Source organism: Oncorhynchus kisutch, linkage group LG24, assembly GCF_002021735.2.
Source record: "Oncorhynchus kisutch isolate 150728-3 linkage group LG24, Okis_V2, whole genome shotgun sequence".
NCBI lineage: Eukaryota > Metazoa > Chordata > Actinopteri > Salmoniformes > Salmonidae > Oncorhynchus > Oncorhynchus kisutch.
In genome coordinates, this window is record NC_034197.2 from 13,000,381 (window position 1) to 13,072,469 (window position 72,089).

Genomic DNA, 72,089 nt, shown 5'->3' on the forward strand with positions numbered 1-72,089 from the left:
CCTGGTGTGTTCCTTGTTCTTCATGATGCTCTCTGCGCTTTTAACTTAAAAAAGTTTGAAATATCCAATAAATGTCGTTCCACTTCATGATTGTGTCCCACTTGTTGTTGATTCTTCACAAAAAAATACAGTTTTATATCTTTATGTTTGAAGCCTGAAATGTGGCAAAAGGTCGCAAAGTTCAAGGGGGCCGAATACTTTCGCAAGGCACTGTATCAACTAAAATGTTCATAAAGGATCAAACATATCCTTATCTGTTGTACTACATTACCACTATCCAATAACCAGCGAAATGCCAATTTCCTCTAGAAAGAATTTCAAGTTCTCCATCAACTCCTAGGTAAAAATAAAACCATCTCCCATTTGCATACAGGGTACCAGGGGAGGGTCTCAGATAGACACTACGTGGACATCTGTTCTGTAGCTGTGGAAAGGGTTCTTGCCAGAGGTTATCCTGCCATGCTCTGTCAGGCCAGATGTTGAGTCTACACTGCTGAGAGATAAACTCTGAGTCAACATCAACAGGCCAACAGGGAACACAGTCCCAGAGAAACAGGAAGTTGGTAAACATTCCTTCCTAATGGGACACTCCTGAGCATGGGTGGCCATGATGTAAACAGTACTTAATTTGTAAATCTGGAGGTGCCAGAACAAAGAGTGAGCGCGAGAGGGGGGTGACCTGGGAGCTCTGAGGGACCGGAAAATCCCCTTCATATTAAAGCATTGCATGCATATTGTCCCATGTGAATAGGGGTCTAGACTAGCGCATTAGAGTAGAGGCGCTTTAATCAACGCATTTCATGCAATTCCATGTCATTTTGGCCGCATGCTGTTTGTTCACTGACAGGTTTTCCAAGTGTTCCCGACTGTAGGCAATGCCTTGTGATTGGTCTACAAACAATCCATAGCTAGGCTATTTTAGAACAAATAAGCTATTGATCCTCTGTGGGTAAATTATAGATCTACTCCTGATGTTTTACTCTGAATTATTTCATTTATTTATGAACATACGGCAGTAATTCTATAACACCAATCGGAATCAATGCTTCAAGATTGTTTTGATCATGCGGATTGGGATATGTTCCGGGTAACCTCTGACAATAATATCGACGAATACACAGATACGGGTTTATCAGGAAATGTATAGGAGATGTTGTACCCACTGTGAATATTGAAACATACCCAATTCATAAACCGTGGATAGATGGCAGGATTTGCGCAAAACTGAAAGTGCGAACCACCGCATTTACCATGGCAAGGTGACTGGGAATATGGCAGAATACAAACAGTGTAGTTATTCTCTCCGTAAGGCAATCAAACAGGCAAGACGTCAGTACAGAGACAAAGTGGAGTCGCAATTCACTGGCTCAGAGACAAGACTTATGTGGCAGGGACTACAGACCATCACGGATTACAAAGGGAAAACCTGACACGTCGCGGACACCGACGTCTTGCTCCCGGATAAGCTAAACATCTTTTTCACTCGCTTTGAGGATAACACTGTGCTGTGCGGCCAGCTACCAAGGACTGTGGTCTCTCCTTCTCCTTCTCTACTGTTCCTAGGCCATCATTGTAAGTAAGAATTTGTTCTTAACTGACTTGCCTAGTTAAATAAAGGTTAAATAGATATTTTTAATTTTTTTAAATAGGTCCACACACAATGCAATTGCCATCATGCTGCCCTATTCCATCTGGACAAGAGGAATACCTATGGAAGAATGCTGTTCATTGACTATAACTCAGCATTCAACAACATAGTACCCTCCAAGCTCATCATTAAGCTTGGGGCCCAGGGTCTGAACCCTGCCCTGTGCAACTGGGTCCTAGACATCCTGATGGGCCGACCCCCAGGTGGTGAATGTAGGAAACAACACCTCCACTTTGCTGATCCTCAACATGGAGGGCCCCACAAGGGTGCGTGTTCAGCCCCTTCCTGTACTCCTTGTTCACCCATGACTTCGTGGCCACGCACGCCTCCAACTCAATGATCAAGTTTGCAGATGACACAACAGTAGTAGGCCTGATTACCAACAATGACGAGACAGCCTACAGGGAGAAGGTGAGGGCCCTGGGAGTGTGATGCCAGGAAAATAACCTCTCACCCAACGCCAACAAAATGAAGGAGATGATCGTGGACTTCAGGAAACAGCAGAGGGAATACATCGACGGGACCGCAGTTGAGAAGGTGGAAAATTCAAGTTCCTCGGCATACATATCAATGAAAAACTGAAATGGTCCACCAACACAGACAGTGTGGTGAAGGCGGTGCAACAGCACCTCTTCAACCTCAGGAGGCAGAATAAATTTGTCTTGGCACCTGAAACAGTCACAAACTTTTACAGATACACAATTGAGAGCATCCTGTCGGGCTGTATCACCGCCTGGTACGGCAACTGCACTGCCCGCAAACGCATATCTCCCTCCAGGACACCTACAGCACCCGATGTCATAGGAAGGCCAACATTTTCATCAAGGACATCAACCACCTGAGCCACTGCCTGTTCACACCGCTATCATCCAGAATGCAAGGTCAGTACAGATGCATCAAAGCTGGGACTGAGAGACTGAAAAACAGCTACTATCTCAAGCACCTTAGAGGCTGCTGCCTATATACATAGACTTGAAATCACTGGCCACTGTAATAATGGAACACTAGTCACTTTTTGACTATTACTCATAGCATTCAACACCATAGTACCCTCCAAGCTCACTTTAATAATGTTTACATATTTTGCACTACTCATCTCATATGTATATACTGTATTCTATTCTATCCTACTCTATTTTAGTCTATGCCGCTCTGACATTGCTAGTCCAAATATTTATATATTCTGTATCCATTCCTTTACTTTAAAATTGTGTTGTGTATTGTTGTGAAATTGTTAGATATTACTTGTTAGATATTGTTGCACTGTTGGAGCTAGAAACACAAGAATTTCGCTACACCCGCAATAACTTCTGCTAAACATGTGTATGTGACCAATAAAATGTTATTTGATTTTGATTTGAACTTTGGCAAATGTATTCAAATTTATCAGGGGTGCTGCAGCACTTGTCCAGCACCCTTCACATGGCTATGATTCTACAACGAAATAACTGATGAAGTACCCTTCACATGGCTATGATTCTACAATGAAATAACTGATGAAGTACTCTTTCCATTGCTATGATTCTACAATGAAATAACTGATGAAGTACCCTTCCCATGGCTATGATTCTACAATGAAATACATGATGAAGTGCAACGCTGGAGAGATGAGAGTTGCAGGTTCATGTCTATCAGAGTAGATAAAGGGAGAGAGATCATAGAAAGTTAATCTCATTCTGGTTCTGTGAGTGATACAGGCAGGCTTCTCTTTCACACAACAGCAACTGCCGCGAGTTGGTCTCTAGGCTACAATGTTGCGCAAATCATAAACCAAAATAGAACAATTCTTAGAATATCAGGCGCAGGCTGAAAATTAACGTTTTCACATTAGTCTACATATTTTTAAGGGGTATCAGAATTACAGAGGAGGCAACTCGGATTAGAAACAGTGAAAATTATGTTTCATGTCAGGAGACATACCGGATACTGGCAAATAGGTTCCGGAACGAAACATTCCAAACCTGAGAGGTGGATCCGGCTCAAAAATAAGCACGGGATGTAACGCAATTACGTCCGGCACATGAAGAGGGTGTTTGATGCTGAGATAAATTTCAAGAAGTAGGGTGCTTTCGTAAATTCACTCTGGCTATCTACTCCGATTTCAGAGCCAGAGCGCAGGATAACCGATTCATTTACGAACGCTCAACACCAATTGAATATGGCCGGTGTCAGTGAAGTCGGCAAAAGGCGTAATTAAATTGTTGCCAGCAGCAGTTACAGTCACCAACGCGCTAGATAACACGAAAACACCCTAACCAGCTCTGCAAGGGCGAGTAGAAATTGTGTATGGAAGTAGATAGCAAGCTAGCCCACGTTAGCGTTGGGTGCTTGACTGCGGTTGTGAGGATCAACCCTACTCCTCCGCCACAGCATCCAGTGTGCGCTCTGAACAACGCTCTGCATTTACGAATGGACAATCTGACAAAGCTCTGATTTTACGCATGCCCAGAGGGCACTCTGTCACTCTAGATTGAATTTACGAACACACCCGTATCTAAAATAGGAGCTCTTTTGATTATTTGCAGTTGTTGTTGCCATGACTCCACCTTCAATGACTACTGGTTAGTATTGAACGGACGATACATACTTGTGCTGCCACACTATTCCTTGAGAAACTATGCCTTAGTCTGTGTGTAGTATGTAACTACTATAACATTACATAGTCCTAAAAAAATATCAGTGGGATTAGGGAACGATTTAGTTCATTTTTACTTGACAGTTTGAATCATCAGTCTTCCCTGCCATTACGTGTTGGCGACACTAATCCTATGGGCCAGATTTACCTGCTACGGGCCTGTCCTCTCCCCTCTCCCTCCATTCCTGCCGGATATTATTTTACCATCAGTGAGGGGAGATGGGGTGTCAGGGGCGCGTCTTGGCAGGAAGAGGAAAAACATGACGTGCCGCACAGCTGTGTCTACACCAAGGGAGACCCGCCCGCCATGAAAACAGCCAGTTGAGATGTGTTCATAATCTCTGACTACCCTAGTCACACACAGGGCCGGGTTAGAGGGATGGAGTGGTATAAATGTGAAAGGGAGGAGTGAATGGCTTGAAGTGGCCGTAACGTTGCAGGCTAACTCAGTGCTGCTGCCTCTCATTGGTTAACTCACGTTGAAGGCATACCGGGGTACTGCAGGCTGCCATTAGCAACTAAATTATCCTTATAACTACTTCTGTGTGCGATTTTAAAATAATCGGTTCAAGGACATCTGGTTTATTAGAAATAACAATTGGTAACATGATTGTCTTTGAATGTTTTATTTATTTACACGAAGATGAACAATGAAGATCGACATTTTTTCCCATTTACTGCTTTCTGTTAACAATGCCTGCAGTACCGCGGTCGGCCTTGAACTTCCGAGAGGGGGCAGTCGTTCGTTTGTCTCACATGGGTGGGTTCCTCTGGTCCTCCCACACAATAAATACAAAACTCAGCTCCACCCCAGCCCAGACACATCTGTCCGGTAAAATATAGATGTCTTCTCTCCGAACGTTGCCTCACCTCTACAGAAAAATGACCTGGTGAAATCATGTTTAAATCATGCAGCAATTTCTCAATATGGAGCAAGATTCCTGCCAATATTACTTTCCTGCTAATATTATTGATGATACAAAAGATAACAGTAGAGAGATGGATTTACAGACAGAATGTTCATGCTTTTATGTGTTCTAAGCTATGGTGCCTGAGAATACTGTCATTCTAATAAACTATGGCTCTACTGTGTACTGTGATTGTAATACTGCCTCTCCACTGTCATATACTGTTTATACTCCTCTTCTGGACAAAGGCATATCTGTATAAAGTCAGAGTTGCTGATTAGACTGTCCCCAGGCATTGCCTTGCTTTTGTCTAGTGTCTGTGACACATTGGCTCTTGGTATGAGGGCACATTCATAATCTTACTAACGGCCTTGGATGAATATTTTCCCTTTGGGGGGTCACATGGGTGTCTTGTGATTACTGGGAGGGGTGTGTAAATGGTGGCAGATATCTGTTGACCAACTGTGTAGATAAATTGACAGAAAGTGCTATATCCAAAAGTACAGGCTGAATATAGCTTGGGTGTGTAGATATCACGGTGGGCTGAGCAATATTTGACTCTCTTATCTTACAAACTGTCTATAAAGAGACAGCAAATAATAAACTTGTCGGTTTCCCTATCAATCTTAACCTGTCGGGCACTTGGTTATCACGACCAACACAGAGACAGCTGTGGGATGCTTTCTTTGCTCCACCCAAACAGTGAAAGTGATGTCATTACTACTGCTTATGCAAACCAGCTGTGTGATCTTATTGGCTGTATGGTATTTACAGCGGTGTTGAGCTTTAAAAAATAAATAATCCCCCAGCCATAACCTTGTCTGTGTACAGTCGTGGCCAAAAGTTTTGAGAATGACACAAATATAAATTTTCACAAAGTCTGCTGCCTCAGGGTCTAGATTTTTTTTGTCAGATGTTACTCTGGAATACTGAAGTATAATTACAAACATTTCATATGTGTCAAAGGCTTTTATTGACATTACATTAATTTGATGCAAAGAGTCAATATTTGCAGTGTTGACCCTTCTTTTTCATGCTTTCAATTAGCTTCTGGGCTACACTGATGGCAGCCCATTCTTGCATAATCAATGCTTGGAGCTTGTCAGAATTTGTGGGTTTTTGTTTGTTCACCCGCCTCTTGAGGCTGTCTCTGCCTGGCCGGTTCCCCTCTTTCCACTGGGATTCTCTGCCTCTAACCCTATTACAGGGGCTGAGTCACTGGCTTGCTGGGGCTCTCTCATGCCGTCCCTGGAGGGGGTGCGTCACCTGAGTGGGTTGATTCACTGTTGTGGTCATCCTGTCTGGGTTGGCGCCCCCCCCCTTGGGTTGTGCCGTGGCGGAGATCTTTGTGGGCTATACTCAGCCTTGTCTCAGGATGGTAAGTTGGTGGTTGAAGATATCCCTCTAGTGGTGTGGGGGCTGTGCTTTGGCAAAGTGGGTGGGGTTATATCCTTCCTGTTTGGCCCTGTCCGGGGGTGTCCTCGGATGGGGCCACAGTGTCTCCTGACCCCTCCTGTCTCAGCCTCCAGTATTTATGCTGCAGTAGTTTGTGTCGGGGGGCTGGGGTCAGTTTGTTATATCTGGAGTACTTCTCCTGTCCTATTCGGTGTCCTGTGTGAATCTAAGTGTGCGTTCTCTAATTCTCTCCTTCTCTCTTTCTTTCTCTCTCGGAGGACCTGAGCCCTAGGACCATGCCCCAGGACTACCTGACATGATGACTCCTTGCTGTCCCCAGTCCACCTGGCCATGCTGCTGCTCCAGTTTCAACTTCCACCTGACTGTGCTGCTGCTCTAGTTTCAACTGTTCTGCCTTATTATTATTCGACCATGCTGGTCATTTATGAACATTTGAACATCTTGGCCATGTTCTGTTATAATCTCCACCCGGCACAGCCAGAAGAGGACTGGCCACCCCACATAGCCTGGTTCCTCTCTAGGTTTCTTCCTAGGTATTGGCCTTTCTAGGGAGTTTTTCCTAGCCACCGTGCTTCTACACCTGCATTGCTTGCTGTTTGGGGTTTTAGGCTGGGTTTCTGTACAGCACTTTGAGATATCAGCTGATGTACGAAGGGCTATATAAATAAATTTGATTTGATTTGATTTGATTTGAGGTTTGACCACAGGTTCTCAATGGGATTAAGGTCTGGGGAGTTTCCTGGCCTTGAACCCAAAATATCAATGTTTTGTTCCACGAGCCACTTAGTTATCACTTTTGCCTTATGGCAAGTTGCTCCATCATGCTGGAAAAGGCATCGTTCATCACCAAACTTTTCCTGGATGGTTGGAAGAAGTTGTTCTCTGAGGATGTGTTGGTACCATTCTTTATTCATGGCTGTGTTCTTAGGCAAAAAAATGAAGTGAGTGAGCCCACTCCCTTGGCTGAGAAGCAACCCCACACATGAATGGTCTCAGGATGCTTTACTATTGGCATGACACAGGACTGATGGTAGTGCTCACCTTGTCTTCTCCGGACAAGCAATCCAATCCCTGTACCTTTTGCAGGATATCAGTCATTCCCTGATGTTTTTCCTGGAGAGAAGTGGCTTCTTGGCTGCCCTTCTTGACACCAGGCCATCCTCAAAGTCTCCGCCTCACTGCGTGCAGATGCACTCACACCTGCCTGCTGCCATTCCTGAGCAAGCTCTGTACTGGTGGTGCCCCAATCCCGCAGCTGAATCAACTTTAGGAGACGGTCCTGGCGGTTTCTGGACTTTCTTGGGGGCTGTGAAGCCTTCTTCACAACAATTGAACCGCTCTCCTTGAAGTTCTTGATGATCCGATAAATGGTTTATTTAGGTGCAATCTTACCGACAGCAATATCCTTGCCTGTGAAGCCCTTTTTGTGCAAAGCAATGATGACGGCACGTGTTTCCTTGCATGTAACCATGGTTGACAGAGGAAGAACAATGATTCCAAGCACCACCCTCCTTTTGAAGCTTCCAGTCTGTTATTCAAACTCAATCAGCATGGCAGTGTGATCTCCAGCCTAGTCCTCGTCAACACTCACACCTGTGTTAACTAGAGAATCACTGACATGTCAGCTGGTCCTTTTTGTGGCAGGGCTGAAATGCAGTGGAAATGTTTTTTGGGGGATTTAGTTAATTTGCATGGCAAAGAGGGACTGAAATTAATTGCAATTCATCTGATCACTCTTCATAACATTCTGGAGTATATGTAAATTGCCATCATACAAACTGAGGCAGCAGTTTGTCATTATTAATATTTGTCCTTCTCAAAACCTTTGGCCACGACCGTATATTCCCTCCAGCACAGCAGACGACAACATTCCCTCCGACACAGCAGACGACAACATTCCCTCCGACACAGCAGAAGACAGCATTCCCTCCGACACAGCAGACGACAACATTCCCTCCAACACAGCAGACGACAACATTCCCTCCAACACAGCAGACGACAACATTCCCTCCGACACAGCAGACGACAACATTCCCTCCAACACAGCAGACGACAACATTCCCTCCAACACAGCAGACGACAACATTCCCTCCAACACAGCAGACGACAACATTCCCTCCAACACAGCAGACGACAACATTCCCTCCAACACAGCAGACGACAGACCGAGTGAAGGCAACTGGGGGTAACCAGTGGATACATGTAGTTATGGTTAAGAGGCCTACAACTTTTCTTTACACTGGGAATTAGATCAAAATGTCAACTTTATAAAAACATTCTTTTATTTTCCAATTTCCATTCTTGAAATTTATGATGCTAGTAGAATTAACAGTAATTTTGGGATGTTAAAAATATAGAACATTTCTGAAAAGTAGAAATGAAAGTAAGGTAACACTTATGTGCTCAAATGTTTTTTTTTTTAAATGGCAAATTCCTCCAGTTAGATAAAACAAAAACAGTGATGTAATGTTATGCATAATGGCAATCGTAACATTCCTCTTGGTTCCTGATTTTAAGGGTAGACTATATGAATTCATCTACTTGTAGAGGTCTATAAACAAGAAATCACCCTGCTATGCATGCAGAGTGTACTTTTAAACAATGGATTGGGCTGTGTTTTAAATGCAGTTCTGCTGAAATGTATTGCCAAGCATTTGCGCAACATGTATATTTTTTAACTAGGCAACTCGGTTAAGAACAAATTTCTTATTTACAATGACTGCCTAGGAACAGTGGCTAAACTGCCTTGTTCAGGGGCAGAACGACAAGATTTCTTTTACCTTGTCAGCTCGGGGATTCGATCTAGCAAACTTTCGGTTACTGGTCCAACACTCTCATCACTAGGCTACCTGCGTATATGGGCAACTAGGCTAAAGACATGTTTCAGACACACTAAAAGAGACCCAAACAATACCTTAACCTCAGAATTCGTATGACATAAAATGAAAAACAAAAAGAAGCTACAAGTACTTTCTGTGTATGATCACTCCTTCCTATACAGAATGTCTGCATGGCAAGCTGGTGAAAATGATTTCTGTGTATGATCACTCCTTCCTATACAGAATGTCTGCATGGCAAGCTGGTGAAAATGATTTCTGTGTATGATCACTCCTTCCTATACAGAATGTCTGCATGGCAAGCTGGTGAAAATGATTTCTGTGTATGATCACTCCTTCCTATACAGAATGTCTGCATGGCAAGCTGGTGAAAATGATTTCTGTGTATGATCACTCCTTCCTATACAGAATGTCTGCATGGCAAGCTGGTGAAAATGATTTCTGTGTATGATCACTCCTTCCTATACAGAATGTCTGCATGGCAAGCTGGTGAAAATGATTTCTGTGTATGATCACTCCTTCCTATACAGAATGTCTGCATGGCAAGCTGGTGAAAATGATTTCTGTGTATGATCACTCCTTCCTATACAGAATGTCTGCATGGCAAGCTGGTGAAAATGATTTCTGTGTATGATCACTCCTTCCTATACAGAATGTCTGCATGGCAAGCTGGTGAAAATGATTTCTGTGTATGATCACTCCTTCCTATACAGAATGTCTGCATGGCAAGCTGGTGAAAATGATTTCTGTGGCTTAGAACAAAGCAAGTGTGAGTACACAAGAGTCACAAAAACATAAAACAGAAGCATATTATATAACATTGTTCAATATAATACTGTATGTATTAAGTGTCTAATTCGATACCATTACAAAAGGTATTGAAAATATCATAATACTGACTTATTTGAAAGGATTGGCACACCTGACCTCTTTATATACACACTACACTGTGACCCAGACATTATCAGTCTGGGGTGGTTTTCAGCAGTTGCCATGGTGACACGGTGTGGATCTTCTTTTTCTACCTCCTGTCAGACCATTGGCTGATCTGGGTTCAGCTTGCAGTAATGAAGGGGAGACTATTTCCTGCTTCGTCTCCTACAGATTGGCAGTGAGATTAAGCGCCAAAAGAGGACCCCTCTCCTCACCACTACTGGGGAGCCTTCACCTTGTCTACTCATTTTACAAAATTGAGAAAGAAAAAAAAATGTATAGCTGGCGCACACACGCAAAAAACATGCACGCAGACAGTCTTGCGCACACAAAATTGCTAGCTCAAATACACACCCATACACAAAAAAAACAAGCACAAACACACAAGCATGCACAAAGATGAACAAACAAGCTCAGAGCGCTCCTTTATTCCACTCAGAACTTTGTAAACAGATTTAAGGATGTTACTTTTTTTTTGCTATTTTTTTGCGATCAACTAAGGTCTAAGGACCAATTTGAATTGAACGTGAAGCTTTACTTCTATTTATGGTTAACGGACTTTTGGAAGGAAGCTTTAAACCTGATGACGTGCAGGCAGGGCACATGGCGTGGTTGATGAGACCCCAGCCGCCATCTTGGAGCCAGTGGTGATTAACAACGTAAAACCCTCCCCACCCAGTCCTGCCTCGGCCCAACCTCCAGGCCTGAATGACGAAAGCATCCAAGGGACAGGGATACAGCCCTCGGCCTCATTATTATCATCATCATCATCATTCACATTAGTATCAAGCCTTATCATCAATCTTATCTGTCTTTACCATGGAGTTGTATGTAGCAGAAGTGGGGGACATGGAGAGTCTGAAGGAGTGTTTATATTGGGGTTATGAGGGGCAGCTTTTGTCCTTGATGTCCACTGTAGGATGGGGGTCGCTGGAGTTCTGCCATGTTCTGAGGGGAAGGGTTGGTGTTGGAGGGATGGAGGGGTAAGTTTCATTCTTCTCCAGGGGTTCTAGTGGGGTCTTCACAGCTCTGTGTCTGCCAAGTTGGCGGTGGAGTGGCCGTTGGTGGGAGGGGGCTGGGTCTTGGCAGCCTCTTGGGAATCCCCGTTAGCGGGCTTCTCCCGGGTCTCAAGGGGGTTGAGAGGCGCCACAGACACCAGGGTGTTCCCCTGGTTCTCCTCATCCACTGGGTACGCATCCTCAGCCTGGGCAAACAAAAACACGATCAACATAACATCATACTGCTGGACTATTACAAACAAATGTGGATGGATATATTTAAGAATGTGCTACTGTATACAGTACACACCACCGATTTGGAATGTTAGAATCTAATAATCACTGGAGTCGATTGAAAGTATCAAAAAACCCTTAGAGGAGTTGAGCTGCAGTTGGGTTTGAGCTACAGTAGTGACTGAACTAAAGCAGTAACGTCCGCAATATGGCTCTACTCTCTGGGTTTCTCTCTAAGGCACATACCCGGTGAGGGTTTTTAGCATGTGACCTCAGTGGTCTTAGAAAAAAAACAGCTGTAGCTCTTTGGAAAGGAGATGAAACCGTTGCACGCACACACACAGCTGTATAGATCTCATTGTATAGGGTGTGTGCTGCTGGAACTCAGTGTTACTGTAAGTTCTCCCGAGTGGTGCATCGGTCTAAGACACTGCATCTTAGTGCTAAAGGAGTCACTACAGACACCCTGGTTCGAATCCAGGCTCTATCACAACCGGCCATGGTTGGGAGTGAGTCCCACAGAGCAGCAAACAATTGGCCCTGCATCGTCCAGGTTTGGCCGGTGTAGGCCGTCATTGTAAATGCTAATTTGTTCTTAACTGACTTGCCTAGATAAATCAAGGTTAAAAAAAAATGTAATGAAAAAATTAATAAAAGTTCCTCTGTGACAGTTTGCCAGAACTTTCCAAATGACAAGGCTGGCAACAATTCCTCTAAAATAAAGTGTTTTGATTCTTTTCCCATTTTGGTTTGTATGAGTGTTAGAAATATCATGAAACAGAAAAACCTGCCTGCAAAAATGTGTGTATTATATTTTTGGGGAATGTACAATTTTATTGAAAGCACCGAGCTTTGCATGTTGAATTAATGGAACACAGGTCAGTGAAAACATTGTTTGAAATCACACAATGCTAAAAAACTCCATTAAGCTGCACAGTGTACCATCTACATCAAGTCATTGACAATTTAACCCGGTGGAGCTTCAGCTAAGGGGATAGGGCACATCTGGCCCATGCTCAAGGTTAATCAGTGCTGCAATACAATACAGTACAACTAATGGGTACCACCCTAAGGTCATACACGAATGAGATCTAGGGTAGCCTACATATTGCAACTAGAATCTAGATGCATTGAAACAACGGTCAACCACAACAGTAAACAGGTGTATAGCCCTACGTGTACATACTGTACTACCTCAATCAGCCTGACTGACCGGTGTCTGTATATAGCCTTTTTAGTCTGTATATAGCCCCTCTACTGTATATAGCCTGTCTTTTTACTGTTGTTCTATTTCTTTACTTACCTATTGTTCACCTAACACCTTTTTTTGCATTAAGTAAGCATTTCACTGTAAGGTTCAATACACCTGTTGTAGTCGGCACACGTGACAACTTTGATTTGACTGTAAAGTAAATAGCCTAACAACGATGACTGACCAGCCTCATGCCCTTGGCGTTGTGTCTGCAGTGTTTCTTCAGACAGTAGCCTCCGATGAGGACAGCAGCCAGCAGCAGGCCACTGATGAGCAGAGACACCAACACGGTGGAAGAGTGTTTACCCCCCTGAGGAGCTGCCTTCACCACACCCAGCTACAGAGAAAGAAAAGAAATAGAGAGAACGAACAAACGAGAGAAAGAGAGAGAATGAACAAACGAGAAATAAATAAGAGAGACAGATGACTGGTTAATACTGAGTTATATAATCATAGTGACCCTACTGCAAATATGTTATATTTAACATTTCTCAGGCAATTAGACTTTCAAACATACAAAAAACACAGAACATCTAAATAGATGAAAAGGCTTTCATCAGTTGGCAGACATATTGGATTTCGCAAGTTGCCTTTCAAAGAGTGGTGGGTAGATGGACCAGAATTGGGCAAAATGGGCCACCAAAAGGTTAGCTAGCTAACTAAAAAAGATTGGCAGATGACGGATGCTGAAAGCAGTCAAAGAAGGAGACATTTACGACATAGACGGTAGATTTTTTGCTGGCTTGCAGAGACGTTAGCTTCGTACACAATCTTGTCATCAGCAGTGTATATGTAAAGCTAAACGAATTGTGAATTCAGTAAAGTGTAAATTATGAAGACATTGACAGTTTTCAAATTGGTGATCTTTATAGCCAGCGGCAATGAATTGGTGACCTTGCTAGCCAGTGGCAATGAATTGGTGATCTTGCTAGCCAGTGGCAATGAATTGGTGACCTTGCTAGCCAGTGGCAATGAATTTGTGACCTTGCTAGCCAGTGGCAATGAATTGGTGACCTTGCTAGCCAGTGGCAATGAATTGGTGACCTTGCTAGCCAGTGGCAATGAATTGGTGACCTTGCTAGCCAGTGGCAATGAATTGGTGACCTTGCTAGCCAGTGGCAATGAATTGGTGACCTTGCTAGCCAGTGGCAATGAATTGGTGACCTTGCTAACCAGTGGCAATGAATTGGTGACCTTGCTAACCAGTGGCAATGAATTGGTGACCTTGCTAACCAGTGGCAATGAATTGGTGACCTTGCTAACCAGTGGCAATGAATTGGTGACCTTGCTAGCCAGTGGCAATGAATTGGTGACCTTGCTAACCAGTGGCAATGAATTGGTGACCTTGCTAACCAGTGGCAATGAATTGGTGACCTTGCTAACCAGTGGCAATGAATTGGTGACCTTGCTAACCAGTGGCAATGAATTGGTGACCTTGCTAACCAGTGGCAATGAATTGGTGACCTTGCTAACCAGTGGCAATGAATTGGTGACCTTGCTAACCAGTGGCAATGAATTGGTGACCTTGCTAACCAGTGGCAATGCAGCAAATACATTCCAAAAATAAAAGACATGCAGCTAGCTACTCTGCTCATGAATCTAGGATTGCTTGCTAGCCAATGTGCTAACCTAGATCCCACCAGATCTCTTGCCAATTGAACTCCATTGCTGATTGTATTTTTTTTTTAACCCTTATTTTACCAGGTAAGTTGACTGAACACATTCTCATTCACAGCAACGAGCTGGGAAATAGTTACAGGGGAGAGAAGGGGGGATGAATGAGCCAATTGGAAACATGGCATGACAATAATGATAGCACCAACCGTCTTAACCTTAGCCTCACTCATTGGCATGACAATGAGTGGCAAGAAGTTGACATGATTAGTTCAGGCACATTTCAATATGGCTGTTCAAGTGATTAAAGTGAATGGGCTCAATAACTGTATCTAGGAGGGGACCAAGGTAGAGTTTGTAACCTAGACTGGGATACTCAGGACAAGACAACATCACAGGGAGATGGTGGGGAGGAGGGACTCTCGCCAGCGTTGTGATCACAGAGCTGTGTCAGTTGGTAGAGGCGTCATTGGGGTGAAGGGGACTCTGGGAAGCTGGGGGAGATGCCTCACCCTGGTGACGGGACTGTTCACTCCCGGGTTTTATATTAAATCAAAGTGATTTGTAAGTGGGGCCTTGTGTTTCCCTTCCCCGTTTGGTTCTTTATACTCGCTGTGTCTCTCCTATAAACAAATTGCTATCGAGGTTGCTATGAAACAACTAACTAAAGCCGTCATGGCACTCGTGTCACAGTACATTCAGAGTTGTGTAGAAAACATAGTATAACATGAATAAATACAGTATTGAACACTCCATCTCTAGTGCTAACAGGGATCATACCTGGTCCTTGATGTCTTGGCTGTTCAGGCTCTCTGACAAATCTTTGACTCCACCTGTTAGGGGAGAGACAAATGGCAGTTGTGAAAAAGGCACCTTTCAATTTCCAATAATCAAATAGTCTTATCATTCAAATATTCAAAGTAAAAATAAAAATAAATGAATCGAACACATTATAGTACGACAGACAATACAGGTAAATCTACCATTAGAGCGTGTCAGAACCAGTGTGTTAGAGTTCTCCTCCTGGAACAGTTTAAGGTTGCAGTCTCCTGTGCACCAGGCCGAATCCTCCATGATTCTCTTGGTCACTGACTATGGGAAAAACATTTCAGATTAACGATCATATCGTTTTGCTCATTATTTGAACTATAAAACATACAATTATTTATAATGTGTTAAAACCCCAACACTGATTTCTAATCTGTTTGTTCTCACAGACAGGCGGGGTTCCCTACAGTCGGTTGTCATGCCCTGTTGTACAGTGAGTATAAGGAACTTGGCTGCTCAGACTGTGTTGGTGGTGTCCTAAGCAGGGCATGTCAATCCTCATCTGGACATCACCACCCCAAACACACAATGACGCCAGTATTTGAGCCGTCTGCCGCTTTCCCACAAATGTACACTATGCTCTCTCTCGGCATTCTCTCCCTTTCTGTAGTGTTGATACTCTCAGGTGCTTCACAGTAGACTTGCAGCGTGTTAAAGGTTACTGTAGGTGTAACGTCTGCTTCCAACTCACACTCTCAAATACGTAGATCTCCTGAACGCAGCTCACTTTCCAACCCACCTTACAGCTCATACTCTCAAACACATAGATCCCCTGAACGCAGCTCACTTTCCAACCCACCTTACAGCTCACACTCTCAAACACATAGATCCCCTGAACGCAGCTCACTTTCCAACCCACCTTACAGCTCACACTCTCAAACACATAGATCCCCTGAACGCAGCTCACTTTCCAACCCACCTTACAGCTCACACTCTCAAACACATAGATCCCCTGAACGCAGCTCACTTTCCAACCCACCTTACAGCTCACACTCTCAAACACATAGATCCCCTGAACGCAGCTCACTCTCCAGATCCCAATCGCCTGAATTCTGATCACCTGTTCACACACCTGTATGTCATTATCACACACTATTTAGTTCAGTTCTTTGCACCCCGTCATTGTGAGGTATTGTTTGTTTTGTGACACACTTCTATTCGGAGCCCTGGGTTTCCTGTAATTTACACCCATGTATGATAGTTTTTGCCTGCCTCACTAACGATGCCTTTTGCCTGTATTTTAGCCTATCGGATTTCCTGTTATTGACCTCTTGCCTGATCTCCTGGATGACATGACTAGCCTTTTCCCTGCCTGTACTGTTGTCATTTTGGATCCCCTGTATATGACCTTCAGCCCAGCTACCTGCCTCCTACTGTGGTCCTTTACAATAAACACCTGCTGCGCCCTGCACTTGAAACTAGCTCTCTGTTTTCCATCGTGTTCATTACAGTAGGCTGTTATGTCCGTGCGTTCACCACGCCATATGCCTTTGCGTAATGGAAGAGACTCACTCACTCACCAGTGTCTTTTTAAAGCAGGATTCCGGATCTCTATGTTCATCACAGTGGGCCTCTCAAATAAAATGTTATTTGTCACATGTGCCAAATACAACGGGTGTAGACTTTACTGTGAAATGCCTGCTTACGAACCCTTCCCAACAAGGCAGTATAAAACATGTATACTAAAAATAGTAACACAAGGGTAATAAATATGTATAATAGTATTGAAATATGATTCCATATGTGTTATTTCATAGTTTTGATGTCTTCACTATTATTCTACAATGTAGAAAATAGTCAAAAATAAAGAAAAAACCTTCAATGAGTAGGTGTGTCCAAACTTTTGACTGGTACTGGATATGTATTTACTGAAGATGACCATATTAATGGACACTACTCTAGGTGTGACAGGACCAAAAATTGAATCACCTGACAAAGTAAATGCATTTTCTTGTCTATACATAGTAGTCATCAGCGTACATTACCACACTTGCTTTTTAAATTACAAATGGTAAATAATTTGTAAAAATGTAGCAGAAGGGGCCTAGACAGCTGTCTTGCGGAATCCCACAGCTTAGGTGTATACTGTATGAGAAACTTCCATTAATAGAAATCTGTGTTCTTCTGGATAGATAGCTTTCCATCCAGGATAGAGAAGTGGATGTGAATCCATAACACTTGAGTTTACCTGTCAATAGCACATGATCAATTACATCGAAAGAAACACTAACGTCTAACAACACTGTACCCACTAACTTCCTGTCATCCATACTCTTTAGCCAATCATCTGTCATTTGGGCTAAGGCTGTAGATGAACAAGGAAACAGCTTAGTAGAAGTTGAAGTCGGATTTGAAGTCGAAATCGAGGTTGGTAATCTGATGTCCAGAAGAAGTGCTTTGACATATGTAATAATAGTATGAACTTTCTGTACAAATAAAGTAAAGATAAAACACAAAAAAGTCACTCTTAAACCACGACTCCATGTCTGCATTTCTATTTCTAGGTCTGCGAGAGTGCTGTTTTCTATTGACATTTGAGTGAGACTAATGTCTCTGTTCTTTATAACAATTGTGTTATTATTAGGTGCTGCTATTTATAGGGAGTGTTGACTGGTTCTTCAGAAAAAGGGACTGCTTCTCATGGGAATTTACAGGGCACATTATTTTGAGACTACATTACATGACTTTTCTCATTGAGAGATTTTCCTCTTCTTTGGAATGGATCTCGTTTAATGGAAAGGGAAAGGGGAATACCTAGTCAGTTGCCAGCGACTCACGCTACACCCCTACTATTCTTCCACTGACCTTAGACCCCCCTAAAGCCCACAGAGGCGTCCAGGGAGGAGACATCAGTCCTCCTCATTTATCTCCTATGACGACAGACGGACGGATGATTTAGAACAGCTAAAGAATATCTGAGAAAACATCTGCCTTTATCAGGCCCCATATTTCCAACGAGCAGTTGGAGACGTATTAATCTTCCCGTGGCTAAGTGGAATGAAACAGAGACTTGCTCCCGGGCCAAGGTGCTTGGAGCCAGATAAGGGCCAGGGTATAAAGGAATGTGGCACCAGGATTGAGGGGTAAGGGGCCACAACTTTTTCCTCCTGTCTGTCTATCTCTGTCTGTATGTCGGTCTCTCTCGCTGGTTGATACAGGCTGATATCTCTGTTAGTGTTGTGGTTGGGAAAAGAGTACAGCACAGTATACACTGGTAGAGGACGGGGGAGGGTAACTGTACCAGAGATACCCTTGTTAATGGCTTAGACTATACTGTACTGTAACAGATGAGACCTGGTCGGGTGGTACACCACAGAGGCTCATAGGGCATGTGAAAAGCCCATAAGGATGTATTTCATAACAACAGTTAAACATGTCGATACTCACACAGCTAGTTTCTGAAGAAAGCTCCACCTTGACTGTGTCCTTGTCCTTCACTGCCTCCTTGTCCACACACTCAACAGTGGGCTGCAGAGACAGAGACGGCATAAAGCTTTCAACTCAGTAATTGACATCAGTTTTGTAAACGTATCTCTCCATTCACTAATCATCTGCTACATTCCCTCAAATCAAATCAAATGTGATTGGTCACAGGTGTTTAGCAGATGTTATTGGGTGTAGCGAAGTGCTTTGTGTTTCTAGCTGCGACAGTGCAGTCATATCTAACAAGTAATATCTAACAATTTCACAACATTCAGCCAATGCACACAATGGAATGAAATTAAGAATATATAAATATATGGTATATCTGAGCAACGTCAGAGTGGCATAGACTAAGATACAGTAGAATAGTATAGAATACTGTAATATACAGTACATATGAGATGAGTAATGCAAGATACGTAAACATTATTAAAGAGACTAGTGTTCCATTTATTAAAGTGGCCAGTGATTTCAAGTCTATGTATATTGGCAGCAGCCCCTTTTACATTGAATTATGATACAGGGAATTTGAAAGAAATGTACTGTCTTGAGCCTTCTTTTAGCACGTTAATATGATACATATGCATTGTAGGCATTCCCCACCATGATGTAGTTGGGTATTACTCACAAGAACAAAAACAGGGGCCTGATGCACAGCAGGTGCGCCCGGGTCATCAGTAGCTTCAGTGCCCTGTGTGTCGACACCAGGTCCAGCTGTGGTGCCAGAGGTGTCACCTGTGGCTAAGAGGTCATGATCTGGCACCATGGAGGTGAAGGCAGTGTCCTGGTCTGGTACTGGAGTGAAGGTAGTGTCCTGGTCTGGTACTGGAGTACTGGTCCCAGAAGTGTTGTCAGCTGTGGAGTTAGCGACAGTGGTGGCCTTGTCGTCAACAGGGGTTTGGGGTTCGATGGTGGCATCAGTACCTGTTTTTTAAAAACATTTTCTTTATTGAAAACATACAGTTCTGAATATCCAGTCCCCTTGACCACCCTCCGGAATCCTCACAATCCCACCCACATGCCCCATCACAACCCTAGTTTTTGACCAGTCCTAACCCAGTCACCTGATGGAAGACAATGGAAGGGAAGAAGAAAACAAACAAACATGCAACAGGTACTGGTAGAGACCAACATACTGGACAGGTGGACAGGACAACGTATAATAACCAACAGTTGTGAAAGGGAGGTGACCAAACGAATGGTCAAGTGGATTGAAGTTCATTTGGGAGGAAGACAGTTATTGGGGACGAGTTGTGTTCGGTTTTAGCGACATCTTTCTTTATCAACACAATTCGTATCTAGTTCGATGTTCTTTAAATAGAGAGAAGGAAATGAAGAACAAAAAGTAAGAGGACTATCAGATAAAATAATAATAAACATCAATACCTTGAGTGTCGTCTGCGTGGGCTGCGACTCCTAAACCGGCAGAGCAGTTTGATCGTTAGAACTCTGAGCACTAGTAGCTCTGCTGAGGTTATAAATGTCATTAAATGCATTACGAATGGGTTGCATGTAATTCACTTATAGATGATTGACCATTGGTTAATGGAAAGGTATTATACTCATTACTCTACCCTATAGTCATTATCCAGAGCTATACAAAGTCTCTACTTCTATCAATATTATGTTTCATTTCATTTTAATAGGCGCAGTAAAAGCCCATCTTAAAATCATGATTCTTTGTCATCTCCTTGGATCCTCCATAGCATATAGGCCTAACTATTGACTTCAAAGGTTTGATGTGGACTTTGGTCAGGGATCTTACCTGTTGCATCTGTGGGTGCAGCACCCAGGGCGTCTGTGGGTGCAGCCCCCGGGGTGTATGTGGGTGCAGCACCCGGGGTGTCTGTGGGTGCAGCACCTGGGGCGTCTGTGTGTGCAGCACCTGGGGCGTCTGTGGGTGCAGCGCCCGGGGAATCTTTGGCATCGGATGTATAAGGTGTATCAATGGAATCTTGACAGTGAACTTCATCTGGGCGAGAGAAACCAACATGAATCAACATATAGACCTGATACCATTGATAAGATACACTATATGACCAAAAGTATGTGGACACCTGCTTGTTGAACATCTCATTCCAATATCATGGGCATTAATATGGAGCTGGTCCCCTCTTTGCTGCTACAACAGCCTCCAGTCTTCTGGGAAGGCTTTCCACTAGATGTTGGAACATTGCTGTGGGGACTTGCTTCCGACCAGCCAAAAGAGCATTAGTGAGGTCGGGCACTGATGTTGGGCAATTAGGCATGGCTTGCAGTCAGCATTCCAATTAATAACGCAGGTGTTTGATGGGGTTGAGGTCAGGGCTCTGTACAGGCCAGTTAAGTTCTTCCACACCGATCTCGACAAACCAGTTCTGTATGGACCTTGCTTTGTGCCTGGGGACATTGTCATGCTGAAACAGGAAAGGGCATTTCCCAAAATGGTGCCACAAAGTTAGAAGCACAGGATCATCTAGAATGTCATTGTATGCTGTAGCGTTAAGGTTTCCCTTCATTGGAATAACAGCCCCAGGCCATTATTCCTCCTCCACCAAACTTTAAAGATGGCACTATGCATTGGGGCAGGTAGTGTGATTCATCACTCCAGAGAACGCTTTTCCACTGCTCCAGAGTCCAGAGGATAGACTATTTCTACGCGCAACGCGCTTCAGCAGTCGGGGGTGACGTTTTGTGAGCTTGAGTGGCCTACCACCTTGCGGCTGAGCCTTTGTTGCTCCTAGATGTTTCCACATCACAATAACAGCACTTACAGTTTTCCCGGGGCAGCTCTAGCAGGGCAGAAATTTAATGAACTGACTTGTTGGAAAGGTGGCATCCTATGACAGTGCCATGTTGAAAGTCACAGAGCTCTTCAGTAAGGCCATTATACTGCCAAAGTTTGCCTATGGAGATTGCATGGATGTGTGCTTGATTTTATACATCTGTCAGCAATGGATGTGGCTGAAATAGTCAAATCCACTCATTTGAAAGGGTGTCCACATACTGTTGTGTATATAGTGTATGTAGCCTTGATCCAAGGCCTTTGTATACCTCACAGAAGGGAGAGCTCAAACACTTCTTTATTTAGTGTTACTTTCCTTTCAGAAAGTAGCTCGGCACTCTCAAAGAAATTGTCTGTGGTAACTTAGGTGTAGGTCTACGTGTCACCACCTAATGCTAACACAGCTATACACCCCAGATTCAGATGGCTAATTTGTGGGTTGACTTTTTTAGCACGTGGGTGGTGTGTTTGTGTGAATGTGGTCCGGGGGTGGAAGGCAGATTTAACCCAGCCTGGCCCCCCGTGATTGCCACCCTGTGCCTCAGCCCACTGACCACCCCAACAGTGGACTGATTTCGGCTGTTTGCTCAGTAACCCTAGGTAGTTAATGGTCAAAGTGTGTGGTACTAGCCTCTACAGACTGCACAAATAAACCCTACCTTCTAAACTCAGGACCCCTGACTCTACACCGACCATCAGGGGAAAAAAATCACATTTATAAAATAAGATTAGTTAGCTGTTGCAGGCAAGCCTGGATGTTGGTAAAGTCAAGTGAAACTGTATAATTTTGTTTACCCATGTGAGTTTATATGAGGTCAATTTATTTAGGCCTATTTTATCAGGTTTTGTTATTGTTGGAGTCTACGGTTGCTATAGGCTTATTGGTTCTACACTTGCTATTGGGGCCAGAGTGGACATTTACAAGATAACTGACAAATGTTGCTTTAAGCCTACCCTAGAATGCTGATACATAACGAGCAAGTACATTTTGAAAATCATTTGATATGATTTATCTGTCCAAATGTTGAGCAATTTCAGCATTGTTCCTATGGGCAGATGAGCTAGCTTCTTAGAGATAGGGGGCAGTATTTTCACATCCGGATGAAAAACATTCCCAAAGTAAACCGCCTGTTATTCAGGCCCAGAAGCTAGGATATGCATATAATAAGTAGATTTGGATAGAAAACACTCTAAAGTTTCTGCAACTGCTAAAATAATGTCTGTGAGTATAACAGAACTGATTTGGCAGGCGAAACCCTGAGGGCAAACCATCCAGGGGGGGAAAAAACTGACATAGTATTTCCCATTTTTTTTCTATTGAAAGCTCTATTTAATAGGAACCTGGTTGCAGTTCCTATGGCTTCCACTAGATGTCACCAGTCTTTAGGAATTGGTTTATGTTTTTCTTTTGAGAAAGGAAGAAATACTGCTGTTCTTTGTGAGTGTCAAGCCAAGTGGACTCTGTTTGGTGCGTGTGAACTGGAACGCGCTTCAAGTTATTTTTTATCCGGTATTGAACACAGTATATCCCATCTTAAATTGTATCGATTATTTACATTTTAGGATTAGGATTGGATTAGGAGCGTTGTTTGAAATGTTTGGACCAAGTTTACAGGTAACTTATTAGATACTTTGTAGTCATGTTGTGCGAGTTGGAACCGGTGTATTTCTGAATTAAATGTGCCAAATAAATAGACATTTTGGGGATATAAAGAAGGACATTATCAAACATAAGGACTATTTGTGATGTTTCTGGGACATTTTGGAGTGCCAACAGAAGAAGATCTTCAAAGGTAAGGCATTTATTATATCGTTATTTCTGACTTTTGTGTCACCACCTGCCTGGTTGAAAATTATTTTCATGTATTTGTGTGCGGGGCATTGTCCTCAGATAATCGCATGGTCTGCTTTCGCCGTAAAGCCTTTTTGAAATCTGACACTGCGGCTGGATCAACAAGAAATTAAGCTTTATTTTGATCTATTACACTTATATTTTCAGTTATCTTGAATGTGGATATTTCTGTAGTTTGAATTTGGCACTCTGCAGTTTCACTGGTTGTTGTCAAATTGACCCCACTAAAGAGATTGGCGTGCGGAGGGATCACTAACAGGCTAGTGTGTGAGCTGGTATTCTAGAGTACAAACTCATCGTCACCCAGGCTCCAGAATGCAGGCTAACGCTCCATCTGAAAGGACTGGCCATGCTCTACAACCGTCAATACCACTCAGCTGGGATATCTAGTTACACTTACAAAGGCACACGTATTCTTCTACCCTAACACAGCGGAGGCCTTGTGCTTGTCTCCGTGTGTACAAGTTGTTAAAAGCAGGTTTACTGAGATATGGTACAGTACATGAAGATAACCACTGTTTTCTGGGCACTGGCTCAAAGAGGTAAACTTAGCATATGTCACGTACATTTCTCTGGCCACAACCCTTTAAAGTTAGCAAAACACTGTTTTGTAAAACACACATAAAATCAAATAAATAAAAACATCTGTGTATGGCTAACCGGCACTAACTTTACACTGCAAGTTAACAGTTTAAACACTTCCTGATGTGGGTGGAAACAAGTGTGGTTTGTAAAGCCCTATCTATAACTGGAACAGTTATCTACCCAACGCTGCGGCCTAATCAGAGCTTATCAGCACCCGACAACATATTATTTATCTTAATAACATCCTTTTTCTTCTATTGCGATGATGAATTTAAGAATTGAACATACTGCCAACCACAGATGAGGATGTTAGCCAACCTCTTTGCAAGGTTTAGAAAGTTAGCTAGTTCTAGTTAGCTAGCATCGTCAACAAGTTTAAAGCATTACCTCAATATTTTCCTTGGCTAATAGTTGCCAAGTAGCCACAGTGATAGCGTGTATACAGAACTGCACACTAAGCCCTGTAAAATGTGCTACAATTCAATCTTGACATTGTGCAGAGCAGGGTATACATTTTAATTGGCTTAGCTGGGAATGAACTCAATGTTTAAAAAGGCTCAGTGCAGTCAAAAATGTGAATATCCTGTGTTTTATATACACTTATACACACTATGAGGTTGGAATAATACCGTAAAATTGACAATGCCCTTTTAGTGTAAGAGCTGTTTGAAAAGACTGCTTGAAATTTCAGCCTGTTTTGGTGGGATGGAGTTTTGGTTTAATTAACTGTAGTCAATGAACAGCATTCTCACATAGGTGTTCTTCTTGCCCAGATGTGTTAGGGCCGTGTGAATAGCGATGGAAATGGATCTCCCGGGGTTCTGTTGGAGTGGGAGGCAAATTGGAGTGGATCCAGTGTGCCTGGCATGCTGGCCTTGATATGGGCCATGACCAGCCTCTCAAGGCACTTCATGATGACCGGAGTGAGTGGGACGGGACGATAGTCATTTGGACATGTCACCTTGGTCTTCTTGGGCACTGGGACGATGGTGGTCTCCTTGAAGCAAGTGGGGACAGCAAGGGCAGGTTGAAACGTTCTGAGAAGACGCCCATCAGCTGGTCAGAGCACACGCAAGGGGCCATCTGGGCTGGTGGCTTTGTGAGTATTTATTATTTTGAGAGTTTTCCTCAAGTCAACCTCGGAGATCGAAAACACCTGGTCGTCCGGAGCGTTCCTGGATGGCTCAGTATCGTCTGCCTCGAAGCGAGCATGGAATGTGTTAAGCACGTCTGGGAGCGAGGCTTCAGTGGTCACTGCACAGCTGAGGTCTGATTGAGAAATCTTACCTACTCCACAGCCAAGCCCTTCCGTTAGCCCCACATTCCACTACCGTGTCAGACCACCACATGAGCTTGCTCTCAGCCCACACACACACACAGGTGTGCAAAAAAAATCACACTCCACATAAACACACACCTTTTCTTCTTTCCTGTATGAGTATGTTTTGTTTTGGAGGTCTTGGAGCATTGAGCCTGAAAACCAGTGAAAGTCAAACCATTGACCTAGTGTGAGGCGGTGGCCACAATCTCTTCAATACACTCAGCCATCCACAGCCAATGCTACCCTGTCTGTTTTTAGCATGTATCACAGTGCGGTGATGAGGCATGGCCGCCATAGGCCACTAAATCATGGGTTGCAGTGTGGCCGTGACAGGGGCCTGGTCCCTGTGGTCTGCCTCTACAGCGTGGCTGTGGCCTGACCCATCAACCCCAATTACACTGTTGGCCCATGATACAGTAGTTAGTAGTAAGGTTCTATGGCCAAATAAGAGGAGAGGACAGCCATGGGTCTGCCTGACAGACTGCAAAGACATGTCTGTAGATATTTCTGATGGGTTGATCTATGATGAGGAGGTTGACTCCATGGTTATATTGTCTTAGGGGAGCGGTGTATGTCACTGGATGAGGTCACTGACTTGACATACTTGATATATGTACAACGTGACTGTCTATAGTATCTACATATCCATAAATACGTGTGTACTATCCCCGAAAGTGTGTTTTCTTTATATTGAGAGGTCAAGGGAGGTCACAAGGAATAAATTGTATTTATAAATCGCAGGTCATTTTAACGATGAGCCACCACCACTATCACTATGAACGCACACACCCAAATGTGCAGACCTAAAAACTTATGGTACATTCATAAGCCCCACAAACACATAATGGGTTCTCCTCCCATGTAGCTCCCCTGTTGGAGCTGATACAACACTCACTGAAAAACAGTGAGAGTTGTTCTCTTTATTGGCCCTGTTGCCATAGCAAACAAGGTTACCATAGCAGATGTTAGAAGCCCCATGGGCTCTGCTCCTGGCCTGGAGAGAGACCAAGTCCTCCCATCGCTGCTCGGGGTAAACCAACCATGGAGGAGTGGAGGGAGAGGATTATGAGCGGGAGGGAAGATGTCTCTTATCATTAATTTATGTGTGTTGATGTCTGTATGAAAGCCAGATCCCACAGTTGTTTTTGCTTCCCAACCAGCCAGGCAACCTCCATTTGGCCCTTCTAGCTAAATCTGAGATATATGGGCCCTCTATACCTCCCCTTTACACTAATCCTGACACACATATGCTGAGCGATTGAGTTTGGGGGATTGTGTCTGGACTATTTTATTTTATTTAACCATGTAGGCCAGTTGAGAACAAGTTCTCATTTACAACTTCGACCTGCCCGAGATAAAGCAAAGCAGTGCGACAGAAACAACACAGAGTTACACATAGGATAAACAAACATACAGTGTGTGCAAATGAAGTAAGAAGGTAAGGCAATAAATTGTCCAATAGTGAAATAGTGGCGAAATAATTACAATTGAGCAATTTACACTGGAGTGATATATGTGCAGATGAGGATGTGCAAGTAAAAATACTGGTGTGCAATAGAGCAGAATAACAAAAACAAATATGGGGATGAGGTAGGTAGCTGGTTGGTTGGATGGGCTATTTACAGATGGGCTGTGTACAGCTGCAGTGATCGGTAAGCTGCTCTTCAAGCTGACGCTTGAAGTTAGTGAGGGAGATAAAAGTCTCCAACTTCAGTGATTTTTTGCAATTCGTTCCAGTCATTGGCAGCAGATAACTGGAAGGAAAGGTCGCCAAAGGAGGTGCTACGGGTGGGAGTTGCTATGGTGACCAGTGAGCTGAGATAAGGCGGAGCTTTACCTAGCAAAGACTTATAGATGACCTGGAGCCAGTGGGTTTGGCGTTGAATATTTAGCGAGGACCAGCCAATGAGAGCACACAGGTCGCAGTGCTGGGTAGTATATGGGGCTTTGGTGACAAAACAGATGGCACTGTGATAGACTGCATCCAATTTGATGAGTAGAGTGTTGGAGGCTATTTTGTAAATGACATCGTCGAAGTCAAGGATCGGTAGGATGGTCAGTTTTACGAGGGTATGCTTGGCAGCATGAGTGAAGGAGGCTTTGTTGCAAACTAGGAAGCCGATACTAGGTTTAACTTTGGATTGGAGATGCTTAATGTGCGTCTTGAAGGAGAGTTTACAGTCTAACCAGACACCTAGGTATTTATAGTTGACCACATATTCTAGGTCAGAACCGTCCAGAGTAGCGATTTCCTGTTCGGGTGGGTGGGTGTGGGCAGCGATCGGTTGAAGGGCATGCAATTTGTTTTACTAGCATTTAAGAGCAGTTGGAGGCCACGGAAGGAGTGTTGTATGGCGTTGAAGCTTGTTTGGAGGTTTGTTTACACAGTGTCCAAAGAAGGACCAGATGTATACAGAATGGTGTCGTCTGCGTAGAGGTGGATCAAAGAATCACCCTCAGCAAGAGCGACATCATTGATATATACAGAGAAAAGAGTTGGCCTGAGAATTGAACCCTGTGGCACCCCCATAGAGAATGCCAGAGGTTCGGACAACAGGGCCTCAGAGTTCAGTGTGTCAAATCGATCTGAGAAGTAGTTGGTGAACCAGGCGAGGCAGTCATTAGAGAAACCAAGGCTGTTGAGTCTGCCGATAAGATTAACAGAGTCGAAAGCCTTGGCCAGGTCGATGAAGACGGCTGCACAGTACTGTCTTTTATCGATTGGCGGTTATGATAACGTTTAGGACCTTGAGCACGTGATCAGCTCGGAAACCAGATTGCATAGTGGAGAAGGTACAGTGGGATTAGAAATGGTCAGAGATCCCTTTGTTCACTTGGCTTTCGAATACTTTAGAAAGGCAGTGCAGGATGAATATAGGTCTGTAACAGTCTGGGTCAAGCGTGTCTCCCCCTTTGAAGAGGGGATGACCGTGGCAGCTTTCCAATCTTTACGAATCTCAGACGATACGAAAGAGAGGTTGAACAGACTACTAATAGGGGTTGCAACAATGATGGTGGATAATTGTAGGAAGAAAGGGTCCAGATTTTCTAGCCCAACTGATTTGTAGGGATCCAGATTTTGCCTCTCTTTCAGAACATCAGCTGTCTGGATTTGGGTGAAGGAGAAGCAGGGGGGCTTGGGCCAGTTGTTGCGGGGTGTGCAGAGCTGTTGGCCGGGGTTGGGGTAGCCAGGTGGAAAGCATGGCCAGCCGTAGAGAAATGCTTATTGAAATTCTCGATTATCATGGATTTATCAGTGGTGACAGTGTTTCCTAGTCTCAGTGCAGTGGGCAGCTGGGAGGAGGTGCTCATATTCTCCATAGTCTTTACAGTGTCCCAACACTTTTTGGAATTACTGCTGCAGGATGTAAATTCCTGTTTGAAAAAGATAGCCTTTGCTTTCCTAACTGACTGTGTGTATTGCTTCCTGGCTTCCCTGAAAAGTTGCATATCGAGGGGACTAGAGAGAGTTATACACATTAATCTATTCGCCCATAATAGTTGATGGCTGCTGTTTTTACGGTTCAATTCATTGCACATATACACAGCGGTACACAGACAATGAAACCAAAAGATCCGACAATCCAAGCGGATATAGTTGTTGAATTTGAGGACTCTTACAGTGAGAGTTTGAGATGTGACTGTGGGTGTGTCTGTGTTTGTGCAGAGAGGAGTCCAGTGTGTGTGTGTGTGTGTGTATATGTGTCACCAGCTCCTCTCATACAGGGTCCAGGCCCTATCCAGCTGTGTGGAGAGTGTTTCCGGGCCCCTCACTCTGATGTCATCGTGGCACCAACGGAACAGATTGTGCTCCTGAGCAGCTCGGGTCTCCAAAACGAAATGCATAACATTTGGTTGCCAGATTTGCAAGAGCGCAGAGGGGAAAGATTGCAAGAGGATAATTTGTTTGTTCCGCACTGCTAGTGCACATGGCAGAGCAGTGTAGTGAGTCTGTGGGTCAGGAACAGGGCAGCCAGTATACCTAACCCACTTGGAAAACACACACACAGGGAGTGTTACAGGACCCATGCCAGGTGAGATGATGACAGCTCGGGGTAAAAACTGTTTGATCACAGCAGGACCAACGGTGGTCGATGGTCCCGTCACATCAACACCTTGGTGAAGAAGGAACAACAGTGCCTCAACCTCAGGCGGCTGAAGAAGTGAAATGTCCACAGATTCACCGTTGAGAGCTGGCTGCATCAACACCTGGTACGACGACTGCACAGTCCTGAACCGCAAGGCTCTTCAGAGGGTGGTACGGTCAGCCCGGCACGCAATCGGGGCACGCTGCCTGCCCTCCAGGATATTTACAGTACTCAGTGTCGAAGGAAGGCCAAGAAAGTCATTAAGGACCTCAGGCACCCGGGCCACGGACTGCTCACTCTGCTACAGTCTAGCAGACGGTACAAGTGCATCAGAGCTGTTACCAAGAGGCTTGGAAACAGCTTCTATCGATAGGCCATCAGACTGTTGAACAGAAATCACAAGCTGTCTACCGGGCCGGTACTCTGTCCTGTACCTTAGACTTTTTTGCATACATAGTAACAAACACTCAGTCACACAAAACACACACAAGCTACACACACATACTCCTGAACTTTCTCTCTCTCTCTCTCTCTCTCTTCTCTCTCTCTCTCTCTCACACACACACACACAACGCTGATGTCCCGTGTACAGTATATGAAGACATTAAAACACTGGACCATTCATTTTATACTTTTTTCACACTGTTTATTCATCTACTGGATTCTTGACATATCTCACTGAAATATATACTGCTGTACATACACTGAGTGAACAAAACATTAGGAACACCTTCCTAAAAACTCATTCTTTAACCTGTCTCCTCCCCTTCATCTACACGGATTAAAGTGGATTTAACAGTTGGCATCAATGAGGGTTCATAGCTTTCACCTGGATTCACCTGGTCAGTCTGTCATGGAAAGAGCAGGTGTTCATAATGTTTTGTATACTCAGTGTATTTGTATTTGTTATGGATCCCCATTAGTACCTGACCAAGGCAGCAGCTACTCATCCTGGGGTTTATTATGGATCCCCATTAGTTCCTGCCAAGGCAGCAGCTACTCTTCCTGGGGTCAAACAAAGTTAAGGCAATTATACATTTTTTTAACATTACAATATATTCACAACATATTAAGTGTGTGCCCTCAGGCCCCTACTCTACCACATATTTACAACACAAAATCCATGTGTTCATGTGTGTGTGTATAGTGTGTATGTTATGTGTGTGTATGCATGTGTCTGTGCCTGTGTTTGTTGCTTTACAGTCTCTGCTGTTCCATAAGGTGTATTTTTGATCTGGTTTTTAATTCTAATTGTACTTCTTGCATGAGTTACTTGATGTGGAATAGAGTTCCATGTAGTCATGGCTCTATGTAGTACTGTGGAACAGAGTTCCATGTAGTCATGGCTCTATGTAGTACTGTGGAATAGAGTTCCATGTAGTCATGGCTCTATGTAGTACTGTGGAATAGAGTTCCATGTAGTCATGGCTCTATGTAGTACTGTGCGCCTCCCATCGTCTGTTCTGGACTTGGGGACTGTGAAAAGACCTCCGGTGGCAGGTCTTGTGGGGTATGCATGGGTGTCCGAGCTGTGTGCCAGTAGTTCAAACAGACAGTTCGGTGCATTCAACATGTCAATACCTCTCACACATACAAGTAGTGATGAAGTCAATCTCTCCTCCACTTTGAGCCAGGAGAGATTGACATGCATATTATTAATGTTGCTCTCTGTGTACATCCAAGAACCAATCTTAGTATATATTTTTGGTGTATATACGCATAGATTGCATTTTGGTTACTGATAGTGTTCGAGTTGTTAACTGGATTCATTGACATCTCTTGATTTCTATTGTTGATTATTTGTGTACTTGTTTGACATTTTACTGCACTGTTAGGGGCTAGTAAAACAAGCACTTCTCTGCACCCGCTATAACATCAGCTAAACTGTGCACGCAACCAGTACACTTTTATTTGATTTGAACAGAAACAGAGAGACGTCTTGATGAGCACACCTAATAGAAGAGGTCATGGAGAACAGTGGAACATGTCCACTCACCTCAAGCCCCAGTGAATCTTCATGTGTGCGTTTGGTATCCGTGTGTGTGACCTTGCACTAGAAAATGACCCAGTGCCCCCCCCCCCCCATATCCCCAGGAGGGTCTAAGGAGCACACGACTGAGGTTTGAGTGACTTTTGCCATTTGGCTGCTGTAAACGATCTAGCTGAACGCGGCCGACTCCCCAGCCCAGCCAGGAGGAATGTCGTGTGGAGAGATCAACAAACTGTGTGGCATCATGTTTACTCTGCACCACTGGCCATGCCACGTATCTGTCTGCTTTCGTCGCCCACCACAATGCCTCAATTACAGACCATTAAACCATGATTTACTGGGCTCTTTTGTAGATGCTTGCTTTTGGTATTACAGCGTCTGAAAATGACTAAAATGTCATGTAAATATTATTACGTTTTTGCTGATTTATTGTGAAGATGTCTGCTATTCGCACTTACTCTCACGTGTCCCTGTCTCTTCCTCGCTCCCTCTACTCTTCCGAAACCTTTTCCCATTGCGATAGCCATCTCTGACCCTTTTTGTTATCCTAGTGTAAGAGATGCAGGGTGGGGAAGGAGAATAGAGACTGAACCAAAACAAACATCTCCACACTGAATTAAAGGGTCACGCAGAGAGCATGGCCTCTCTAACCCCTCTGTAATTAGGGCCTGGGGAGGGCTGTGGATGTGGCCTGGCCTGTAGCAGGGTAGGGTCCTGGGGGCCTCCAACAGGGTGGGGTTCAGCACTGCAGATGTCAGTCTCCCTGGGGAATCCCTGTCTGTCTCTCTCCCTAGCCCTGCCTAGTCTCAGGCAGACGATCAGGAGCCCCTTGACGTCAGAAGCCACTCAGAGACAGACAAGCCTCAGGCTCGGCCTACACCCTTGGGCTCACCGCCGAACTGAAGGGGAGGCGGACTCAAATAATACACAAAAATAACTTCCTTAGGACGGCATGACTATTAAGCAGTACTTCATTAACACAGCAGTTACTTCGTCAATACAGTGTCAAGTAATACTTCTTGGACAGAATGCGTTTGTCAATGCATCGTCAGCTTCTGGAGACACTCACAAAGGACGCACACTTGGCTAAGCTTATGAACCAATATTTCTTTTCTGGGCTCGGGAACTTCCCCCTCCCTTGGGTGATGTGCCTTAATGCACGCTAACAGGTACATTTTGTTAACCACAAACTAATTTCCACAAGCAGACTGACATAGATGGCAGTTCCTGCAACAACAGGAAGCACAGTTATAGATTTAAAAAAGGCACACAGCATTATTAGCGATAATAAGTACATATACAGTGCCTTCAAAGTATTCACACCTCTTGACTTTTCCCACATTATTGTGTTACAGTGGGATTCAAATGTATTTAATTGTCACTTTTTTGTCAATGATCTTCACAAAATACTAATGTCAAAAGGAGAAGAAAAAAGCAAATATTTGATTTTTTTTTAAATAAAAACATGGGAAAAAAAATACACATTAATATATAGTACATTGATTAGATAAGTATTCAACCCCCTGAGTCAATACATGTTAGAATCACCTTTGGCAGCGATTACAGCCGTGAGTCTCTCAGTGAGTCTAAGATCAACATTTGCCCAGTATTCTTTTCAAAATTCGTCAAGTTGTCAAAGTTGGTTGTTGATCATTGCTAGACAACCATTTTTAGGTTTTGCCATAGATTTACAAACAGATGTAAGTCAAAACGGTAACTTGGCCATTCAGGAACATTCACTGTCTTCTTGGTAAGCAACTCCAGTGTAGATTCGGCCTTCTGTTTAAGGTTATTGTCCTGGTGAAAGGTAATTTCATCTCCCAGTGTCTGGTGGAAAGCAGACAGCCAGGTTTTCCTCTAGGATTTTGACTCTGTTTCTTTTTTTATCCGGAAGATTTTTCCAGTCCTTAACAATTTACCAGCATACCCATAACATGATGCAGCTACCACTATGCTGAAAATATGGAGATTGGTACTCAGTAATATGTTGTGTTGGATTTGCGTCAAACATAACACTTTGTATTCATTTTTTGTAGTATTACTTTAGTGCCTCGTTGCAAACAGAATGCATGTTTTGGAATATTCTTTGTGCAAAACTGTCAAGGCAAAGGGTGGCAACTTTGAAGAATCTCAAATATAAAATATATTTTCATTTGTTTAACACTTTTTTGGTTACTACAAGATTCCATAAGGGTTATTTCATAGTTGATGTCTTCACTATTATTCTACAATGTAGAAAATAGTAAATCTTGAATGAGTAGGTGTGTCCAAACATTTGACTGATACTGTATGTCGGCTCAATTGGTAATTCCCTTTCAATTTCAATTGCGCTATAAAACTGAAGTCTCGTGTTCTCCTAATAGAGGCCCCCCCCTCCCCTCGCCCGCCCCGCCTCAGACCCAGGCCAGGGTGGATTTCCACGGAGGCTGAAAAGGGATCCCATTCCTACTAGTCAGCAAGTCAACCAAGTCCATCTGTACTGGTCACTGTGGGGGCAACTCCTTGAAACAAAGAACATTACAGTTCAAGTCCCGTTGATAGGATAGACTCGAACAAGTTCAAATCAGCAACAACAAAAAACAATAGCAGAATTGGTCAGCAGCCTGTAAAACGGCTGCTATCCACTGTGGCAACATCTAAGTGTTTTTCGCGACCGACGGTGGAATGTTATGATCCATGCACATCCTTGGACAGAATATGGCTCTCACGGCACGCGCATGCTGAGACTTCACTAAGCCTCAGAGGTGAGTATGCTGGGGCCATCGATAATACCCAGCAGGCCTCCCATAGAAACACACACAGCAGGTTCACCAGTTACCTCATAACGACAGAGAGCCATCACTCATAGGCTACATGTAAGGTTCTATACTGCCACAGGCATTATTCTACATATTGTGACTGTCACAACTTTGTTGTGGACTATGCCAAGAATCAATTTCCATAAATCTGCTTTTGAAATCAATTCTAGGGCTAAAAAGGCCTGAATGTGGATGAGGCTTTGTTATAAGCTTGATAAATGGGCATGGTATTTTTCCAGCACTAACAACGCTCTCATCAAAATAGTTTGGGCAGGCAGCCCCTCCGTAACTTAAGCCTCTGTTTCCTAAATAGTCCATTCATCTCATTACTGAAGGACTGGGCCGGCTCCTCGCTCCTCTACACCAAAGTTGCATCCCAAGTGGCAACCTATTCCCTACATAGTGTACTACTTTTTTACCAAGGCCCATAGAGCTCCAGTCAAAAGTAGTGCATTATGTAGGGAATAGGGTGCCATTTGGGATACAGACCAAATACCAGCTGCTCTGACAGGCCTGTTCCTCGCCTCACAGCTCCCACTGTCAGAACCAAAGCTGCCTGGGCTGTTACTGTTGCTGAGTGCAGATTTTGCTGGATGAGTTCCCACAGCTTTTTGACATCAGAGTGGGAAGAGAATGGGGAGAGGCTGTGTTTAGGATATCTACATTTATAGTCCTCCTCCACTGGATGGCTTTATGCAGTGGTTTAGGGAGTGAAGAATAAAAGACTGACTGGTTAAACGCCCTGATTACCCTGCACATTGAGACCTTCCCAGACACCAGGGCCCCTACACACACACACACACACACACACACACATACACACACAGAGAAAGTGCCATTAAAAGCAGGAACAGGATGTAATCTTATGTTTTCAAATTAGCCAGCAGCATAAAGGGCCCCAACGAGTTTCTAGCTGAACATTAATTACCAGGAGCAATTACTCTAGCAGTGAAAGGGCCTCAGCCAACCCTCATTAAAAATCCTTTGTTCCCCAGGCTAAACTAAACACCCTTGAGAGCCGTGCCTCACTCTGCCTTCTCTTGACAAGCATGTCTTGCCTTCGATGTACACTTGCCATACACTTACTGTTCTTGTAAACCCACTGTGGTTTTCTATTCTGACAATCTGTGACGTCAAATGACCATGAGTTCAATTTGTGATACGGTTTCAACACAGAGGCTGAGCTCATGTAAGCATTGGAGAAAGACGCACAGACACAGCGTGAGTCCATGTCGGTGTTTTGAAATGTCCCCTAATTTCATGGTTGTTCATTAGATTCACTGACTTTAGTCTGGAGGAGTGTTGTCTAGAAGCTCCCAAAATGTTTCTTCTCTCTGGCAGGTTGCGGTGGTGAGTTGAAATGAAAGAGAATGTGGCGGAGAGGAGTTGAATGTTGTTGCTGCTTGGTATAATCCCAAATGCCACCGTAATTCCCTAGTGGAGTGGAATCATTTTGACCAGGGTCCATAGGGCTCTGTTAAAAAGTTGTGCACCATGTTGAGAAGATGGTGGTATTTGGGATGCAGATTTTGTTAAAGCCACAACAGTTGTAAAACTGTGCCAGGGGAATAAGGAACAAAAAAGATTGCTAGAAACAGTCATAATGATGAGAGCAATATTTGAATGGTAACACACCGTCTCTAATTCATTAAGACTGTTTAGCTGGGTAAATATTGTTGCTAGAGTCTACAGTCTTTTGTCTTTGTCCAGTCCCTTGTCCTGGAAAGGTAATTGTCGGCGGTAGTGATTGTGCTTAACCTTGGGTTTGTTGCCTTCGTTTAAGTTTTGATAGAAGCCCAAATGGAGATTTTCTGTTGAAGAGAACGGCTCTTTGTTATTGGAGGAGGTCTTTGATATGGCGTGTGTGTGTTGATATAGTCCAGAGTTCGAGGTAATCGACTGGACAAAGGGGAGCGGTTGTGTTTGTTTGTGAGAAAATTTCCTGTCGGGCCCTCGAACCAGAAATGACACCGACAAACAAGATGATTTCAACTTCATTTTGACTGGTACATATTTGTCTTTACAAAACCACGGAGGAAACTGCCAGTTAACTGTCATCCAGCTCTAGTCCAAAGAGGACACACACCCAACACCCTGCTCTCACTCGGTCATAAGACCGTTATCTGCCAGCCGGTTACGTAAAAATCCCCACACCCCACTCTGGATGACGTGAGTCCAACGTTAACCATTCTGACTTGGGACTGATGGAATGCTAGTCAATATCCGAGGGCCATGAGAAAATGTGCCAATATTCTGCCCTTGTTTATGTTGGCCGGAGATGTTGTCTGAGAGCATTGCAGAGTCAAAGCATGGAGACTTGAAGGGCACAATCTTATCTCCCCATTGGTAATGGGATGCCTCTCCTTAAACTGAACTTTTTAATTTTGTCTGTTAGTTTATATCACAGAAACGAGATTCAGAACCGATCCCACTCCAACTACGGGTACTCTGGCGTCCAACCGGCTCAAACATAGAGCCATCACTCCTCTTTGTGTTGGTCTTCACTGTGCTGCTTTTGGTGTCTGTATTTTTGTCCAGACTTTATGCTTCACTGCTAACCTGAATGTCTAGCCGGGCTGTCAAAACATCAATCAAGCGGTTGTCATAGAGACAACATACTCAGACGTGTAAAAGGACGTGGTGTGAGGAGAGCACAGGATTGGAATTCCCCCAAATGATAGGAATGCACATTGTGTCTGTCCCACTTCAGCCGTTCTGAATGGATGCAAATACTTTGGAATGCAATGGCTCACTCCACTGTGCCACAAGCACTGAGTTAGTGGCACCTTTAGCAGCTACTGGAGTACCAACCCAACCGTGAAATTAAAACACATTCAAGTGTAATTTTCTCTTCTCCATATACCTGTAAAGGTAAGAGCTAGATTCCCCCCTCTCTACAGACGCCACGGCTCCTCGCGTTCATGTATTCCAAGAGGCGTTGATATGACATCATGCAGCATTTATGACCCAGTCCGTTTCGGTGATGCATATTTGACACTGTCTAGATGCTGAATCGAAGCAGTGGGAAACGGAAACAAACGATATCAGTGTTCGTGAGGAAAGTGCGTAGTTTAAACAGCAGGCTTGGATATGAAGAGAACGTCGGGTTAGCTCAACACACCATTGAGTTGGTTCAGAGTACGGTTACATGCAGTGGCGATTTGAGCATGTATGTCATGGTGAGGCAAAAAACAAACAACGTGGGATGCATGCCAGCAAAGCCACAACACTAAACAATACATGAATTGCACTATAACGGTGACAAACGGTGCCCATAAACTGTTAGGGCCGACATAAAGCTGTCCCAACAGCAGTCCCAACACCTTACCACTGCTACACCTGGCTATCAGCAGAGCCTTGTCTGGCAGCGAAACAGTTAATTATGCCTCATTTACGGCCTTTAAAAAAACCATAGCTGATATGGCTGACTTGCTTAAACAAAATATGGTTTCTACTGACAATTGAGCGGTACAAACTATGGCATAAGGGGACGACAAGCGGATAAGAGGCATAATTTCGATTAAGACATTAATGAGCGAGCCAGGATGGACGTAGTCAATAACTAAGCCTAACCCAGCTTACTACACAACATACACTTAGTATTACTTTCTTAGCTACAGTATACATATCTCCCTGGCATATTACATCATTTATGCAGCAGCATATAAGACATGTTTGACAAGTGGCGCAGTGGTCTAAGCCTCTGCATCTCAGTGCAAGAGGCCTCACTACAGTCTCTGGTTCGAATCCAGGCTGGCTCACATCCGGCCGTGGTTGGGAGTCCTATAGAGCGGTGCACAGTCGTCCGGGTTTGGCCGGGGTAGACTGTCATTGTAAATAACAATTTGTTGCTAACTGACTTGCCTAGTTAAATAAAGGTTACATTTTATTTTTTAATGGAAATGTGCGTCGGTCCTTCATTTCATCAACGAAAGAGAAAGAGGCTGGATTTACAATCCCGAGTTGGATGACCGTTCAACACTGATTTTCCCAGTCGGAGCTCGTTAGCCACTGTCACCGATTCCTTTCAAACCACTCATTGTTGAGTTCGTGATTTGTTGTGTAATGTTTATGTCCAATGGCCGATGAGCACCAATACATTTTATCTATAATTTAAAAAGGATTTGCCAGTAGATTGTCGACTTGATTCATGATGACTGCTAGCTAAGATTTTCAAAAGTTAGATGTTGACATTATCAGTCCAATCAAAGCTACTGTACATATAACGTGATTTGATGTCATTTTATCTGTGGCCAATGACCTTGAGCCTTCTTGGAAGGGCACTACTAATGTAACTATGGCCTGACCCAAAGGGCTTGAACTTTCGATGTCTACCCTTACCAAGGACTTACACTTGGTGGTGACATAGTGTCCCCATGAGTGACAGAACATTAAGCCAATCGCTCCTATTTTCTGCTGGCTTGCCCCACCACCACAGAAAGCACTGAGCTAGGCTGAAAAACCTGCATTTTGGAGCTGCCTTACTCCAGAAAACAAAAGAGACCATGTTTGTATGCGGCTATATTAACTCAATGATGTATATTTTTGACATTGTTTGCAAACTGATGTGACATGCATTAATGCCAAAATAACATGCAAAACAGGCAAGCCCCCCCCCCCCCCCACCCCAAAGTATATTTCTTTGCTAAAAATGTGGGTCTCAAAACAGTTAGGGCGGAGCCCCACCTACCCTGGATGACGGGCCGCCACTGGTTACATGCACACAATAATATGATAATTGTGAATATTCAGATTAATATAGTTTTATTTAAATATTTGAATGTTTTGTAAGACGAACGATTTCACTAATAACCCTGTGTACACGGACACATGTGAACTCAGACTACCTGATAGGACTTTGATAAATGCAGGAAAATCGCCAATTAAAATAAAACGTTCCACCACAGCAACCATGCTATTTTTGAGAAGCCTATTCCAGAAAATAACGGACATATGAAGTTTGTGTGTGAAAACTATTTGAAAGACGTATATTTGGAGTTTTTATTAAACCGATTAAACCATTTACTTGTCCTGATCATCTGAAAGACTGCTCAGAAAAGCAGATGTTTTAAAGTCGGCGTATTCCATTTGGACTATTATGATTATCGAATTATTAGTGTGTATAAAAATAAAAAACTTTCGTCATATCCCCATAATGTTCCAACAAGCTAAAGAAACGTTCTGGGAACCTTTACAGAACAGACTAAATGCGTTCTGCTAACGTTCTTGTAACATCAGGTGAATGTTTTTTGCACCCCTAAAATATTTTTTTTTTAAATCCCACAACTTAATGAAACATTCTGGGAACCTTAAAAGAACAGATGAAATGTTTTCTAGGAACGTTCTTAGAACATCAGGCAAATATTTGGTACAAAAATTATATTATCATCAGCACGACTGGATAGTTTTTGTGTTACAAAAACATTTGCTGCGACCTAATGAATGTTGTGTGAACTTTCACACGACCAATTTTGGTTGGTTGGGTTGTTGGTCTCAGTGGTTGACACCTCTAAAAAGGTTTGCATTGGCATTCCTGCTGTAACATCTGAGCCCTGCATCTACAACTGGAATGCATGGCCTTCTGTGGTCAGGTGCTTAGGAGCCCTAATGACTACAGTTACAGAGGACTCCCATCTCAGTTACCCACGATAAACCTTGAGTCACCATAGCCACGCTGCAACTGGTGCAGATGACGGTCCAACTAACTGTAGCTTCCAACTGTAACTCACCACAGTGGAGCTCCAGTGTCTTGGGGGGGGGGGGGGGGGGTCATGTGGTTGACCTCAATGATATCTCCCCAGAGGCTTTCCATGCTATGCTGCCATCAGACTATCCACAAACATGCATGTTTGTATGAAAGATAAGCCCAGTGGCCCTTGGGGTATGAGTTTATTAGTTTCCAGATATAGCCAGAGGCCTGTACTGTAATGGCTCATGTTTGGCTCTTTTGAGTAGAAGCACAAACAAGGTTATTTAATAGAACTCTGGAATCAGCTGCCTCTCCTCCCAGGGTTGATTACATCACTGGCCCTAATTCCACTGTGTCATTGATTAAACCTTATCCACAGCAAATACCCTTCAAGAACAAGACCACAACTGTCCTCTGGACTGATGCTGGATTCATCAACTTACCAAGACATGATAAAAACCCCTCCCCAATATAGATACAATGTTAATTCACTGTGAAACATTAAAATAGTATTTCTCTTTGACAATATGTCATTTTCGTGGAACTTAACATCCAACCTCTTCATGTAGTTTAGAAGAGGGACAGAAAAGTGTCAATAACAGGGGGCTGATATGGAACACATGGCCTCTCTATAGACTCATCAGGGGCGTGAATATCTTTACATTTCAAAAGCAGTACCACCAGCTTCTACAAAACATGCCAATGATCTCGGCCATACACACAGAACTGAATCACCCTGGCAACAATCTACGGCCGTTTATGTTCTGGGTTTGGCAGAGGTTTTTCAAATATGTTCCAAATGCTGAGCATTCATTGGCAAATTCACATAGCGGTGCCTTTGGCACAAGTGTCAACTATGTTGCAGGTGAGTGTGACCAGTGGAGCGTGGTTGGCTGTGTCTGGAATGGGGGAGGAGATAGGGGGGGACTTGTGGCAACACCCCTGTGCTATTGATTCTCTAAGTGAAAGCAAGAGCTGAAAAAGCTGCTAACCTGAAACAGGAATGGTAACATTTTACTGACGTACAGTAGTGTTCTGATTCAACCAATTTCACAATATAAACCTAAATAGTTGATAGTTAGTTGAACATCTAACCGTTTGTTCGGGTACCCTCCAATGATACAGTCAAAAGGAAAGAAATCACACTATAGCTGTTTAATGCCAAAAGTAAACCGCATCCTTCATGACCTATGGGGGGGGGGGGGGGGGGTGTCCCTTAATGAACTTCCATTAAAATCTTGTGAATCTAATAACCAGACTGCTCCAATCGGCATGTGTGACGACTCTCCCACTCTGTCTGCTGTACTCTACCTCCTTCCTTGTTTTCCTTATTAGGACGTCGGCGACATGGGACACACCTGGGCCCGGGTGTGTCCCGGGATAAATGCACCTCTTCCCCATTCATTGAGGAGACTCTCTCCATGCAGACACACTGATGGATTTTGGTTGTGGCATTTTTGTGGCTGTTTTGTTTGTTTGCGTTGGCACCTTTCAACACCCCTCATTATCACATTTATACACGCAACCACTCACTCACACTGCTGATTACTGACTACACACACCATTGTTAATTGTATTTAGTTTACTTTAGTGAATAAATACATTGTGTTATTCCTTATCTCCACGTCGTCTCCCTTTTTGTTACGAACTTCGAGCCGGTTCGTGACACATGGTGCCTTTCCAATGTGCCGTGTGTATAGAGCGTGTTCTTTCGGACGCCTTCTGGTCCACTTCGGGGTAACATTAAGCCTTACACCGTTTATTTTCCTCCTGTTGGTTGGTCTGGCAGAGTGTTCACAATGTGCCAGAGAACTAATGTTTTACTGTCCCTGGGCCCAGATGAGCCGGTACTAAACTCTCCAAGCCACAACACTCTGCAATTATCATCTATATTAACAGACTTAACGATGTGATTTGGACCAGACTGCTGAACCTTCTACCCTCACCTTCCCAACATGAGGGAAAAAGAGGTCCCCGTTTAAACAGAAATCCCCACCACACATACAGTTTGACGGTTGCCACCAACCTAAGGGGCGTCCGTTAAGGGACCTATTTTTACATCCTGCTGAATCAACAGATAATGTACGGGCAATTCCCCATCACATCCTGCATCTTCAGAGGACAAGCAGGAAATCAGACACAGGATAAGCTTCCTTCTCCGATTCAACTTCTGGACGCAGATGGAAAGAGCCCCAAAACACACTGCAGAGATGCCGATTGAACTCCCAGAAGTATATTTCCCTATTTTTAAAAAGATTACGTCTGAATAAAATATGCTTAATGGACCTCCATGTTTCAGAAATGAGCGGAGCCTGTTTTGGAAAAAGCTTGCTCTCCACCCATACACGCACACGCACACGCACACGCACACGCACACACACACACACACACACACACACACACACACACACACGCACACGCAAACGGCAGATAAACCAGCAGTTAGAGCATTGGTTCGAAATACTCGAGCCGACAAAGGTGAAAAAGCTGTCAATGTGCACTTGAGAAAGGCATTTATCCCTAATTTGCTCCAGGGGCGCAGTACTACTCTGTCTGACCCTGTAAAACAACACATTTCACTGCGCCTATCCGGTGTATGTGACAATGAAACATCTTTATGTTCACACACACACAAACCCTTCTCAGGATGTAGTCTCCAATTATTCTCAACGGCAGCTTTCCACTCCAGAGCAGTTGCATGAGGCCCCTTTGTCAGCTGGCCACCGCTAGAACTTTTCACCAGCCCTATAACTCTCCAAACTGCTTCATGTCACATAATAACACAAGCATTGCTGAACACACTTGTGAGAAAACTCACATGCTATTTAAGGTGCTGAGAATTACATCATGGTACATTTGATTGGCACGTTCACATCTTGGCATAAAGTTTAAGTTACGAGTTCATGTTGCGTCATCCTGCTTGCTCACAAACTCTCTCCCCCATACTCTGCCTTGGTCACCTTCTAACTCTCTCCTAGCTTCTCAGATTCAGAGAGAAGACAAAGGACTACAAGAGTTCGCTTACTGACTCAACCATAGTTTAAGACTGAGCATGTAAGACACAGAGCCAGGTGGGGAGGCTTTAAGAGGTGTAGTACTCACTGTGTAGGAGCAGAGTACAGAGAACCAGGGCTAGAGCCATCCCTCTCCAGGACCCATTCATTCTTCTCATGGACACAGCCATCCTCCAGTCCTTTGTGAGCCGCTGTGTGTGTGTGTCTGTAGAAGTGTGTGAAAGAGCGTGATGAATGAGTGAGTGAGGGCTGGGGGAGTCGCGTGTTTCCTGTGCTCGCAGAGCGGGACAGACTGGCAGGATAAAGCGTGGCTTATGCTCTGCTGGTTTCATATGGCCTCTCTCCTTTGCCCCCTCTCTCTCTATCCCTCCTTCTCAGTCTCCTTCACCACACCCCTTTTCTGACTGGCTGAGTTAAACTCTTCTCATGCAGCTGTACGTTTTCATGTGTATGCGTGTGCGTGTGTGTAGAAAGTGATTCAGGGCGTGAGCAGGGCGTAGTAGGTCTGTGTGAGTGGTAATATAATCCGGGTGTGCATTATCACATCTGTCTATTCAGAATTTGTGCGCTGTTGTCTGGATCAGCAAACCTATCCAGCTATTTCCACAAACCTGGAAAGCTATTGCTGAGAGTGGTTTGCCATCTAAACTGTACATTCTTTTAATAATCCCTAAAATCAAGCTTTACGATACATGTGAACTAGCACCTCCGCTGTATATTTGGAGTAGACCACAACATGACTCGCTGTATCGAACCCTAACTGAGACATCCCAGTCAGCCTGTTGGCTCTGGAGGGGCTTGTCTGATCAGTTCTCCTTTGAAGATGCACCTGGTAAACAGGAAGCGATCTCCCCTGGTCTGCCCGCCTGCTTAATATTGAGCTACATAGCTCAGAGGCCTGTAGCAGTGCATTGCATCAAACATCACATCTCTCCACATCACTCCATTCAACTCCGCCTGGGCTTTAAGTTTGTCCCTGGACTGGTGAGTCAGTTACATCCGGTGCGGCTGCTCACACCCACAGAAATCCCCACACACAAACAAAATCACCCTATACACCCATGCCATATGCAAACACACACAGTGTTTTGCAATCTCATACCCTATCCAAGCAACATTTGGGATCCAGCAGTTTATTTTCTCTCTCTTTGTAAATACAGCCAGACTGGGGATCACCTGCAAAATTCCTGGTGAAACAATCGGGCCAGATGGGGCTGAATCAACGCAAGTGTCGGGGACTGGGACACTCCTGCTAGTCCCTGTGTATGTTCACTTTCTTTAGGGACTGACTGGGGTGTGGTAATCCGATCCCTTTACTGACCCTTTCCTCATGCCCACCCTTTCTAAATGCTGAGCAGACTAGATCGTAGTACACACATTCCCGAGCGCACACGCTGCCACGAACCGGCTCGATGTCCGCAACAAAAAGGGAGACAAGGTGGAAATCAGGAACAACAAAAATATATTTATGAACTGAGGTAACGCAAATACAATTAGCAATGGTGTGTGTAGTAATGACAATCACACCAGGCACCACAGAAGAGAGATGAGATATATATGGAGCTTCCCCAAAACCTACAGTAACTCAACCCTAGTCTTCATGCGGATTTGCGGTGGGTAATTATGCACTGTAGCCAGCTGGCAAGGAAATAAACCACCCAGCACGCTGGCAGATTCCCCCAAGCCACGGATGTGCCCCCTCAGGCCACAGACACCACACACAAACAACAAAATAACCAACGTATTCCAAAGTGAAACACGTCGCTAAGCCTAATGGGGGGAAAAGGCTATAGCTCCAGGTAGCAAGTGCCACCACTCTACTCATATCTCCGACTGAGGTACACAGCCGACTGTACTCACCTCCTCGGACCGATGTCCCAACAGCGAGTAGAGCAAGAGTCTCCAGCCTGGTTAGGGACCTGGAAACTAACCAATGTACTCTCTCCAACGCAGCACACAACTATCCACCGCTGTGGCAAGTTTACCAAACAAACAAAGGCAACCAATTCTGGGCACCAAACATTACAACTCAAAAAAAGCTGTAACAAAATATGCAAACAAAAGCCCCTCCCGAGTTTCTCCCAAACACAACACACATGGTAATCCCAACGACGCTAGTATCAGTCCTTCATAACGCAACAAAGCGCTGTACGACAAAATGTCTAGGAAGCTACCTTATGATCCCGGACGAGCCCCATCTTGTCACGAACCGGCTCGAAGTCTGTAACAAACAGGGAGACGACGTGGAGATTAGGAATAACACAAATATATTTATTGAGGTAACGTAAATACAATTAACAATGGTGTGTGTAGTCAGTAATCAGTAGTGTAATGAGTGGTGTTGAAAGGTGGCAAAGCAAACAAACAAACCAACAGGCCACAACCAAACTCTATCAGTGTGTCTGCATGGAGAGAGTCTCCTCAATGAATGGGGAAGAGGTATATATTTATCCCGGGACACACCCGGGCCCAGGTGTGTCCCATGTGTCCCACGACCCTCCCAGTTCCGCCCGCCAACATCCTAATAAGGAAAACAAGAGCAAATAGAAAGAATACAGCAGACAGAGTCGGAGGGTCGTCACAACGTGCACACACACCCTCCCCAGCCAGGAGCACCCATCACCGTGGCAGCAGGCACCGTATCTTTCCCAGCAGTCAGAATCAATGTGAAGGCTTTCCTGACCTTGTGATTGTGGCAGCTGGGGATTTCTCTGCTGTAAATCTCTTCACTAACAGGAGACCCTGACCAGAGTCCAGTCCTCTCCCACGTACAGTGCATTCGGGAAGTATTCAGACCCCTTCACTTCATCCACATTTGGTTACGTTACAGCCTTATTAATACCCTATAATGACAAAGCAAAAACAGGTTTAGAAATGTTTGCAAATGTATTATAAAGAAACCTGCTAAAATATCACATTTACAGTATTCAGACCCTTTACTCAGTACTTTGTTGAAGCACCTTTGGCAGCGATTACAGCCTCGAGTCTTCTTGGGTATGACGCTACAAGCTTGGCACACCTGTATTTGGGGAGTTTCTCCCATTATTCTCTACAGATCCTCTCAAGCTCTGTCAGGTTGGATGTGGAGCGTCGCTGCACAGCGATTTTCAGGTCTCTCCTGAGAAGTTTGATCGGATTCAAGTCCGGGCTCTGGTTGGGCCATTCAGAGACTTGAACCCAAAGCCACTCCTGCAGTGTCTTAGCTGTGTCCTTGTGGTCGTTGTCCTGTTGGAAAGTGAACCGTCGCCCCAGTCTGAGGTACTGAGAGCTCTGGAGCAGGTTGTCAAGGATCTCTGTATTTTGCTCCATTTATCTTCCCTCCATCCTGACTAGTCTCCCCGTCCCTGCCGCTGAAAAACATCCCAGCATGATGCTGCCACCACAATGCTTCACCGTAAGGATGGTGCCTGGTTTCCTCCAAGCGCGACGCTTGGTATTCAGGCCAAAGAATTCAATCTTGGTTTCATCAGACCAGAGCATCTTCTTTCTCATGGTCTGAGAGTCCTGTAGGTGCATTTTGGCAAACTCCAAGCGGGCTGATGTGCCTTTTACTGAGGAGTGGCTTCCATCTGGCCACTCTACCATGAAGGCCTGATTGGTGGAGTGCTGCAGAGATGGTTGTCCTTCTGGAAAGTTCTCCCATCTCCACAGGGGAACTCTAGAGCTCTGTCTTGGTCGCCTTCCTGACCAAGGCCCGTCTCTCCCGATTGCTCAGTTTGGTCGGGCGGCCAGCTCTAGGAAGAGTCTTGGTGGTTCCACACTTCTTACATTTAAGAATGATGGAGGCCACTTTGTTCCTGGGGACATTCAATGTTGCAGACATTTTTTGGTACCCTCCCCCTTCCTCTACAGACAATTCCTTCTACCTCTTGGCTTGGTTTCTGCTCTGACATGCACTGTCAACTGTGGGACCTTATATTGACAGGTGTGTGCCTTTCCAAATCATGTCCAATCAATTGAATTGACCAAATGTGGACTCCAATCAAGTTGTAGAAACATCAATGAAGATCAATGGAAACAGGATGCACCTGAGCTCAATTCGAGTCTCATAGCAAACGGTCTGAATACTTATGCAAAACAAGATATTTATGTTTTTGAATTTTAATACATTTGCAAACATTTCTAAAAACCTGTTTTCACTTTGTCATTATGGTGCAGTGTGTGTAGATTGATAAGATTTCTGTAAAGTAACAATGTGGAAAGATGGAAGGAGTCTGAATACTTTCCGAATGCACTGTGTGTAGTGGAAAGAGAGACAATTTAATGGACGAGGTGATGGAAGCACTAAGCCTCAACTCTCCACAGCCAGGGTTCTTACACAATGATGCAGAAGACTGACAGACTCTGAGCATGTCCAATGTTCTCTGCTGTTTGTCTGTTCCCTAATCTCAGTGGCTTGACACTGTGTGTGTGTGTTAAGGCTCTGAAAGGTATAGGCCAATAGAAATGCTCTGTTATGAGTACTGGACAATTGAGAGGCTCCAGACAGTCCAGCTGGCCAATGACGAGGCCCCGTTCAGCCCAGCCCTGTCCCGAGGGAAGACCGATCAGGGAACCCTGGTTCTGCCAAGGCCTGATGCAGAGGGACAGCTATGGACTTGTCCCACTAGCGTCATCTCGGTAACTGTCAGGGGAGACAGAGGCAAACAGGAAGGTAGGAAAGACACAACAACCACGTTATGTTCCTGGAAGACAGCACTGCATTTGAATGTAAACATCACCTACATGTATTCTAAAAAGTGGATGTTACCTTATTATTATTGTAGCCCAAACAGTGTTGACCACTTGACCGGGCGCCTGTCAATAAGTTGCAATATAGTCCAAGTGATTTGTTCTCTCAATCTGCATCCATTCATTTCTGACCTGCATGCCCTGCTCGTTTTATCGATTTGGAGCAGGCTGCAATGTACTTCCCAAAACAGGGAAGAGTAGAGCCAAGTTCCTTTGCTTCTCTGTTCTCCTCTCCCTACAGATGTTCCGCTTTAATAAAGCTGGTCTCAGGAGAGCGCATACTTTTATTGTCCATAAAACCAACCCACAGGGCCCCGCCAGTACACACACACACACACACACACACACACACACAAACGCACAGCGAAAGAGAGACAGGCAGTGTGTTACACCCCAGCCCTGCACGTACATCAGCAGTCCAGCAAAAAATAATAACAACATCTCCAACGGCGATAAACCAAACAGCTAACACATCTGTACCGCTTAAATTCTATGAAACGCCACACAACTTAGATGAAACAAACATGCTTCTACTAAGAACTCTCTCGATTGCTTCTATAACGTTGGCCAATTTTGGCATCAGTGTGAGTTTGACTGCCTCGTCGTTTTGGACCTCTCACCTTCACTCTCCATCCATCCTTCTCAATAACTCATCATCTCCACTTCTCCCCCTGCCTCCCTTCCTCCACCCTTCCCTGTAGTGCAGGGCCAGAGCCACGGGGAGAGAGAAAGAGTAGCGGAGAGTCTCATAACAACCACTAATTGGCTGTGATTTGCTGGCTGGGTAGACTTCTTGAAGTGATTTATGTGTAGGGTAAAAAAAAATCTAATAAAAAAGTTATCTGGGTCTCACAGAGGACCTGAACTATGGGGTTAACTTCTACAGAGGAACAGGAAAGCACAAGAACAAAATGGAGGAATAAATAAAGGATGAAAAAAAAAGAGAGAGCGACATGAAAAGATAAACATGAGTATGTGCTTAAACACTGGTCAGCGCAGAAGAATGTGGTTTTAGTCTTCCCCTTTGTCTTGAATTACTACATACGTCCATCTACCTTTATATCATATACCAATACAGTTAGATTTGATTATACAAATGCGGTATCAGCGTACATGCAGTAGAAAAAGGCATTTGTGTGGAATCAAATCAAACTTAATTTGTCATATGCACCGGATACAACGCACCGAATGCACCACATACCGATACGGTGTAGACTTCACCTTGAAATGCTTACTTACAAGCCCAGAACGAACTGGATGCATTGGTTTTCGGAGGAAACTAGTACAGCGACAGTATTGAGTACAATACTTCCACTTTAGTTTCATCCTGTGAGTTACTAGAGAAAGAGAGGGAGATGGCTGTAACTGATTCCACTTTGGCCGTGTTTCCAGATCAGGCTTGTGGGATTAATTAATTAAGCAGCGCCCAGATGGCTCTGATTATTCTACTGCTGGTTGGGACCCATTCATCTTTGGAGCCCTTCCACTACAATTACGTAAGTCATACTGTTCATCAGTTAGTCAAGAGTTAATTAGGCAGCCCCGTGTTAGAAGGGCGAGTCCACGTTAAGAGGGATGCAGAGACTCATATTTCGTGCATTAAAAAGGTATATGTCAAACAGACACCAATGATTGCAAAGTCAAACAAACCATACACCTCTACGCACGAGGACCATTTGACAAAAACACATTTGCTTGAACAGTGCAGATGAAGTTTAGTAACAGAATGACAGCAGAAACAGAACGAACTGTCATTCTGTTACCACTGTTCAAGTAAATGTTTGTAAACTTTTCTGTGGAAATGGTTCAAATGAGCTATATGGTTGGCTTAACTTTGCAATCATTGGTTTTTGAAATACTAGGAAAATGTAGACATTTGTCACTCAGAAATGACCTTGGTCTGTTTTTTATGGGCTCTTGCGAGCTCCTGCAGTCTTGTGTTTGTGTCATTTCTCAGTGTGTCCTCCAGCCCTACCCAGATGGCAGCAGCAAAGAGAAGCATCACGCGGCTATCGCTGAGGCCTTGGCAGGGGAGGTCAGTGTAGTGGCACCCTCCCATCTCATGGTCCTGCTGGGAAAGGTTACATGTTCCCATACCCCTGGGCACCCACAGGGTCTTTTTTCACATTCATTCAGCACACAGTCTGATCTGCGACCAGGCTTATTATTCTGTTGCAGCAGCTTGATATCTCACATGTAGAGACGGGTGATTATGTATTATAACCTCTTCCCGCTGTCCCTAAAAGGGCAGTATCACCAGCGTCTCCTGACCCCAGGTATAACAACTGACTTATTCAGGTGCAAGGCTGCCGTGAAGGACGTGGAGGAGGATCGCTTCCTCACACAGCTCAGACATATTGCATATGTATGTATGTATGTATGTATGTATGTGTGAGTGAGTGAGTGTGACGCAGGATAACGTCATGATGATGGACGACAGTGCTGTTTATGTATACCAGCAGGGGGCAGATGGCCACAGGGGCCCAGCACAGAGAAATATAAAAAGGTCTGTACTGACATGATGGGAGTGTCACTTTTCCCTCTTTGTTCAAACTCTTACATTGGGTTGAGTGAATACTCACATTACCTTCACTAACTCGTCTCTCCACTGATTGTTTGTGGAAGATCCAGAGTGGCCAGTGCTTGCGGTGCTTTGAACACTCCCACAGTAAAAGGTGTCACCTTTGGTTACTACATGATTCCATTTGTGTTATTTCATAGTTGTGATGTCTTCACTACTATTCTACAATGTAGAACATAGTAAAAATAAAGAAAAACCCTGGAATGAGTAGGCGTGTCCAAACTTTTGACTGGTACTGTAGATTTATGGATTTTAAAAAATTAATTGTTTCTCTTTATTCAACCCACCCACCCACACTCCCTCTCTCCACCAACACAATATTTCATGACCCTAAAACCACCCACCCTGCAGATATAACCACGGAACTGTGGGTTATGAGTCAACCCACACATCACTACCGGAACTTATGGCTGCCCATACCATAAACCCACCAACATTGACATCAGCAAACCGATCGCCCACATGATGTCATGCACGTGGTCTACGGTTGTGAGGCCGGTTGGATGTACTGCCAAATTCTCTAAAGCCACGATGGAGGCGGCTTATGGTAGAGAAATGAACATTAAATTCTCTGGCAACAGCTCTGGTGGACATTCGTGCAGTCAGCATGCGCCCTCAAAACTTGAGACATCAGTGGCATTGCACATTTTAGAGTGGCCTTTTCTTGTCCCCAGCATAAGCTGCACCTGTGTAATGATCAAGCCGTTTAATCTGTGTCTTGATATGCCACACCTGGCAGGTGGATGGATTATTTTGGCAAAGAAGAAATGTTTACTAACAGGGATGTATGCACATTTGTTGCACAACATTTGAGAGAAATAAGCTTTTTGTACATTTTTGGGAACATTTATTTCAGCTCATGTTTCATGGGACCAACACTTTAAATGTTGCATTGAACTTTTGGTTCAGTGTATATACCTTAACTCAAAAAAATGACCAAGAATATTTGATACTTTGCCTCGTGTGTCAGTTAGGTCATTGCTTAGTTTAACTTTACCCCCAATAAATACAAATCGCTGTCATTGGTCTCTGGTGAATGACTTCGGTTTCAAGGAGCGTCTGTTTCTCTCTCAGGCTGATATAGACTCATCTATGCTTTTATTACAAGCAGGCATGACTACTGTAATGCTCTCCTGTCTGGTCCACCCAAGAAAGCCATTGCTCAACTGCAAAACAAACAGAATGCTGCAGCACAGGTACTGGCCAAGACCAGATGGAGAGCACAAATTACACCGGGTTTAAAGCCTCTGGACTGGCTGTCTGTGAGTTTTAGAATTCATTTTAATATTCTCCTATTGGTTTATAAATCAATCCACGATTGTGTACCCCAATACATGTCGGACATAAGTTGTGTGTCCAGTAGGTTCCTCAGGTCCCCTGGCACTGGCCCTTTTAACGATCCCAAAACCTAGAACCAAGAGGAATAGAGAGGCAGCTTTTAGTTACTATGCCCCCAGTCACTGGAATAGTCTTTTTAGTTAATCGTTTTGTTCTCCCCCCCGTGAAGCACATAGCATTTGCATTCCATGTCTGAAATGCGCTGTGTAAATAAAGCTTCATTTGATTTGTATTACTGCGTGTTCCTAGACGTGAAACGCATGGATTATTGTTATTACACTCGTGAAAGTCTAAGAGCTTTGCCACACCTGGATTGTGCAACATTTGCCCATTATTCTTTTCTAAATTCTTCAAGCTCTGTCAAACTGGTTGTTTATCATTGCTAGACAACCATTTTCAGGTCTTGCCATACATTTTCAAGTAGATTTAAGTCCAAACTAACTCGGCCACTCAGGAACCCGCACTGTCTTCTTGGTAAGCCACTCCGGTCTAGATTATGGTCCTGCTGAAAGGTGAAGTCATCTCCCAGTGTCTGGTGGAAAGCAGACTGAACCAGGTTTCAGAGGATTCTGCCTGTGCTTAGCTCCATTCCGTTTCTTTTTTATCCTGAAAAACTCCCAGTCCTTAACGATTACAAGCATAACCATAACCTGATGCAATCACCACTATGCTTGCAAATATGGAGAGTGGTAGTTAGTAATGCATTGTATTGGATTTGCCCCAAACATAACACTTTGTATTAAGGACAAAAAGTGACTTACTTTGCCACATTTTTGGCCAAATTTCTTTAGTGACTTATTTCAAATAGAATGCATGTTTTGGAATATATTTGTTTTCCTTCTTCTTTTCCCTCTGTCCAATTAGGTTAGTATTTGATGATCCCTCCTTAGTTTTCTCCTATCATAGCCATTAAACTCTGTAACTGATTTGAAGTCACCATTGGCCTCATGGAGAAATCCCGGGGTGGTTTCCTTCCTCATACTTGAGTAAAAGTAAAGATATCTTAATAGAAAATGGCTTAAGTAAAAGTGAGTCACCCAGTAAAATCCTACTTGAGGAAAAGTCTAAAAGTATTTGGTTTGAAACATACTTAAGTATCAAAAGTAAAAGTATATATAATTTCAAATTCCTTATATTAAGCAAATCAGTTGGCACCATTTTTTGTTTACGGAAAGCCAGGGGCACACTCCAACTCTCAGACATCATTTACAAACAAAGCATGTGTGTTTAGTGAGTCCGCCAGATCAGAGGCAGTAGGGATGACCAGGGATGTTCGGTTGATAAGTGTGTGAATTTGACTATTTTCCTATCCTGCAAAGCATTCAAAGTGTAACAAGTACTTTTGGGTGTCAAGGAAAATGTACATAGTAAAAAGTACAATAATTTTCTTAAGGAATGTAGTGAAGTAAAGTACAAGTTGTCAAAAATATAAATACTAAAGTAAAGTACAGATACCCACCAAAACTACTTACGTAAAAATACTTTCAAGTACTACTTAAGTATGTTTCACCAACTGCCGGCAACTGAGTTAGGAAGGACGCTTGTATCCTTGCTCAAAGGGATATTCATTGTCTGCTTTTTATTATTATTTTACCCATCTACCAATAGCTGTGCTTCTTTACGAAGCATTGGAAAACCTCCCTGGTCTTTGTGGTTAAATCTGTGTTTGAAATTCACTGCTCGACTGAGGGACCTTACAGATAATTGTATGTGTATAAGTTCAGGACTAAATAAGCTTTTCATTTAATTAATTAGTAAAAAATTTTTTAAAAAAATCAAAAACAGAATTCCACTTTGACATTATGGGGTATATTGTGTGTAGACCAGTGACAAACATTTATATGTAATCAATTTTAAATTCAGGCTGTAATAACAAAATGTGGGTAAAATCCTGTGGTGTGAATACTTTCTGAAGGTACTGTACATTGTGTAGCTTGTCTTCTTTGCTTTCAGGCTTTTCTGGCCATGACCTTGTGATACATTATAGTGAATTTGAGTACAAACAAGGACAACTATTGAGTTGGCCACAAGAGGACACTATAAGACTATGTTTCTAATAAACCAAGCTGCCGTTAATAGGAAGCAAAGTCATTTCTGTCCGGCTCGTTACCTCCCTCTAGTGGCCATTCTAGGAATTAAAAGTTGATTAGAAAAAAAAGCATCATGATTAAAACACTGAAGAAGCCTGGCATTATGTCATCGATATTCTTGACACAGACAGCACACTATGTGGTAAAGAACTGGAGAGGCATGGGGGGGAAGAAAAAAAAAGACTGCTCTCGAAGCAGTAGAACTGAGTATGATAGAACTGAATCAACACATTTGTGTGGCACTGTATATATCCACGTGTAACATACCCGCTCTTCCTGTGTGTTGAGAATGTAACTCTACCCTTGACTAAAACAAAAGGTATGGGTGGAGTGTGTTTGTAGGGGGGGTGAAGGTGGAGGGGGAGGGGGGTGTGGCGTCTCACCTCAACCCATCTCTGAAGTGTTGCATTGGGCTAGTGGAAGAGGGGAGGTGGGGAGAGGCACTCCGCTCAGGTCCTCTACATCAAATATTCATTTCACAGAAACTCCTCAGCCTTAAATAATTCTCAAAGAAGTGTGCCGAAAGCAAGCCTTTGCTACCCCAGGCACGTTCACTGTCTGGACAATAGATCCAAGGGAGCACAAAGGGAAACGATAGAGGGAACGGAAAAGTGAGAGGAGAGAAAAGAAGTGAGAGAAAGAGGGAGCAAGTGAGAGAAACAGACAGGAGGGTTGGTTTAGATGTATTCTTTACATTGTATATTACAGATGGCTTGCTTTGAACAGTAATTGAGGGAGGTAGGGGACACTGCACAACATGCTGTGTTTAGCAAATAGTAAACGTTTTTTTTTTTAAAAGGCTTGAAAGCAAATGGTGGAAAGGAGTGAAAACTAGCTACCTGTTGTCTACTGACAACATACAAATCAATCTATGGGCATAGGACACGTGTATGTCTGATCTAGGGTAGGAGAGGAATATAGTGTGGACGATACACACACACACGTATGTGGACACTCCTTCAAATGAGTGGATTCGGCTATTTTAGCCACACCCGTTGCTGACAGGTATAACACTGAGCACACAGCCATGCAATCTCCATTGACAAACATTGGCAGAATGGTCTTACTGAAGAGCTCAGTGACTTTGAATGTGGCACCGTCATAGGATGCCCCCTTTCCAACAAGTCAGTTCGTCAAATTAGCTACAGCTGCCCCAGTCAACTGTAAGTGCTATTGTGAAGTGGAAAAGCAACAACGATTCAGACGTGAAGTGATAGGCCCACACAAGCTCACAGAACAGGATCGCCGAGTGCTGAAGCGCATAAAAATGGCCTGTCCTCGGTTGCAACACTCACTTACAGAGTTCCAAACTGCCTCGAAGCAACGCCAGCACAATAACTGTTCGTCAGGAGCTTCATGAAATGGGTTTCCATGGCCGAGCAGCCGCACACAAGCCTAAGATCACAATGCGCAATTCCATGTGTCAGCTGGACTGGTGTAAAGCTCACCACCATTGGGGAATTTGGGATACCTAGTCAGTTGTACAACTGAATGCCTTCAACTGAAATGTTTCTTCCACATTTAACCCAACCCCTCTGAATCAGAGAGGTACGGGGGGCTGCCTTAAATCGATATCCACACCTTTGGCGCCCGGGGAACAGTGGGTTAACTGCCCTGCTCAGAACAACAGATTTGTACCTTGTCAGCTCAGGGATTTGATCCAGCATACAATGACCATCTAGACAATGCCGTGCTTCCAACTTTGTGGCAACAGTTTGGGGAAGGCATTACAACACCCCTGTACAGAAAGCGAGGTCCATACAGAAATGGTCTATCGAGATTGGTGTTGAAGAACTTGACTGGCCTGCACAGAGCCCTGAGCACAACCCCATCGAACACCTTTGGGATGAATTGGAACGCCGACTGTGAGCCAGGCCTAATCACCCAACATCAGTGTCCGACCTCACTAATGCTCGTGGCTGAATGGAAGCAAGTCCCCACAGCAATGTTCCAACATCTAGTGGAAAACCTTCACAGAAGAGTGGAGGCTGTTATAGCGACAAAGTGGGGACCAGCTCCATCTAAATGCCCATGATTTTGGAATGAGACGTTCGACGAGCAGGTGTCCACATCCTTTTGTAGCCATGTAGTGTATCAATGAAACGAATGAATCCAGAGCTCTTGAATGCTTTACCTGCATTGTGGCAGTGGCGTAGCCAGGGGTTGACCACAGAGATACCAGGACCATGAACAGGCAAGATGATGAACAGCACAAAGAGTTCAGGGTCAAAGGGGCTTTTAGTGACATGGTACAAGCCGAAAATCAACAAGCCTAGCTCTGTAACTCTAGAGCATGGAACTCAAAACATCAAATGAGTCAAATGTCCTTCCACAGAGCTGTTGGAGAGCCTTCAGCAGGCCCTGCTGCTCTTCTTGTGGCTGGCTCCCTATGCAGCACATGTACTGCCAACTTAACCCATCACACAGACACCTAATGCTTAATCGGTTAGGTGACCTGTAGGGAAGGGGGTTATGGGAGGGGTAGTGTTCCAACTGGCAGCCATTTAAAGGCAGACCACCCTTGTGACACCACAGTGATGACCAACACCACACCAAAAGAGCCTCAAACGTCCTTCAGCGTCTCCATACTCTCCTAGCCTGACGACCCCACTCTCATCGCTCCAGCTAAATGCCACGCCCAGCATTTCTTCTCCACAATCAATCTAGACTTGCTTTCCTCCCTGACATTGTGTAGAATGCGAACACATTCTGACCATTCTGATTGGTCCCAGATCCCGATGGGTTGGGCCAGAGCCAGGGCCAGAGCCGTCATTGGCTTTGATACTCGGATTTGTTAGGTCAAATCCCTGGTGAATTTGTTTTGTACGACACCCTTCATTTTGACGTCAGCACAGACAACTTCTAAGATGGCAGGTTCGGACTGAATGTAATGGAGCGATCGATAGAGCAGCGGGATTAGGTTCAGTATGAGTCGTCAGGCAAATATTCTCCCAGCCTGGGCACTAACTACACACCAGCTGCCAGCCCATCATAGTATCAGATCTCATCTGGCCTGTGTCTCACCCACATAATATCATCACGACCACATCAAACGTTCTGGGCTAATCCGAGGCCAATCACATCTCCGCCTCTGAGACTCTGACTAAACGGTCTCTTCTGGTGTCTGTGTATGGTGTGGCCCTACCCTGGCCTTGTAATGCAGTGTACTGATAAGGCCTGGCTGTGGAGAATCAGAATCAGAGAGAGGCAGGCAGGCTAGACTAGAACCTTTCTGTCCTGTAGCGACCGGTCGGGACGGGAGAAATTAGGCATGAAGGAAATCTGAGGTGGGTATCTTTATTATCAGCCAGGGGAGTAACCGTAGAAACGACGACCTGCGGGGAGAGAGGAGAGGCACAAGCTGTTCCAGACGCCTGCTGCTGATTGGCCGAGACACGTTCCAGTGGTAATTAACATCTGCATATGTAAATGAGGCGTCTGCAGGGTAAATTTGGCAGGCGCTTCTCACCTGCGCGTGTGTGTGTGTGTGTGTGTGTGCGTGCGTGCGTGTAAGTTTGTGCATACGTGTGTGTTTCTGTTTCTGTGCATATTTGCATGGTTGAGAAATACCTACGCCAGCGTTTTTCTGCAGCGAGTGCAGATGGCAGGGTAGGACCAGGGTTATTGTAGTTTAATGTTTACATATACGTTTTTATTTCTGTTATTTTTACATTTGTATATGAAATTCAGTTTCAGTTAGTCTTCAGATCTGATTTACTACTTTTTATTTTGTTTACGTTTCATAAAAAAAATGATATTTTGTTTTATATTGTTTTGTTTCATTTTAGTTTCAGTGTTAGGGACAGAAAGTAGCCTATCCATGGAAACATGTATGTGTTGTATAGTTTGTGTGGTTTTGGGGATGCCCATTCTTGCCACTGTGGGGCAGTAATGCATAAAGGTGATTTGGTCAGTTCATAGGTTAGGTGAGCTTTAAAAGTAGACTCAGACAGATGACGTAGATGCACAAAGTAAACAGTAGTAGTGGAAGTGTGAGGCTAAACTACCCCATTGTAGCAGTATGACTCTTTGTGACTGCTCATCTCGACGGGCGTGTTGCTCTGCTCAGACGTTGCTGACGCCTGCCAGATATTACAACACCTGGATAGGTATTTTACGTATTAGCTAACCACGTCATGGTGCAGTCGGGGACCAGACTCCTATGCCATATGATGTGGTAAGGATATACAGCAAAATACCTGTCCAGCAGTGGAAGTTCCTCAGAGGAGGAAGGGGAGGACCATCCTCTTCAGTGAAATTTCATAAAAATAGTTTAACTTTTTCTCTAAAAAGTTGTTATTTTTAAATAAAACTATACTGAATATATTCATATGTCACCAAATAATTGGTTAAAAATGGTTTTGCAATGAAGGTCTACAGTAACTTCAACAGCACTGTCTGGGCTAGCACCATGGTGTAGCTGGAGGACAGCTAGCTTCCATCCTCGTCTGGCTACATTGGCTTCAATACAAAATCTAAGAGGTTCGTAGGCCTCACCCCCTTCCATAGATATACATGGTAATTATGACCACTTCCAGAGGACGTCCTCCAGATTGTGCCACAGAGCATTATGGGGGTTCTATGTGTTGAGAAGCTTGGTGACATTGTTGGATAGAGATTAAGAGTGAGGAGTGATAGTTGAGCATTTTTGGGACATTATTCAATTCAAATGTGTTTTTCAAATTACAGGAGGTATGTTATACATTGTTTTCCTGGGTTTAGAATTGTCCAGTTAGTGCATTTCTTTAAATTTGCCTTGCTAACTTCAGTAGGTAGCTAGCTATCAGCGCTAATGTGCAGTTTTCTTCGCCAGAATGGCCAACGCTGCCAAAAATGTTGTGGATTTTTTGTTGAACTCTTATCATTCTCTGTGGTACATGGAAAAGATGTGAATTAAAAGCGAGGGTCGACCTCTGCCTGAGATCAGTTTCATGAAGAAGGATGAAAATGTGAGGGCGCTCAATACCAACTGGTATCAAAAGTATAGCTGGTCAAGCCGCCTGTAATTGCACGTTACATCTTTTCTGGGATGTCGAAAACAATTCCGAATGATTTGATAGCTTCCGTAGCATCATCCATTAAAAGTCAGATAAAGAGAGAGGTTGACGGAGCACATTTTTTTGCATGCCCTCAAGTAGGCTTTGCACTTTCATAAAGCAAGCTCAGCTCAAGCACTGTGAGTACCCCTATCAATTTTCTCTCATTACTGTATGTAGAGTCAATCACATACACAATCACAATATTACACATCAAAGATTTTACACCTTGCTTGGACTAACTCATTCTTAGCTCTTTTGTCTCACTGTGTAGTGTGTTGTGTTATTCTTTTTTGTCTTCCCAGTCAAATCTTGTCCTGCACTGGTCAAGCCTCTGAACACCTCAACTCATGCCTCATACCCTCATTCAATCACCGCTGTGATCCCTTTCCAACACGGTGTAAGTAGCCCTCTCATTCCCATTACCCCAAATATTGTACTATAAATGTCTTTATGAAATGCTTTAGGTTCAAATAATTGGTCTCTGACGCTTTTTTGAAACACACTTTTGGTCTCCGTTTGTTCCGCGCCTATACCGTGGGTCTCCAATCCTCCTCCATTTTCAATTCACCAGCCTCCACTGCTGTCTAGGCGTTGAAAGATCTAGCATGCATCCGCAACGTCCGAGCAGGGGAACGCTACCAATATCTGTGGTGTTGCTTGTGGCATCGTCATCTCACTGAGTCTACCTTCAAATTCGATTCAATCTCAATGTGGCTTGCCAGATTCAGAAACTTGAAAACCGATTTGAAAAAAAAGCTTGAAAACCCCCATCGATAATCCCATTGATAATCCCATTGATAATCCCAGTAGATTTTTGCCCAAAAGGTAAAAGAAAAAAATTCATGCTGGTTTTTATTCTATTTTAGTTCATTTTGGAGTCAAATATAATAGTTTCAGTATTGTTTAATTATTTCATTTCAGTTTACTAAATCGTTTTCATTGTTAGTTCTTGTTTTACTTTTAATTTGAGTTTTACTAAGGAACAGAGGGGACTGGGTTGTGTGCCTCCCTACCCATTCTTAGTTTTTCCTGTGCAGTGCTAAAGGAGAGGACACATCCTTATAACCATCAATGAGAGGAGAGACCAGTCACCCACAGAGAGACACTAACAGGGGAGAAGGGACAAGAAGAGGGAAACAAATTGTAACCTTTACAAAGCCAGTAACGTCCTATAGTCCATCCATGCACCTGGTCAACATTCCTACAATGTGAAACATGTTCCTGCTGCATATCTATATTCCCGTGTGTCTGTCAGTGTACCTATACAAGTATTTGTTTAGGTTTGAAATTGAGCATATAAGTGTGTGTTTACATCATGTGCATTATTTATGTGTCCACAGTACAGAACAAGCATTTTGTTTTTCATTTTTAAAAGCATTTGTGAGTCTGTGTGTGTGTGTGTGTGTGTGTGTGTGTGTGTGTGTGTGTGTGTGTGTGTGTGTGTGTGTGTGTGTGTCATGCATGTCTGTGTGGAGTGGGCATGTGCTGCTGGAGGAGCCTCTGACCTTTGAAATATGCAGAGTGCACACAAATGTAGAGAGAGAGCGAAAGAGAGAGAGAGAGAGAGACCAGTCGAGCACACAGAGTGACAGACAAACAGCAGGACACCACACTATAAATAGACCCGGTGCCAAAAGCTGATGACACCTGGATTCTCACTCTCCTTCACACACTCTCTCTTGGTCCCCTTTTCTCTCCTACTGCACTTGCTCTCACTTTCCAAATCATTATCTCTTCATCTCTCTGACGGTTTTCCCTTTCACTTCACTCCACTCACTCCATGTCTCCTTTCCTCCCTCTCTCCTCGCTATATGTCCTTCTCTCTCCAAGTCTGTCCCACTTCTCTCATTCAGACAGGTAGGAGGTGAGAGAGGAGCCTCACTTTAGTTCTACAAGAAATCATTACCAGAGGTCCCAGCTGACCTATCATCCTTTCTGACTGACAGTGAGAGTTGATAGCCATGGACATTGGAGTGGAGGAGTCTTATGCAAAGTTAAACAGGCCAGATCCACTTCCAAAAAGCCCTCAATGATCCGAGTGCTTTGACTGAGAAAGCCCCGGAACACACACAGGGAACTCTGTCTTAGCTGTTCGGTTTGCTGTCATGCAAGAAACGTTCAGCAGTAATCCCGAGTGTCAGTGGGAATATACAATTAGCAACAACGTGTGTTCAGAGCACTGTGCACTCTAGTTCTGTAAGGTGGCAGGCAGGTGACAGGTGTTAAGTACAGTGCCACAGTGCTTCAAGGCATCCCTGAATTAGGATGCCAAGGCAATGCAACCCCAACAAAAGGAACAAAACTAACCCAAAGTTGTTTGGCAATAGCTATCAAGGTACATAGAGTAGAAGGGTCTGGTTTGGTTTCATATTGAAGTTAATATCCCATGCATCACAAACCAGGTTGAAATATCATGGCCTACCCTTTGTGCCATCTTGCATTAATTATTTGAGAATTTGTCTTGTAATCCTAAGCAGGGAATCCCACCCAGAACAAATGGAATGTCAGCTTTACGCAACATCCTTGTAAAGGCATTACAGGGCATTAAGTCCCATGTGGGTTTGAATTGGTCTCATTAGTACAGGATTACAGCACTGTGGGGATTAGCCCTCCCCTTAGGAAATACTGGAGGTAGGAGCAGGGGGTGGCCCAGGGGCTGGGGGATAGGGAATTGGGGATGGGAGTAGCCTGCCGTGGGGCTAGGGGATAGAGGTTGGAGTTTGGGCTGAGGTATGGGGGATAAGGTTGGGGCTGGGTGGCTGGGGGATATGGGGATGGGGTATGGGGGATAAGGTTGGGGCTGGGGGATAAAGTATATCTGAGTCCCATCCCACTGAGGATCCGCTTAGAGCTGCTGACACCTCACCTTCAGCCAAAGCTCTCAGATACACAGAGCTGGATCAGATGAGCCAGAGCCAATTACCTGGATCCATATCTCTAACTGTTTGGGACCAAACCACCAGCACTGACTCATCTCATGTAATGTGCAAGTGACGGATTCAGATGCATTGTTTCTAGTCTGTTGCAATCAGAAAAAAATGCAGAATGAATGAAATACCTCTGCAAAGTGTGAGACATCCTGTTTTCATTCATTCATGAATGTGAAGATCCTTCCACCCCAGTCTCCCACCTTGTCTGGAGTTTCCTCAGCACAGAAAACCAGGTCAAATATCCAGCCAGCTGCCTAGCCTGTCTTTCCACTTACAGTCTGGTTGAATAGTGATGAAGAGGATGACGAAGATCTTCTGGACTGCAGGTGCTGAGTTATGACTACGCCTGCATATTACACACGGACCCCCAACCATGGCAGTCAGAGGGACTTATTCACGGAGGGTTAGAGGTACTGTACCATAATCTGTGTTATTTAACAACCAAGCGCTGGTTCATATCCGTCTCGGAGGGTCATAGTAGGAGCACCACCTTTCAAGAGGTGGGCCGGTTTAAGATAAGGAACTATTATCCTGGGTCTCCAGTTAGATAGGTAGCCAAAATATCTTACGTTAGAGCCCTACTATGGCTTTTTCAGGCACTCGTATTGGTGGGTTAATAGGGACAGACAGGAGCAGCGTGGTCAACCTCAGCATCAAACTAGCCGGGGGCCATCTATTACCATCCTAATGGGATTCTTCCATCCCCGGTGTTGTGGAGGATTGTGCAGCCTGAGTCAATGTTGCTGCATGAAGAAGACAAACGGTTGCACTTCTCCATATTAGAGGCATGGGTTATCTTGTTAAGAGCCACGGCGTGAGTGTCCATTGATGGGTTATCTTGTTAGCGGCTAAGCGGCTAGCCTCAGTGTGTGTTTTCCATTGATGGGTTATCTTGTTAGCGGCTAGCCTCAGTGTGTGTTTCCATTGATGGTTTATCTTGTAGCGGCTAAGCGGCTAGCCTCAGTGTATGTGTCCATTGATGGCAGGGTTTAGATTAAATCCCAGGAATAACCCAGGCTAAATGGGATGAATGAGAGAAAGCAGCCCTTTGTTCCCTGTAGGCTGATGGCCTGGGGCAAGGGCATAAAGTGGAGTGGCTAGGCTACTATAGGAATCTACCACAGTAGCTATATCAACTGTCAAGCCAGGAATTTGACCAATGTTAGGCAGTTCCATCGTCATCAAAAACATGATTGGATATCACCTAATTCTGATTACCTCTCTCTATTTGTTATACAGTAGCTAACACATACAGTATGCTTGGAAAGGATTATCCTAGTCTGATCCTCCTGAGGCAGTTCGTTCCTTTTAATGTCAACGAGAGAAGGCAGTGTATTTCAGCTCTATGCGTTTTTTTTTTAACCAGCAAAGTTTATTTATATATAACAACAGTAAAAAGTGAATTCCTGGCTTGCAAAATAGGTGCTTCATATTTACAATAGGTACACAATAATATATTATCATAACAAAACCTAAGCAAAACAAAATAAAAAAATGAGAACAACTTTAAATACTTTAAACTTTCTTAGAATTTTCACAGCACTTTTATAAAACAACAAGAACAGACAGCCATTATTATTATCGTCATTTGTATATACCAAATTACAGAACTCCAGTGTCTACAAAGGGTTGTCTACATTGTGTTGTGTTTAGAATGGAAGAAGGTTATTCATTTCATATTGATACTTCTGCCTTGAGAATAATAGTTGACTTTTCGTTTCCTGGTGACATGAGAAAAGGAAAAAGGTGAATTATTGTCTTGTTTTCCTGTAAGTAATGAAGCATGCCAGTAGACCCATCACTTCGCCACCACGTAAAGCCAAGAGTTAAAAAAAAGTGCACAACATACTGTATCTTCTTCAATTAGGCTCCACCTCTTCTGTCGCGGAAATGGAAGTTGCCATTTTAATCATCCTCGACGTGCATCAACTGCAATATGTCTCAGAGACAACTAACTGGCTGTGAGATTCAATTCTGAGCTGCAGAATGGTAAACAAAACGGAATGATAACTTCCACCTTTTCCTTTCTGTCGTCATCATCTCCAAAGTGTACAGTATGAAATCAATCTGTTTACAATTCATTCAAATCTCTTTCAACAAAACAGAAAGGTGCAGACAGCAGTGAGTTAAGACTTCTAATAAGATATAATCGTCATCATGTAGAAACGAGCAAGGTCATGGTGCTATAGCATGCTGGCCAGAAGACGAGGTTGGATTCGATGGTTAAATGAAATAACCAGCGAATGGCAGTTTATGAAAAATAAAGACAAGTTAAAAACAGAACATTAAGCAATGGTCCCTCAAGAGAAAAAACGCACTTTGTTTCAGTCAAACTATACCTCTCTATTTCATTTACCCCATCCCTATCAAGCCAAACGGAGAACAGAGTGGAACACATAGTATAGGAGGTTTCATCACATGGAATATAAAAGGCACCATAACACAGACAAGCAAATATGAGGCATGAGAGGGGCTTGGTTCTCTTGGATGAGAGGAAGAGAATAGATGGGAGGACACCATTGTTCAACGGCGGATGCTTCACATTGGTGTTTGAGCGTGTGTCTGTATTTAAAGTGTACCTATAGATATTTGTGTAGCAGGGGGCCAACAGCCAGACATCCTGGCAGGACGCATTAACACCATGTCAATCATGTGATCGCCTTGCCTTTCTCTATGCCTGTTTTTGATGTGTTTTTTCATCTTCCGATCACACTCTGCACACGACTACACTCAGATCAAAGCACTGCTTCAAAGCCCGGGAGCAGGAAACTAGAGCTAAAAGGGTTTCTCTCTCTCTCTCGTTCTCATTTCTGACTGAGCACCTACTCTTCAAACAGCTCTGGCGAGACGGCTGAAGCACTGCCTTCCCGTACAGCAACAGGCCATGACCTCCTCACCTTCCCTATCCTTCTCAAACAGGTCTTTACACACCGTGGCAAAAGGACTGGGCCAATTTCAACAAAACGGTGCCAACAGAGGCGGTGGACTAGTGTTGACGTGAAGACGAGTCAGGAGCACTCAGTGGTTTCGATGGTTGGTTGGTTAGCTTGGTGCTCTAAAGCCACAGACAAAACAAGCACATCCATTAACATTGGTGTTATGCTCTCTCCCTCCATAAGTCATTTCCTCATACTGTTCACCTTGTAATACGACCTAGTTTCAAGTACTTGATGTAAACAGTGAGCCAACATAGAAGTCTGGAGAAAACAGAATGGTGGTGGTCATTCAACCGAGCAGAAAGAATCTACAGTATGCTGTCATCCAGCTAGGATGAGAACATGAAGGTTCCCTCTTATCTATCCTTTCATAAACGGGTTAAGTTTGGTACAGGACAATCCAATCTTACCAAAGATCTACCTGGTACTGTAACACACATTGTCTTTGATGTTGATATCCTCTTTTGACCATGCAAGCAGTTCAGATATTTCCTTCTTGACCCAAAAAAAATAAATTAAAAAAGAAGACAACTTTTCGACATGGAACTATATATTTTACAGAGCTGTCTCTCTCCCGAGCCTGCTACTGTCCTGCTTTCGTACCTGCTGCTGGTTCACAAGCTTCCAGTTACGTGAGCACGTCTCCACAGGCTCTTTACTTCAGTTCGAAGGCTTGGATGGCCCCCGCTGTAAAGCATTAACCGATGAATCATTTAAAACAACGGGATCTTTTGGCACTACAAAGGCTTTCTCTTATTCTCATTTGGAAAGACGTTGCTGGTACATAGTTGGGTAGAAAACTAAGTTCGCTAGCATTTAGCCGCTGGCCGTCTCCAGCGAGGCCTGATCCATTGGCACGTACAAAAACAAACAAAGATGGACCTTGAAAACACTTCTTCTGACATGTGATACGATGCATGCAAGTTTTACACACACACTTGATCCGGTCCCCCTAAAGCGATACAAACAGAGGTTATATAATGGAGTGTTTTCACTCCTGCCGCCAGCCTCAGTCCCCAGCTTGGCAGACTCTAGAATCTAGTCTCCAGTATATTATGGTATTTGTACGTTAAGAGCAGCGTAGCCACGGCAACTACGGCTACAATACAGACGGTAGAGTACACACCCTCTTACGGTAGAGATAGAGGATTTGGTAGCAGGGTAAATGATGGTGACAGGGGTAAAGGGACTTGGACGGATGTTCAGTTGGCCATCTATCTTGCCATTAAAGTTCTGTTCAACTAACTCCTATTTGTTTGAAAAAACATACTCAAATGAAAAAGACCCATCAGCATTTGTACATTCACAGTACATACAGACGGCGTTACTGCAGAGGAGAGTCTTCCAGAAACCAGTGGGATGCTGGTTGTTGTTGTCCTTATGAGCTAAACGCTCTGTGGGCCTGTGGATCTCCTCTTATCACACAGGGTACAGGGGGTTTGGGGTCGATAAGCATGCTGGTTGAACTTTGACCGCCTCAGAGGAGGTCCGGTCTCCGTACGATGCGGAATGCGTTTTGGGGGTTCCTGTACAGGGATGATGGGTTTACAGTCAGAGCTGGGTTCTGTCCACTTGGTCTGGAGTATCATGTTGATAACGAATGGTAATGCTGTCTGAGGAGAACAGAGAGCAGGACAGGACAGGACATGACATTAGAACCATGTCTTTCTGATGGCCACGGCCCCCTATAAGACGTGTTATAATGCAACCTATGCCTTTGTACAGCACAGCAATGTCCATATATGTAACAAGAGGAAGATGTTTCCACTGCAACTGATAAAGATCAAAATGTACACATACAAAAATAAAGCAGATATTTTTGGAAGCAAAACTCAGCAACAATATCTCTGGAATCCATCAGGAGAAGTGTTTATCACTTTCGCTAGCTCTTTTTCTTACACCGTCTCTAATGTGGGTTTTCAGCAGACAGGGAGGGTGTATCTGGCTATAACATCTCCCCTCTGTTCGTTCCTTCTCATATCTCTCCTCCAGGGCTATACACACACACACACACCACACTGCCCGTCAAACCCTAAATAATATCAGCTGGAAAGAAAGATGCCATGTAGCCTTTATGAAGGTCTGTGGTCGCCCCACCGTACATCATCATCACCACCCATGTCTCCAGAGCCTATGGAGTCTTTTGGAGTTGGTGGCAGTATGGCAGAAAAGGAAGAAAATTTGATTAAAAAAACAACTCTTATTTCTGGATTTAAAAGTTCCCAGGTCAGTGGTGGTTGGTTTTCCCCTGTGAGTATCGGGACTGTTGGTTGGGTGGCTGTGGCTGATGGATATCCCGGGCCGGTCCAGTCGTCCAATCCCGTGGTCTGTTTCAGCTCTCCATGGACATGGCTGAGATGAGCTGCTCCACCTTGTAGGCCAGACGCTGTTTCTTAGCCTGCTCGTCCTGCTCCAGGGCCATGGTGATCTGGGAGGGGGGGGGGGGGGGGGGGGGGAGACAAGACAACAACATGCTTTACTGTCATTCCTAACACACTCAAACCAGGAAGTCAGCCTATTGTGAACCCAGGACAACAACATGCTTCAGTGTCACACTCAACGCAGGGAAGACATACAGATATATTGAGGAATGTGTTGTCTGTGGTCTGTTTACAGTATTATGTGTTGAGGAAGTTGACATTTGTGATTTGGCTTTTCTTAAATGCCCCCGAGGGAATACATTAAGTTGTATTGACTTACATAATGCCCATTGTATGTCAACTGGCTTAGAGTATGCTTTGTTGGATGGGTGGGACCATGTGTGATTGATATTTCCTGACTATAACATTAAAGAGGAAATAGAATTGTCTCTGTCAGAGAGAGTGGCACAATAACGTGGGCATTTGTCAAGCTGTTCAACGTGGAATCCGACAGGGTCTCCTCTCTGCTGTCTGTGGTGTCACACAGAGTCACAACACGCTGTATGCATGCCAGGGTGACAACGCGGCAGCCGGGTGGTGCTTTTTCATGTGCTCATATCAAACAGGAGAAACAATACCCAATAAGATCACTGGTACGAGTTATGCCACACAGTGAGTGGATATAAAGTGACATTGATTAAAGCTGCGGACCAATGCTAATGCCGCACAGCTCTCCCCTTTCTACATGACCGACATGGACTGTATGTGATTGTGAGCAGTGGGAAAGGCATTGAGGTGAAAACATTATGGGGACATTAACGAAGACTAGTTTCTCTTAAGGTCTGTACATAGCTCCAGCAGCCTGTCCCATAGTACACTACCTGCCTCCCTGCCTGTTGTCTCCCTCTCATCTGCCTAAGTGCTCTTAGAGCTGGCAGAGCAGAGCCCAGCGGAGTCTCTCCTCCTCATCCCCCTCATACCAATCTATTATGAATCTGTTGTGCTGTATGCAGGCACAGCTCCTTCCCTCCCTCCCTCCCTCCCTCCGCCATCACCAAAATCCATTTAGCACTGCGCTAGCCCGCTAGAGGGGCCACACAGGGAGCCAGGCATGGAACAAACAACTGATGACGGCCAACGATAAGGGCCTTAGCACTGTGCCCAGGAGAGAGAGCTAGAGAAGAGGAGAGACAGAGAGAGGGAGTGTGTGTGTGTGTGTGTGTGTGTGTGTGTGTGTGTGTGTGTGTGTGTGTGTGTGTGTGTCTGTGAGAGAGAAAGAAAGAAAGCTAGAGGTGGGGGAAGAGCGTGGGATAAAAGAAAAGGAAACAAAGTGGGAAGAAAGTGCGAGAAAGAGAGTGGGAGTAAAAGAGGTGGTCTCTGAGAGGTAAAAAGAGAGAGGAGAAGTGAACACTAGCTCCTAGCGGCAGCAGCTTCAAGCTCTTATGGCAGATGGGGAAGAAGAGAGAGACGAGAGAAACACAGAGGAGAGAGTGAAAGAGAGAGAGATAGATGGAATAGAAAGGGAGAGAGAAGAGGGAGTAGGCTCCTCGTCTTGTGAATGGGGCCTCAATAAGGGCAGACTAATGGCTCCCAGAAGAGGTGCTGACATTACAGCCGGAATGTCTCCATTACAGAAGCTTTTCTCTCTCTCTCGCTCTACCCCGTCTCTTCTTTGTCGCACTCTCCCATCCCTCTCCCAAATTTTCTCCCAAATTTTCTCTCTCCATTTTCTCTCTCTCTTTGCCCTCTCTCTCTCTCTCTCTCGTTCTCTTTCTTTCCCTCAACCCCCCCTCTCCACGTCTTGATTCTGCTCAAGAGAGCCACAGAGAAAGAAAGAGAGAGCGAGAGAGAGAACAGGGCTGTGTTACTTCACACCACTCAGGGGATGGAGTAGCATGCTGAGCTGCTTGTACAGCCGCTGTTCCTGTCTCTCCTCCACATATCATCCACCCACAACTCTCATTGGCCCAGGACATATGGCACTTAGGATGGGTTGTGTGACTTGGTTGTGGCAGCGGCACCGGGGGGGGGGTATGGTTCTTTGTGACGAATACCATCAGATCAGAGAAGCTCTTGGCATCTCTGAAAGTTTTTGAAACACTCTAAATGAGTTAGGAATGCCCATGAACTAGACTAGACATGACTGAAGAGGAGAGTTGATAAGGCTGTAGCATGGCCTCCCCTGTTAAAAGAATGGCAATTATTGCAGTGTGTCAGGACTCACCTCCTCGCTGTATTTGGAGACATAGGAATAGATCTCGTTGAGAGCACTGAGCATGTTAAACTCTGTGGAGTGGAGCCTGGCCTGCTCTGCCAGGTAGGCATTCATGTCCTGGTCACTGATGGCCGGCAGACGGTTAATGTCTGCGTAGTACCTGCAGGCACACACAGGGGGCGACACTCAGTTTCAACATGCAGAGCTGAAACAATCGACACCAGAATTCTTTACCGGAATGTTAAGCCTCATCATAGAGTACATCACAGGAGGCTGCTGAGGGGAGGACGGTTCATAATAATGGCTGGAAAGCAGGGAATGGAATGACATCAACCACATGGAAACCACGTGTTTGATGTCATTCAACTTACGGCGCTCCAACCATCACCACAAGCCCGTCCTCCCCAATTAAGGTGCCACCAACCTCCTGTGGAGTACATATGTGAAAAAGTGTGTGAACCCTTTGGAATTACCTGGATTTCTACATGAATTGGTCATAAAATTTGATCTGACCTTCATCTGGGTCACAACAATAGACAAACAAAGTCTGTTTAAACTATTAACACACAAACTATACGTTTTCATGTCTTTAATGAACACAATGTAAATCTTCACAGTGCAGGGTGGGAAAAGTATGTGAACCCTTGGAAGTAATAACTGATTGATCCTTCTTTGCCAGCAACAAGCTCAACCAAATGTTTTCTGTGGAACGGTCAAGAGGAATTTTAGACCATTCCTCTTCACAAAACTGTTTCAATTCAGCAATATTCTTGGGATGTCTGGTGTGAACCGCTCTCTTGAGGTCATGCCACTGTAACGGCTTTCCTCCTGGGAAGGAGAGGAGGACCAAAATGCAGCGTGGTTATTGTTAAGCATCTTTAATAAAGACAAAAACACTATACAACTACAAAATAAGGAAACGTGGCTAGTGCAGAGAACACAGAGACAGGAAACAACCACCCACAAAATGCCCAAAGAATATGGCTGCCTAAATATGGTTCCCAATCAGAGACAACGATAAACACCTGCCTCTGATTGAGAACCACTCCAGACAGCCATAGACTTACCTAGAACACTCAACTGAACACAACCCCATAAATCTACAAAACCCCTAGATAAGACAAAACACATAAATCCCCCATGTCACACCCTGGCCTAACCAACATAATAAAGAAAACACAGAATACTAAGGCCAGGGCGTGACAGCCACAGCATCTCAATCTGGTTGAGGTCAGGATGTATTTTCTTCTGCTGTTGATTTACTTCTGTGTTTTGGGTCATTGTCCGGTTGCATCACCCAACTTCTGTTGAGCTTCAATTGGCGGACAGATGACCTTTTTCAGGAGAATGGAAGGCTTTAGTTTTTCCGTCGATGATAGCAAGCTGTTCAGGCCCTGAGGCAACAAAGCAGCCCCAAACCATGATGCTCCCTCCACCATACTTTACAGTTGGGATGAGGTTTTGATGTTGCTGTGCTGAGCCTTTTTTTCTCCACACATAGTGTTGTGTGTTCCTTCCTTTCATCTGTCCACAGAATATTTTTCCAGTAGCGCTGTGGAACATCCAGGTGGACTTTTGCAAACTTCAGACATGCAGCAATGTTTTTTTTGGAGAGCAATGGCTTCTTCCGTGGTGTTCTCCCATGAAACACCATTCTTGTTTAGTGTTTTACGTATCGTAGACTCGCCAACAGAGATGTTAGCATATTCCAGAGATTTCTGTACGTCTTTAGCTGACACTCTAGGATTCTTCTTAACCTCACTGAGGATTCTGCACTGTGCTCTTGCAGTCATCTTTCCCTTACGGCCACTCCTAGAGTAGCAACAGTGCTGAACTTTCTCCATTTATCGACAATTTGTCTTACCGTGGACTGATGAACATCAAGGCTTTAGAGATACTTTTGTAACCCTTTCCAGTTTTATGCAAGTTAATCTTAGGTCTTCTGAGATCTTTTTTGTTTGAGGCATGGTTCACATCAGGCAATGCTTCTTGTGAACAGCAAACTCAAATGTGTGTTTTTTTATAGGGCAAGGCAGCTCTAACCAACATCTCCAATCTCATCTCATTGATTGGACTTCAGGTTAGCTGACTCCTGACTCCAATTAGGTTTTGGGGAAGTCATTTTTTCCAACCTACACTGTGAATGTTTAAATTATGGATTCAATATACACAAGAAAAATACAATCATTTGTGTGTTATTAGTATAAGTAGACTGTGTTTGTCCATTGTTGCGATTTAGATGAAGATCAGATCAAATTTGATGACCAATTTACGCAGAAATCCAGGTAATTCCAGAGGGTTCACATACTTTTTCTTGCCACTGTATATGGCCAATATACCAAGGCTAAAGGCTGAACAGCCCTAGCCGTGGTATATTGGCCATATACCACACCCCCTCAGGCCGTATTGCTTAAACATACTGCAAGTGATTCCAGGACCAAAATAGTTTATGAGCGGTAGGAAAACAAGGAAATAGAATTCTTTGTGTATATTTTGTCTCACTCACCTCTCCACCCAGCTCTTGTAGTTGGGGATGTCTTTAGCATACAGCAGCTTGTTGGAGGGCGAGTCTTTGCCCAGGCGGTGCTCTGAGGTGGAGCAGGAGTCCATGAAGGTCTGGGCCACCACAGACAGACAGGCGTCCGTGATGCTGCTCTTGTGGATGTCAAACACAAACTGAGGGTTCTTGATCACGTTTACCCAGAACCGCAGCGGGAGGCTGAGAGAGAGAGAGAGAGAGAGAGAGAGAGAGAGAGAGAGAGAGAGAGAGAGAGAGAGAGAGAGAGAGAGGGCACAGAAATGAGTCAGTCAGAATCCCCTCTCAGTGTTGTTCTTCACTCTCTGGGTCATGAAAGCACTGAGTCAGAATCCCCTCTCAGTGTTGTTCTTTACTCTCTGGGTCATGAAAGCACTGAGTCAGAATCCCCTAACTATCAGTACCGTATTTCTCTCCTATTTCTGGGTCACTAAAGTGCTTTAGGGAGGAGCTTCAGGCTCTTAACTCCAGACAGGCAGAATCCACTACTGTTATATTTGGGAAAG

General features: G+C 44.2%; 2 protein-coding genes across 3 annotated transcripts in view; both read right to left on the reverse strand.

Moving 5' to 3' along the window:
* Positions 1 to 8,866: 8,866 nt before the first annotated feature.
* cd34 (CD34 molecule) lies at positions 8,867 to 43,184 on the reverse strand. 2 transcript variants are annotated; one of them, XM_020459419.2, is made up of 9 exons: positions 42,916 to 43,184; positions 20,492 to 20,698; positions 20,113 to 20,142; positions 19,355 to 19,650; positions 18,691 to 18,771; positions 15,459 to 15,567; positions 15,256 to 15,308; positions 13,046 to 13,198; positions 8,867 to 11,581 (listed from the first exon to the last, which is right to left on the reverse strand). In XM_020459419.2, the coding sequence occupies exons 1-9, from the start codon at positions 43,157 to 43,159 to the stop codon at positions 11,399 to 11,401; spliced, it is 1,356 nt and encodes a 451-aa protein (XP_020315008.1). In that variant the 5' UTR covers positions 43,160 to 43,184; the 3' UTR covers positions 8,867 to 11,398. The 2 variants fall into 2 exon arrangements, with proteins under 2 accessions (XP_020315008.1, XP_020315009.1); XM_020459420.2 differs by lacking the exon at positions 20,113 to 20,142 and having other exon boundaries at positions 42,916 to 43,182.
* A 21,811-nt stretch (positions 43,185 to 64,995) lies between these two features.
* Positions 64,996 to 72,089, reverse strand: part of LOC109869689 (plexin-A2) — a 306,452-nt gene continuing 299,358 nt past the window's right edge. The window contains 3 exon segments of the mRNA XM_031803557.1: positions 64,996 to 66,900; positions 69,057 to 69,207; positions 71,554 to 71,766. Of these exon segments, the coding sequence (XP_031659417.1) occupies positions 66,805 to 66,900; positions 69,057 to 69,207; positions 71,554 to 71,766 (460 nt within the window). The 3' untranslated portion in view covers positions 64,996 to 66,804.

Bases quoted from the DNA above. Each gene is read 5' to 3' on its own strand.
- cd34 (XM_020459419.2), bottom strand. From the start codon at position 43,159: ATGAAACCAGCAGAGCATAAGCCACGCTTTATCCTGCCAGTCTGTCCC. The intron at 20,143-20,491 runs GTAAGATCCCTG...CTGCCGGTTTAG, and splicing joins TGCACCCACAGATGCAACAG to GAGTCGCAGCCCACGCAGAC. The intron at 19,651-20,112 runs GTATTGATGTTT...TTTAAAAAACAG, and splicing joins CCACGCAGACGACACTCAAG to GTACTGATGCCACCATCGAA.